Here is a 69603-nt window from a genome sequence, read left to right as displayed (position 1 = left end):
GTGGTGACATCAGTATAAGCAAAGAGCTGGGTAAGAATACCACCATATGGAAGAGTAACTCGTCGAGAGTCCAATCTTTTCCACATCCATTTCAGAATCAAACTTGACAGGTCGAGTTTCTTTCCTTTCAATAAGTACCACATAATGAAGCAGTCGACGTAAGACATATAATCATGTGATCCGGCTTGGGGTAAAATATTGTACGTGATAATTTTCTGAAAAATTTGCGCTTGGAGGTTCAAATTTTTATACTGAGGAGGAGTCCTAAATTGTTCGGGCTCTTCAACCATAATTAATGGTAGGAATTCCTCGGGGGTAAAACCTTATTCCATGATCCAATTTTGTGCAAACGCAGGACACTCGAAGCCTCCTTGGCCAATATGGAGAATGGGGGCCAAAGTTTGCGGAGTTAAGACAATATTCTTGCCTCTAACTTTTGTAGTGAGTACCGATTGTCCTTGAATCATGTTCGCATAAAATATCTTAATGAGATTGGGATATAGTCCTTTCGATTGATATACCACAAAATTCTTCCAACCTATCTCCCTAAACATAGGTAGGATGTTTGGAAAATCCGAATCAAAGAAATTTGTATCAATGATCTTACCAAGTATTGGTTCGGTGGCGCGAAGATGATTTTGATATCGTTGTTTGGCTTGAGGAGTAACGAGCCATCGATCAATATTCTCGTCTTCCTTTCCTGAAGTAGCACCACGGTTTGCCGTATTCTATGTTCGTGGCATTTTGATGGATGAATGGTGAAGAAACCCTAGAAATCCGTAGGTAGGAGATGTGGGAAGATGATTTCCACACTTTGATTGGAGGTTTTTAGGTTTTGAATCAAAGGAGATCAAGGATACATGAGTTCAGGTGAGTTGTTGGAACAGGGTCAGTTGACTGGAATGAAGAAAGTTAGGGTTTCGTGCTGGAAATATTTAGTCTCGTAAGTCCAGTTGACTGGGGTCCCTGAGTTTAGTCGCTTGACCTTTAGAGAAATTGAATTTCTGCAAGTCAGTGGCTTGTCAGTCGTCTGGGGTCTTAAGCGCAGTAGTCTGACCTCTCCAAGTTTTCAAATTTTCCTCTTTCACTCATCTTGTATCCTTCCTAAACCACTTCCCTACTGTGTAATAGGCCAAGTTCTCTTCTTATTGATATAAACCTATCTTCTTGAAGAGGTTTGGTAAAGATATCCGCCCATTGGTCACTTGTATTTACGAATTCAAGTAAGATATCTTCTTTTTGCACATGATCTCTTAGAAAGTGATGTCTTATGTCTATATGCTTGGTTCTTGAGTGTGATATCAGATTTTTGGAAATGTTTATAGCACTCGTATCATCACACTTTATAGGTATAACATAGTATTCTAAATTAAAGTCTTTTAATTGTTGCTTCATATAAAGTGTTTGTGCACAACAACTACCTGCTGCCACATACTCAGCTTTAGCAGTAGATAAAGTTACAAAGTTTTGTTTTTTAGAGAACCAAGATACAAGAGATCGTCCTAGAAAATGACAAGTATCACTTGTACTTTTCCTATCAATCTTACATCCAGCATAATCAACATCTGAATAACTAATCATCTCAAATCCGGTGTCCTTAGGATACCAAATTTTTAAGTCAATAATACCTATTAAGTATCTTAATATCCTTTTTACGACTATTTGATGAGACTCCTTAGGAGCTGATTGAAATCGTGCGCACATGCATACGCTAAACATTATATTCGGTCTACTAGCTGTCAAGTATAACAAACCTCCTATCATACCTCGGTAGTATTTCATATCAACTGGTTTTCCTTTTTCATCCTTATCAAGACTTATGGAAGTACTCATTGGAGTTCCTATAAGCTTGCTACTTTCCATGTCAAACTTTTTAAGCATGTCCTTTATATACTTTGATTGATTTATGAAAGTTCCATTCTTGGCTTGCTTAATTTGTAGTCCTAGGAAGTAGGTCAATTCTCCCATCATGCTCATTTCAAATTACTTTTGAATACATTTTGCAAATTCTGTACATAAATCGTCATTTGTAGCACCAAATATGATATCATCCCCATAGATTTGGATAGAGCATATCTTCCTTCTTAGATTTTATAAACAAAGTGCTGTCAACCTTTCCTCTAGAAAATCCTTTTTCTAGTAAGAATCCACTCAACCTCTCATACCAAGCCCTAGGTGTTTGTTTCAACTCATATAAGGCTTTTGTTATTCTAAACACATAATCAGGGTTATGAATATCCTCAAAACCTGGAGGTTGTGCCACATAGACTTCTTCATTTAGAAAACCATTTAGGAATGCACTCTTCACATCCATTTGATAAGGTTTGAATTCCTTGTGAGATGCATAGGCTAATGGCATTCTTATGGCTTCCATTCTAGTTACGGGAGCAAATGTTTCATCGTAGTCTATTCCTTCTTCTTGGTTATATCCTTGAGCCACAAGTCTAGCTTTATTTCTTACCACAATGCCATTTTTATCCTTTTTATTCCTAAATACCCACTTTGTTCTAATTATTGAATGGTCATCCGGTCTAGGAACTAATTTCCATACTTTATTTCTCTCAAATTGATTTAACTCTTCTTGCATAGCAACTATCCATGAATCATTACTTAAGGCTTCCTCAATGTTTTTGGGTTCATCTTGAGATAAGAGTGCATAAGAGTGCATTTAGATATACCTTATGAGGGTTCTCCTATGATTTGATCTTTTGGATGGTTTCTTACAAATTTCCAATCTTTAGGTGATTCAGAATTTTCTGTAGGATCATCATTTGAAGTTAATTTAGTTTTCTTTTCCTTTACTTCTATGGTTTCTAAGTCTTCAGGTCTTTGTGTAGCATCAGCTTTAACTTCTTCAACATTTATTGTTTTAGTGAATGGATTTTTTTCATTAAAGGTTAAATAAATAGATTCTACAATTGTAAGGGTTCTTTTATTATATATTCTAAATGCTTTACTCTTTAATGCATATCTTAAGAATATTCCTTCATCAGATTTAGCATCAAATTTTCCCAAATCATCTTTATCATTTAGTACAAAACACTTGCATCCAAATACATGAAGGTAAGGTATGTTAGGTCTTCTACCTTTCCATAATTCATAGGGAGTTTTGTTTAGGCTAGATCTTATGGATACTCTATTTATCACATAGCATGCGGTATTTACCGCTTCAGCCCAAAAATACTTAGGTAGCTTATGTTCATTTAACATGGTTTTAGCCATCTCTTGAAGGGACCTATTCTTTCTTTCAACAACTCCATTTTGTTGTGGAGTTCTAGGTGCTGAAAAATTATGATTGATTCCTTGTTCATTACAAAATTTTTCAACTTCTTTGTTGTTGAATTCTCTTCCTTGATCACTCCCAATGTTTGAAATACCATATCCTCTTTCATTTTGAAGTCTTTTGCACAAGTTTATTAGCACCTTGCATGCTTCATGTTTGGAGGCTAAGAAAAGTACCTAGGTAAACCTGGAGTTGTCATCAACTATGACAAAAACATATTTCTTTCCTCCTATGTTTTGTATTCTAGTAGGACCAAATAAGTTTAAATGAATAATTTCTAAAGGTCTACTAGTAGAAATATGTTTCTTCTTTTTAAAGCTCGTCTTAATTTACTTCCCAAGTTGGCAAGCATCACAAATTTTTTCTTTTATGAATCTTGTGCTAGGTAAATCTTTGATTAACTTCTTTCTAGATAGGTTTGATAACAATTCCATGTTTGCATGTCCTAGTCTTCTATGCCAAAGCCAACTGGCTTCATTTATGGTAGCTAAGCATGTAACTTCTTGAGAAATTAAATTTTCGAAGTTTATACAATATACATTATTAACTCTATAAGCAGTGAATAAAACTTCATGTTTTCATGGATTTTCAACTATACATTTATCTTGTTTAAAGATTATGTCAAACCCCTTATCACTTAGTTGACTTATGTTTAAAATATTATGTTTTAAACCATCTACTAACAAAACATCATCAATGGTTAAAGAAGGTTCTTTACCTATTTTTCCAATTCCAATGATTTTACCTTTAGCGTTGTCGCTGAAGGTGACATACCCTCCATCTTTTTGCATTAGGGTGGTGAATTTTGTTCTATCCTCGGTCATGTGCCTTGAACACCCGCTGCTCAAGTACCACTTGTCCTTTGATGGAGTGACAGCATACCTACAAGAAGGGTTCAATGTGTTATTTTTAGGTACCCAAACCTTCTTAGGTCTTTTTATTTCAGATTTATTATTTTTGACTTTTCGTACTTTCTTGACTTTAACATTTTTTCTTTTAAATGGGCATTCAAATTTTACATGTCCCTTTTTCTTACACAAGAAGCACATAGTGTGTTCATAGATATTTGTGGAAGATGTGCTTGCACAATACTTTGATTCCTTTACAAAGTATCCGATATATAGATTCTTTTTCTTTTTGTTCTCAATTCCATTATATCCAATTCCTTCTTTGTCTAATGACAGTCTTTGGGTTCCAATCAACTTTTCAAAGTTCTCTTTTCCTTTTGTAAAATTGTAGATGATTTTATACTTATCCTCAATTTTACTTTTAAGATCTTTTATTTTTAACTCTTTCTTGCTTTCACCATTTACTTGAAGTTTTAGCAACTCTTGAGACATCTCATTTATTTTCTTCATATGATCATCAATATGAGTGTCTTTTTCTTTTTCAGCAGGTATTGAGGTTTTTAGTTGATTTTTGAGTGTTTCATTTTGTTCTTTCAAAGCTATATTTCTTTTAGTTACTTTCATGAATCTATTGTGTAAGGCAAATAATTCAGCTGGATTTCTTTGTATGAGGGCATACTATCACATGAATCACTACATGACTCATCACTTGATTCTTTTGATGAACTATAGTAGGAGTTTACCTCAGCATTGTGAGCCATGAAGCATATGTTTGCCATTTCTTGTTCACTTGATTTGTTCTCCGATTCACTTGAGCTTGTATCATCTATTGTAGCTTTCATTGCCTTCTTTTTCTTTTTCTTGTCTTTCTTCAGTTGTGGACAATCAGGTTTAATATGTCCAACCTTTTTGCAGTTATAACAAGTAGGAGGTTCATTTTTGGTTTCCTTTTTATTTGTTTCTCCTTTATCAGCTTTTGATCCTTTAAACTTTCGAGGGAACTTCTTGTTCTTTTTGAAAAACTTTCCAAGTCTTCTAGTAATGAAGGCTAGTTCATCATCATCTAATTCATTATCTTCATCTTTGTCACTAAAGTTTTCTTTGGTAGCCTTAAGGGCTATTGATTTCTTATTCTTGTTATTTTCAAAATTTCTTTCATTTATTGCCATCTCATATGTGAGAAGGGATCCAATCAATTCATCAAGAGAAGTATTTTTCATGTTTCTTCCTTCCGTGATTGCTGTGGCCTTAGGTTCCCCTATCGGAGGAAGTCCTCTAAGGATTTTCTGAATCATTTTATAAGTTGAGTAATTTTTCCCTAAAGCATTTAAGGAGTTTATTATATGAGTAAACCTAGTATACATGCTAGTGATATTTTCATCCGGGTTCATCCTAAATGCCTCAAACTCACTTGTGAGCATGTCGATTCTACTGTCTCTAACATCAATGGTTCCTTCATAGGTTACCTCTAGTTTGTCCCATATTTCTTTGATTGATTTACATGCCATGACTCTATTAAACTCATTTACGTCCAAAGCACAATATAGTGCATTCATTGCACTTGAGTTTACTTGCAGCATTTTAAAATCATTGTCGGTCATCTCTTTTTCTTCTTTAGTCACTTCTTTGCCATCAACAGTTTTAGTAGGGATGTGGTCACCATATGTGACAACTTTCCATGCATTCCAATCCATGGTTTGTAAATAGATTCTCATTCTTTGTTTCCAAAAGGTGTAGTTTACACCGCAGAAAATAGGAGGTCTAGCTGAGGATTGACCCTTAGCAAAACAGGATACACCTAGGTGTGCCATAGAGATCTTTATGTAGTTTCTAGGTTCAGATTTACTACAACCCCGCTTTGATACCAATTGAAAAGGAAGGTGTACTCCCAAGACCCCCCCCCGGGGGGGGAGGGGGTTGAATTGGGAATTGAAAAATTTCTCTATAACCTCTTTTATTAAATCTTTCTCAATTCCTTTAAATTTCAGCAATCACACATGTATAGTTGATGTGAATTTCAATCACTTGTTCAGCTGAGAATTAATTCAGTTTTAAGTCTTTATGAATGAGAATACTAAATTGAATACTTTGTAAGTTTACCAAGACTTATTCCAGCACTTTAAATCAACACCAAATAAACTAATTCAATCAACCAAGATAAGCTTCACAATATGAAACAATGTATCAATTTCAGCAATGCTTCCAAGATTCAGCTTTTGAATATGACAACCCACTCAACAAGATAAGCTGGATTTCGATATGAAAAGAAATAAAGAATTCAACTAAGCTTCCAAATCTCAAAATTTAAATGAACCGCTTTTAATATTAATGAGTCTTGGGTGTTAATCAATCAACCTATTCCCTTACGGTTTCCACAATATGTATTGATCAACCAATGTACTCCCTTTTGGTTTAAGCAATTCCCAAAAGCAAATTAATTTTCACCAATTTGATATCCAATCCATGCAGTTGATATATGTGCAGAAAATTAAATAGAGTAGGGAAGAGAGTGACATAGAGAGTTTACGAGGTTCAGCTATCCCCACCTACGTCCGCGCCTTAGGCAACATACCTAAGGATTCCACTATACCATTCCTTTATGGGTAGAGCAAACCTTTACAATACTCCTTCAATAGGATAGAACCCTCCTCTTTAAGCGATACCCCATGCTTGGTACAACGATTCAACAATCCTGAACCGTGAACAAAACAACAAGAGAATTTGGTGTACAAAGACACTCTCAACAAGAGCTTGATTAGTACCAGTTTAAAGCATAGCTATATACTTCAAATCAAATTATCAAATATAGAGAATTTGAAGCTTTAGATATCTATCACCGTAATCTTCTTCCTTTGATTGAAAGAATCAGAATTTATGCGCAAATATTGGTGAGAAAATTTCAGCAAGACTCGGTAGAAAACTTCAGCAAGTATGTGAGCAAGAGAGCTTTTGAAGATTGTAAGCCATAAGGCTTGATGACTGATTTTAATTCTTGATTGGTATAGAATCCTTTGTCTTGGGGGGTATTTATAGAGTTTAGAAAGTGTATTTCGTGTTCTCCAAGTGACTTGGAGTGTTTCCCAAGTTTTCATAACGTTTAGAATTCAAAAGCTCAAATTTGGAAACTTCCCGTTACTTTTAAAAATTTGAATTTCGAAGGGTTAGTCGCTTGGATAGTTAAAAAAAAATCTGTTTTTCATTTTGTTTCCAAAATCTTTTGTGTTCTTTTATACTTGTCAAAACACTTTGAGACTCTTGACAATATTTTCTGGGATTTTTCAAAATACGATCTCTGAGTCAATGATTTATCCTAATAAGCTTCAAAGAATCCATATTGACTTTTGAATGAAGTACTTACATAAAGACTTTCTTAAGACTTAAAACCGTTCTAGGCTCAGAGTCTCCATGTTTGTCATTTGTTGTCCATCTTCACTTTGAGCTTCAATACTCTTTTAAGCTTTCATCAAATCATCTTTGAATTCGTGCTTTCATACTCTTTAAGCTTTCATTTTTCAACTTGTCCTTGGAATGTAATCTTTCAATAAGGCTTGTGATTGCTTATTCTTGAACTCATATACTTGATTCCTGAAACATCATTACTTTAACCAAAACATGTTAAATACCCTTGATTTGTTATCATCAAAATAAGATTCGTAAGCCATGTTAGGCCAACAATGATGTAGAAGTATGTTAAACTTAGATCTTTTAATTATATTTTGAAACTCGTATTTTTAATTTTTTTATGACTAATTGTGTGTGGGTGAGTGTGTGTGTACTTGTGCATTTTTTGTATATTTTTTAATTTTTTTATGACTAATTGTGTGTGGGTGAGTGTGTGTGTACATGTGCATTTTTTTTCAACATTTTTATGTGATACATTATTTTCAAAATAAATTGTGCAAAATGTAAGTAACTTATAATAGAAGATTTATTCTCCACTATTTGCATACTTTTATTTCTTGAACTTCTTTCTTTATATCTATATATGTGAGGATAAACTTATTTTAAAAAATCATGATATTCATAACATTATCGAGTTAATTTTTGGCATTGTTGGTTAATATATTTAAGGGACAAGGGGCATAAATATAGCTGAAGATATAGAGAGGTAAACACATTTTTAAAACTTCATGAATGATGTCAATGACTTAAAAAAAAAAAACACAAAATCAAAACTTTAGTTCTTAAATAAAGAACAAATTTGGTGGAGTGACTCTGACCATGATTAAATGTCATAGGGTTTGTGTATTGATATGGGTGATGGAAAGCAAGCATTTTCTAACTTGATTAGTATAAAGAAGGATGTATAGTGATACGAGGGTACATGTTTCATTGGTTATGTTTGATTAGTATTGTTATACAAATAAAGGGTATTGTTCAACTTTTGTTTGTCCATTAGTTCTCAATCTAAAAAAATTAAGGAGATCCATTTGGGAACAAGAAAACGATATTGTGATTTGGTCAATGAAACAATATATCAATGAGAAGTTAGTTTGGTTAGTTTAGGAATTTTTTTTTGGTATTGTTTATATTATGATTATATTATGGGTTTGGTGGAGGGGGCTTGATTAAGTATATTATTAGACTTTGATGTGGTGAGTCTTTAAACCTCCTCACAAGGCCTAGAGCAGGTCAGTCCCCTCCCACTGACTAACTCAAGTTAAAGGAGTTAAAATAATCACTAGGAATGTAAATAGATTTGGGTTGGTGGATATCTTGCCCTCAGTTTACCCCTCTAAGAGTAGATTTGATATTTCCTAAACAAATTTGGAATAGGAGTTGAGATAAATTTTGTGACTTGACGCTATTTCAGGGCAATATATGGGACATGCATTTTCAGGCGCTCTACTTAACCAAAACCTATCCACTTATATATATATGTATATATATGAAAATTACCAAAAAAGATAGGTGCATCGCAAAGTAATTAATTTTTTAAAAAGGTAAAAATCGAACTATGTATATATCCTGCAGATAAACGAGGCATGGTGTATGAAGCAGCTAAGAAGAGAGATATATGTATACAAGCACAAAATTATGCATTGGTTTAAGAATATATATATACACACACAAATTCCTCTAAAAAAAGAAAAATAAAAAAGTATAAGAATAAAAGTGTCTGCATCGATATTTTTATGGCTCACTTTTCGATAAATATCAAATTTAAAAATTAAAAGTGCATTGTTCGTGATGAATTAAACACATGTATGGTAAACAGGTGGTTCACTTTTGCTATGTATATTAAAAGAAGAAGAAGAAGAAAAGTTAGTGTATCCTAAATGTGCTAAATTAAATGTCATTGGCTAAATGCTAAGGGAAAAAAGAAAGGACCCCAGGGATTGGTTTAAAATAGAATATATTATGTAATCTTGGACCACCATCTCACTACCTTGACTGTCCAAAATATTATGTAAACAATCCTCTTTATGTTCGTTTGTAGCTTCTTGAAAGCAAAAAAGCAAATATTACCTACTATTGTTAATAATGTATGGTACAAAAATAGTATTGTATGGTAAATGGTCAAAGGGAATTGGTTAAAATTCTCTTTATACAAATCATGATAGTTATTTCATCACAAAGATTATTTAGAGTTTGACAATAGGTGGGTCACTTTTGTTATGTAGAAAAAAATGACCAAAAAGATGAAAATTTGTGTGAGGTAAATTCATTTTACAAGCACGTGCGTAATAAAATGACTTGGATAAAAAGACGTGTCACATTATTATGCATTAGGCTAAGAATATATATTCATACACAATTCCATTAAAAAAAAGTTTTTACACTGATATTTGACCAATTATTTCGATGCCCATGTTAATAATTAAGTATAAAATTAAAAGATTAGAAGTGCATAATTCATTATAAATTAAAGACATATGTAGAAATAGTCGTTATATTTATATATTCATATATTTTGTGTGTATTTACATATGATTAAAGCATTAGGTCATATATTACATATGCAAGCAAGCTAGTAACTTGAAATTGAAATCATGATAGTTATTATGATATTTAAAAATGGATGATAAGTGGCTCACTTTTGTTATGGATCAAAAAAAAAACATGAAGAAGAAAAGTTGCATCCCTAAATGTGCTTAATTAAATTTCATTGGCTAAATGCTAAAAAAAAAAAGAAAAAAAAACTTTAGGGTTGGTTAGAATAGAATATTTATATGTATGCAAGTATCGCACTAAATGGTTGTAGGAAATTGGCTAGCTTGCCGTTGGATGAGAAAGTTCAATCCTTGGGAATTGGTCTTGCTTCTCGGTGTAACTGTTGCACGCTGGGGCAAACAGAAACCTTGAATCATGTGCTTTGTTCGAGTGAGATTGATGTGAAGGTTTGGGATTTTGCCGCTATAGCTTTGGGGGTTCCTTGTACGATTGTAGTTTCTTGGGTTTATTGTGTACAACAATGGTTTACTTATGCTAAGAAATTGACTCAGAGGGGTGTAATCATTGGTATCTTGCCAAGTTTAATAACTTAAAGACTTTGGGTGTGTCAATGTAGAGTCCGAATGGAAGGTGCTAAGGAATCGGCTGAAGGAGATTGGTTGGCAAACAAGGTATGACTTAGGAGGATTTCGGAGAATATGAGATCAAGCAGATCCCTTTCCACTTAGGATAGCAAAGTTCTAAGTGCTCTTGAGATTCCAATTATCACTTTGAAGGCACAGACTCCTTGTGTTGTTAGGTTGGGGAAGCCTTGGGTCCGTAAAGTTGAACATAGATGGTAGTTGCCATGGGAACCTAGGGACGGACATGTGGAGGGGGTGGTGTGATTCGAGATTGCAGCGGGGCTTTCTTGGGTGCTTATTCTTCCTTCTTTGGCTATGACACTAATAATAAAGTCGAACTTAGGGCACTGAAGGAGGGAGTGCGGATGTGCAAAGAGATGGGTTATATGAATGTGGAGATTGAATGTGACTCTAATGTAGTGGTCGATTGGGTTTGTTCTCGGAGATGCATGGTATGGTATTTGTGGGATTTTCGGGAAGAGCTTCTTGATGCTTTTCCCATGATTAATTTCACCATTGCTCACCAATTTAGAGAAGAAAATAAGGCTACGGACTTCTTGGCGCGTCAGGGAGGGGAAGGCATCACTATGAGATATCTGGAGTTTGCTTCTTTACCTCGTCTAGTTAGAGGCATGATACGACTTGAAAAAATTGGTCTTCGTAATTTAAGAGTCTAATGTCTCGTTTTGTCTTTGTTACGTTTCGTTTTCATTTGTTTGTAGCTTGATTTGCTGAAACCACGGTAATCTTCCGACATAAGTGAGGGGTTTTCTAATAAAGAAAGGAGGTGCTGTCCTTTTTTTTTTCAAATATCCTATGACAAAACATGTAGTCCCAAGTTTGGTTTATTTATAGATGAACATGGGAGGGAAAACAACTTGAATTTCAAAAATCAAAATTTAAACCAACTTAACTACCTTTTGCAATTCGGTTATTTAATTAATTAATTATTAAATATAAATTAAATATTGAAAGCATCCAATCATATTTTTTCCATAATTAATTATAATTTTATTTGGTTAAATTCGATTAACCGAATTAACAGAAAATTCGGTTCGGTCGGGTAAGGTTCGGGTAAGAAGGGCGGTCGGTTCGGTTATGATGAATAGTTAACCAAATTTTTTCGATTAATTCAGTTAATTGGTTGACTTAGTCGAACCGGTTGATTGCACACCCCTAATTGGTGGTGTTGGGTTGTTTGGTATGGTTGGAGCAATGGGATTGGGATTTGCCATATAGTTTCAGATGAACAAGAAGAAGAAAGAAAAAAAATTTGTGATGGTGATTTTTGGGTATGGGCTTTAGAATACGAGATTTGATTCGTGTTCGAGAGTTCTTTTAAGATCAGAACCGCTCTGTGCCATGTTAAACAATGGTGTCTGTGAATAATTCTTATTATGTATTTTTATTTTTTTTCAAGTCGAAGGCAATATATAGATACAATTACATCCTATAAAGCAGGAAATAATCATATTATAAGGGAAACTAAATATTCATATATTTAATACACAAGATTGATCAACTAACCACATTCCTAGAATTAATTGCAAAATCAATCTAATAATTACACCACACATACAACTCATGCTGACTTTTTTGCATATTTTGAGGGCCAATAACTTATGATTGCTATTATGCCCCTGTTTTCCTTTGTCTTGTTTGAATGGGACTTCTGTCCTTTTTGGTTTCGTAGTGCCTTCTAGCTCCTCTGCTATTGTCATAATAAACTCATGTTCATTCAAAAAAAAAAAGAAAAAAAAAAAGAAAAAGAAATACGACTCAAGATTGCTGTGTAGAGCTTTGAGTCTTTGTTTTTGTTAAGTTAAAAACAGAATCAGGAAAGGTTGCATAACCTTGGTTGAATGGTTATGATTTTATGCTATTATATTATGTTTGAATACATGGGCAAGGAGTGAGCTCATTTTTTTTTTTCACAGAATGTCATGACCACGTACTAATGAGTAGTTTTTCTATACATCTTGTCCCATTGTTCTGAGTTCATGTTAAATTCAGTTTGTGTTTCCCTTTTATCTCTCTCTTCTATTCTCATACTAGAGTATTTATACTTTGCACACATTAGTGCATCAATAAAGCCGACATTCTGCAATGTCTCTACATGAATTTGCAACTCCAACTGCATGAAAGAAATAGGCTGTCTATACTTCCTTTCATGTGAAAGCTAAAACCTACAAACTTTGAGTTCCTTTTTATGTGAACTCATGTGAAGTGCTGCAAGAGAAGCATAAGCCCCATCAGGTATCTTTAACAGAGCTTCATGTCTTCCCCTCTCTGCAATCGCACCATTCTTCACAACTGCAATTGTATCAGCTTCTTTAATTGTGGTAAGGCGGTGGGTGACAACAACAGTTGTTCTGTTCACTATCACTCTGTCTAATGCATCTTGTACCACACGTTCTGACTCAGAATCAAGTGCACTTGTTGCCTCATCAAGTAGTAGGATTTTTGGGTCCTGAAGTATTGCCCTTGCGATGGCTAGCCGTTGCTTCTGCCCGCCAGAGAGTTGCATCCCTCGTTCCCCGGCGGTGGTGTCGTAGCCCTGAGGCAATCCTGATATGAAGTTGTGTGCATTTGCTGTCTTTGCTGCTGCAATGATCTCTTCTTCGGTTGCAGATCCTTGTTTTCCATAGGCTATGTTGGCACGGATTGTATCATTGAAGAGTATGGGTTCTTGGCTGACTAAACCCATTTGTTGCCTAAGCCATCTTAGATTGAGCACTCGGATGTCAACTCCATCCAGCAAAACACAACCAGAATCAGGATTGTAGAACCTCTCTATTAGGCTAATTACTGTTGATTTTCCACTGCCACTCTCCCCAACAAGTGCAACAGTCTGCAAATAAATTTTCAGAGAAAGCAAACGTTGGGGGGGGGGGGGGGGGGGGGTTGAGGGGGTCTGATATTAGACTACAAAGTGCAACAAAGGTTAACGGAGGTAAGATCATTAAGCCTTATTTTACTTTTTCTTTGAACACAAGTTCTTTACTAAATAGGTGCAGCTTTTACAGTGTGTGATATTGGAATTGACAGTTGATCTACTGCATAAAAATTAGTTTCTTGAATACCTTTGCTGCGGGGATGCTCAAACATAAATCTCTAAAAATTTGGACATCAGGTCGTGTTTGATATTTGAAGTTGACATTTTGGAACTCAATGTCGCCTTTTATGGTCGCTAGTGTTGTGCCCTCGCTGCTGCTAGAATCAATGTTTGGCTTACTATCAAGAAGTTCAAATATGGAAGCAGCTGAGTCCTTAGCTTTGGCATAGTCTGGAACCATTGCAGTGGTTTTGGAAATCCCAATTGCAGATATTGTCAGAGCCAAGTAAACCTGCAGACAACCTATTAGAACTTGTTGTAGCACCCCAGATCTCTAATTCCATAGCAGCAACCCTCTATCATCAAATGGTTTATAGTAGAACAAGAAATCTTGGATTCTTGAGTTGGGGTTAGGGTAGAAGAAATAAAGTGCTCAATTTACCTTGAAAACTTCTCCAAATGATGCTTTACCACGTTCCACAAGAATAGCTCCAATGTAAAAGCAAAATGCATTTGTGCAGTAGAGTGCAAAGAAAGAGAAGCCAAATCCTGCACCGCTTACTAGTCCTTTCCAGATCCCATGTTTCATGGAGACTTTGCATTTCCTTTGATATAAATCTATCATCTTATTTTCAGCACAAAATGATGCAATAGTTCTAATGCTGCTGACAGAATCATTTGCAATTTGACTTGCTTCTTCGTACATTACCTACAAAGAATTCAAATATTCTTAGTTTACTGATCAAATGTCACTTCATATAGTGCAAGATCTGGGTGTTGGACCAACCTTGGCATCTGCACTGAACCCCTTCATAAATTTCACCTGGAAGTATCCTTGCAAACCCACCAAGGGCAAGACACCAAGAATTATCAATGCTAATATCCTGTTGGCTGTGAATGCTATGACAAACCCTGCAACAAGGGTTGCTATGTCCTGGACAATTAGTGCCAAAGCATCACCCACAAGACTCCGCACAATTGAAGCATCGGTTGATAACCTTGCACCAACTGCACCACTGAAATAAGCAACAAATTATAGAGTAAGAGTCATGGTTTTTGCTGAGGTTTGATATATGGTGTTGCTTCACAACCTAACAGGTCATGTTTTAAGTGAAGTGATGATCAGCATGGTATTAGAGCTATGGTTTCCAGGAGGCCCTGATTTTTAGTCTTATTGCCTATGCTTATTGTATGGTTAAACATTGTTTTATTCCCTGTGATGGGTGTTATTCATTTTTAGTTTATATTTGCGGTGTCAAGGCTTAATTACATTGCTGGCCTATAAATCAAACAGTTCAATTTTTTAGGTGAAGTGGTGATCTAACAGTGTTTGAGCATGTAAGAATTACATTTGGCTACGGACCTTGAATTTTCAGGTTTATCAAACCAGCTAATTTCTTGGTGAACCACCTTCTTGAATGACATGGAGCGAATTCGTTGTATCAGTTTGCCACCGGCAACTCCAAAGCAGTAATGCTGCAGTGGAACGACAGCTATAGTAACAATGCCCAAAACCACATAAATTAGTGCCCAAAACTTGGAATCTTTTTGTAACTCATGAGGAGGTTCATAGAAAATTTTAATGGTTGTTGAAACTAGGAGTCCAAAAATGGGGAAGATTGCACCGCGAATAGTTGCAGCAAGAGATCCAAGCAGCAAAATTGGCACCTCAGGCTTGTTTAGGTAAGCCAGTCGTCTAATGGAGACCTTGTGAGGATTCTTATTGTCCATTTGTGTACTTTCTTGGATCTCATCCCCCACTATCTCAGCCTCATGGATACCAATAGTATCTGGAACACCAAAGTTAAGAGTGAAGTAACGCAGGCCACCAGACGACCCTCTGCTTATGGATCTCATAGACAGTCTCTGGCTCCCAAACTCGCTTATAGTTTTTTCTATATCAGAACTTGCATTTGTTTCATCTGTGCTGATTGTTTGACCATCTTCAGTTTGACCTTTTCCTTCTTGCAGTTGAATGAGCTTGGAGTAAGCCCCTTTTGGATCTTTGATCAACTCGGCATGAGTTCCTACAGTTAAATTGAAAAGAAGTTTGGTGAACTGCTGAATAAGTCCAAAATTTTCTTTAAAGTACCATGTTTGATACTACCTTGCTCTACAATTTTGCCGCTATGAACAACTGCTATAAGTTTTGCATTTCTGATAGTTGTCAAGCGATGAGCAACAACAAGAGTTGTCCGATTATACATAACTTTTAGCAGTGCATCTCGGACTACGCGTTCGGACTTGGCATCTAGTGCGCTTGTTGCTTCATCAAGCAGGAGGATTCTTGGGTTCTTCAAAATGGCTCTTGCAATTGCAATTCTTTGCTTTTGTCCTCCAGATAGTTGAGTTCCTCGCTCACCTACCAATGTGTCAAACCCCTGATATCCACCCGAATAGAAAAAAGAAAATAGATTAGACAAAATGCATTGTAAATATTAGAGGAAACCTAAACCTTTTTATTGAAGTACCTTGGGTAGCTTGTCAATAAATCTTGCTGCATTAGCAAGCTCAGTTGCTATTCTGACCTCCTTATCAGTCGCATTTTCCATCCCATATAAGATGTTCTCTTTTATGGTGGTTGCAAACAGAATGGGTTCCTGACTAACTAGCCCAATCTTCTCCCTTATCCATCTGAGTTGAAAGTTCCTCAAATTTACACCATCTATAAGTACCTCACCAGAATCTGGATCATAGAATCTCTCCAGTAGGTTGATGACTGTTGACTTTCCGCTTCCGCTCTGCCCAACTAAGGCTGCTGTGGTACCACTTGGGACATGCAGTGATAAACCGGAAAATATCTGCATATCTGGTCGTGTTGGATATTTAAAGTGCACATCTTTGAGTTCAATCTCACCTTTGATGTCCTCTAATACCAATCCGCTTGTTTCATAGGCATCAATTTGTGGTATCCTTTTGATGGTCTCAAACATCTTGTATGCTGCAGCTTGCCCTGCTGCAAATGCATTTAAACTTGGAGACGTTTGGCTCAGTGACCTAGCCGAAAAGAACATAAATGTCTTAGAGAGGCCTTGGTGAGTCCCAACTACACATCCATATGTTGGACATGGTGACATTTGATGGGAATGAACTCTAGTCCTAACCGGTGGTGATATAGACGTTGTATCTAATTGGCAAAATAATTGACATAGTAGCCTACTTAAAACAACAAAAACATAATCACGCTTTTCAATTCAGTTTCACACTTACGTTCCACTAGTCATGATTGACATTATGATGTTGATGACTTGTCCGCCATTGTAACCTTTTTCAATGATCAGTTTGGATCCATACCATACAGCGAGCCCATAACTGCTGAAACTAATGGATAAAACCACGCCAAGCCCGACCCCTGAGGCTGCTCCCTGCCAAACTGTAGAGGCATGGGCAATTCCCAACTTGCTATTATAGTTTTCTGTTGCTTGGTTCTCTCCTATGAAGGATGCAACCTTGATATTCATCCATAGAGTATTTAGAAAGTCAGCATTTTAAGAGTAGTTTCAACATGTATGTTTGGAGCAATAGTTAAAACAAGCATGGCATACCGTTCTAATGGCTCCAATTGTCTGCTGTACAACATTTCCAGCTTCTGCATAGGCTGCTTGTCCACGGATTGACATTTTTGACATAATCTTTGCCATGAGTCCACCAGCAACAATAAAAACCGGAAGACATGAAAGCAAAACTAGGGAGAGAAGCCATCCCCTTGCGAAAGCAATCACAAAACCTCCAAAAAAAGTTGATAGAGGCTGGATGAACTTCCCAACCTGTCAAAAACAATTTATTAGGTACATACTATTTCTTTATTTTGGACTTGAAGTGTGTATTCTAGCTATCTGTTGGGTTATCCCACATCGGTTATGGAAGGGGCTGATGGTCTGTTATTAAGTGTGAGGGAAAACCTCACTCCTAGAGTTACTTTTGGGGTTAAGAAGACCCTAAACCACCCAACACTGGTATCAAGGCCTTGGTTAAACATTCTCTCTTGTATGCCTTGCTGGGGGAGATCCCGATATGTGAGGGGGAGATTGTTGGGTTATCCCACATCGGTTGTGGAAGGGGCTGGTGGTCAGTTATTAAGTATAAGGGAAAACCTCACTCCTTGACCTAGCTTTTGGGGTTGAGAAGTCCCTAGACCACCCAACACTATCTACTCAGGTGATGGGATTATGGCTGAATGAGAAAAAGAAATCTTCAAAAAGGACTGTAGCACAACAAGCTTTGTCAAGGTATTTTGTTTGGCTTGCAACTTATGACCTGGTCATGGCAACGTTGTGTTGCATTGTAATTCAAAGGATAGAATAAAGTATACCTTTTCACCCATGGCATCTTGAATGAGAACAGTGTCCCCAGCCATCCTCTCAATGATTTCTCCCGTTGTTGTTTCAGTGTCGAAGAATGTAATGTCCTGTCTTAATATTGTTCTGAAGTATAACTCTCGAATTCTTGTTGCTTGTCTCTCTCCTGTCACCATCCAGCATGAAACCTCTGCATGCATGATGCATAAGTATTGTTTAGTATTGTTGGCCTTCTAGCCTGGAGATCCTAGTCAACGTGCCAACCTTGAACCTAAACATGGTTTCTAGTGAAGTTAGTGTTGGTTCTCTCTTTATGTTCTATTTGGTTTATCAGATCGAAATGAAATGGAATGAAGCCAGTCTTTATAATTTTACAATTTTATTGTATAAAAACATTCATTCCGTTGTACTCCTCATGATCCATTCTGTTTCAACATATCAAAGATTAGGTTACTTTCAAGTAGAATTATGCCCAAGCCTTTATATGATATCTTTGGAACTTGAAGAACGTTAGGAGAAGTAAAGGGAAATATGAAGGAATAAACTTTTTTGCATGTGGTTGTATGGAAAGTGAGAAGGAAAATAAAAAATATACCAAATGAATGTACATATTATTAATATTTGATGTTCTTCTTAGTTTTTAATTATATTAGAATTACTTTTACTAGTATTTGGTACAAAGACAAAATATAATGAAAAATAAGTTTTCTTCCTATTTTCCTTTCCTTTCCTTTCCTTTCACCCATCAAAATTCCTGATCCAAACAGCGCCTTAGGATGGAATGTTTTTCTTACCTAGAATAATAAATAAGGTACATGTCTTACGAAAATATTTTGGTTTGGTTTATATTATTTTAACGTATCATAGCGTCATAATTTATTTTCAATGCCATAACAATTTATTGCTGTGAAAATCATACTAATGAATGAAAAATAATATATTACAAGGTATACTACAATATTATTCATTTGATAAATATAATAGCATAAAACACACAATAATGATGTATGTTATAATATTATCCACTGTGATAATAATAAAAATAATACTTTCTAATCTTTTGATCACATAAATTGACGGTAAATAATTCATATAACTGACTTCATCTAGTGGGACTTAAGACTTGATTTTGTCGTTCTTCTAATTTTTGATTAGAATTATCATGAATGTCTTTAATTATGGTAGTGTTTGGGAGTACAAATTTAGAACTTTAGATTTGGATTTGAGTGAATTTGGATAAATTTCAATATAATTTTACATGATATTTTATTCAAATCCAATACAACTTCAGATCCAAAACTTCTCCAAACATAGGGTATATTTTATCTAAATTTACATAATTTTATATGTAAGGTCTGAATTGCTTGTTTTCAAACACAGGGTAAGTATGGGCAAGTGATGTCTTATTGAGACGTCTGATTTGAAATTGTAATACTTTGGGTAAGTGACATTTTGATTTAAATATTGTCGTTTAGTTAAAAGCTTTTAGACTTGTGGACTTGCATAACGCTCGTCAAAAGCGTGCAATTGTTTTTCTGGTTGATTGAAAGCTCATATTAGATTAGAGTTGCCTAATGAGAGGTAGCTTATTATTTATCTCATATTACATTTTATTTTTTTAGAGTTCGAAATCAATATTGTCAGCATAAATGCTGTGTTTGGAAGTTTAGATTTCAGGCCTTGGATTTAAATTTGTATGCGATTACATCTTATTCAAATCCGATACAATTCCAACTTTAAGGTCTCTCGCGAAGTGATTATAAGTTTGGTGTGCAGAATGGTAGAATTGGAGGAGCATTTATGGAATCATATATATCCCTTGAAATGTCAAATTTGGTTTACTCATTCTGGGAAAGCATTGAGTTGTTTATGGAATGAAATAGTGCCAAAATAAAATGAAAGTTTATGAGAGAACAATTTATAGAAGAGCCATTGTATTCGTTCTAACCAAACAGAATTGAAATAGGCATCGGAGGGAAATTCCCATTTCTTACATACCAAACAGACCTTAAAAGGAGTGTTTTTGTGCTTACGCAAGAAAGAAGCAATGCCGGAGCCGATAGCCAAGTACACGAACCTTAGGCATATCTGTAAAAACACAAACAACATGCTCTATGAAATCAACAAAATGACACTAATTTTATTTATTTTTAATATATATATATATATATATATTTTTTTTTTTTTCATATGATGAAATATTTCAGAATAAATTATGTAAAATATAAGTAAATTATGATAGAGGGTTTATTTCGTATTATTTTTTTTATTTTTATTTGTCAGACAAGTTTTTATATAGATCAGGATAAATTTGTTATTTAAAATGTTTTGGCTCATAACATTATCGAGTTTTGCTTATTTTTATTTATCCAACACGTTTTCGTATATATTAGGATAAGCTTGCAGTTTAAAATTTTTGGCTCATAAGATTATTGAGTTAACTTTTTTGTTGAGCTTTAATGTATGACATAAATAGAAAAAAGAAAAAAAAAATCAAAGCTATAAAAAAGATGAGCATATTTTTGAAAAACTTCACCTAATGATTTAAAAAAAATAAAATAAAATTATGTGTTCGTACGATAAAGGGTATATTTAAGTTCTTAATAAAGAACAAATTCGGTAATCATAATAAATAGTTTCGGTTTGAGTGTTCTGATAGTCGACGAAAAGCAAGCACCGTCGTAATAGGGTATGACTCATAATAAAAAAAACAAAAAGGCTTAACCCATATTTGGCTCTAACTTAATTAATGGCATGTGCAATGACATTAAGGTGTGTTTGTTTGATTGTTTTACTGTTTTATATATATTACTGTTATATGTATTTATAAAATACAAGGGCCCGTGCGAACAATATTTTTTATTTTTTACTTTTTAATTTTTCAAAAATTATAAAAATTTTAACTTATTTTTAAATTTTCAATGTTAATATTAAAATAATAAAAATAAAATATTTATTAAATGTGCAAAACAACTTTTCATTTTTTTTTTTTACTTCTAAATTTCAAAATCATTATAAAAAAACTTCTTAATCTTTCAAAAATTATATAAGCTAGCATACAAGATTAATGATTTTAGGATTTAAATTTGGATTTGCGTTTTGATTTGTTAGAAACTCAACAACAAATCAAAGTTTGAGATTCAAATTTCATGTTCAAATATGTAAAATAAGAGTTAGGAATATAGAAAATAATAAAAAAGATGGTTTCCAAATTTTCTATATAAAATTTTAAAATTAGAAACAAGGTGATATATTTGTAATTATTTAAAAAATTAGAAATAGAAAATAAAATTATCTTCACAAGTATATAGTGCAAAAAATAATATTCTTTTTCATTTATTTCATACAAATATTTTAACAATGAAAAATTAACCAACTTTTTTATGCAACTTTGAAAAATAAAAATTATTTTCCGCAACTAGACGGGCCCTAAAATTCTCAATTCTAAAATAATCAAGCGCTCGTTTAGTTGTGGAAAATAATATTTATTTTCTATTTTAGTTTTCCTAAGCTATCTTTTATTTTTTATAACATTTATGTGAAATAAATGAGTAACAATGGATAGTTTTGACAAATTTGCTTGTAATAATTATTTTTGTTTTATTTTTAAAATTTCAAATAATTATAAAAAAATATTACTTTTTTTTTAAATTTTAATTTTATATGGAAAAGTTAAAAAATATTTTTTTATTTATATTTTTCGTAATTTCTAATTTTTATTGTGTACATGTACTAGAGCATGAAATTCAGATCTAAAATTTAATTATATGACTTAGAAATAGAGTTTTTTCTAAATTCACACAAATTTAAATTCAATTCTTAAAATTCATGATTCTATTTTTTACCTTATATAAAATTTAAAAAATTAAAATATAGTCGTCTTTTTGTGATTATTTTGAAATTTAAAAATAAAAAAAAATATTTTATACATTGGACAAGCTCTTTATTTTCTATCCTTTTAATACAAATATTTTTAAAAATAATCCCTGGGTCCTGATGGCTTCTTAGCTTGTTTCTTCAAGAAGGCTTGGGATATTATTGGGAATGAGTTTTCTTTAGCTATTAAAGAGTTCTTTGAGTCTGGTAAGCTGTTAAAACAGATCAACCATACAGTTATTGCCTTGATCCCAAAATCAAAGCATGCTGACACTGTCCAAGATTTTAGACCTATATCATGCTGTAATATGATATAATATAAAGTGATAGCTAAGGTGATTGATGGAAGAATTAAACCATGCCTTGAGGATATTGTAAGCCCTGCACAATCTACTTAGTGCAGGAAATTGTAAGGAAATATGCAAGGAAGAGAGTCTCACCTAGATGCATGTTAAAGATTGATCTCAAGAAAGCATATGATTCTATGTCTTGGAAATTCATAAAAGAGATGCTGGAGCAGTTGAAATTTCCAGGGATTATGGTTAAGTGGATAATGCAATGTGTGTCCACTCCTACTTTCTCCTTATCTGTCAATGGAGGCTACCATGGTTTCTTTGAGGGGAGGAAAGACTTAAGGCAAGGTGACCCTATATCCCCTTTACTGTTTGTGATTGGAATGGAGTACCTTTCTAGACTTCTTAAAGGTCTGGAAAGTAATACAAGCTACAGATTCCACCCCAAATGTGAAATGCTAAAAGCTGTCACACCTTACTTTTTCTGATGATCTAATATTATTCTCTAGGGGGGACTAAAACTCAGTTAAGCAGCTACTGGGATGCCTTGAAAATTTTTGAAATGCTCGGGATTAACAACTAATAACCTGAAGTCAAACTTTCTGTATGCTGGAATCAAAGTAGTAGAGCTGGAACAGATTAGATGTTTAACAGAGTTTTAGGAGGGGAACTTTCCTTTCAGGTATTTGGGAATTCCACTAGCAACTTCTAGACTTAATAAAATGCATTATGCCCCTCTAATCAACAGGATCTCTGAACTTCTCAGTGGTTGGCCGAATCACACAATCTCATATGCAGGCAAACTGGAACTTATAAATTTTGTTATCCATGGGGTAGAGTGCTTTTGGTTGGCTATCTTTCCTATTCCTAAATCTGTTATTGACCATGTAATAAGGCTGTGTAGATCTTTTCTTTGGGGAGGGAAGAAGAAGCTCCCAGTTGCTTGGAAGGAAATCTGTCTTCCTAAACATGAAGGAGGACTGGGAATTTTTGATTTAAATGCATGGAACAAAGTCTTACTTACTCAGACTTTATGGAATATTCAAAGCAAAAAGGATTCACTATGGTCGAAATGAATACATCAAGTCTACATAAGAGATGTAAATCTGTGGGGGGCACCCTCCAAGCATGAAGACTCTCCTCTTTTCAAAATGATGGAGCTAAAGAATCATTTCATACAGAGCTGTGGAAACTATAGGGAAGCCGAGAAATTGTTAAATACATGGGTGGTAGAGGGTCAACTGTCTACAAAGTAGGCTTATAATTACTGGAGAAATAAAGGGAGTCCGGTGCACTGGTTTAAGGAGGTATGAAAATGTGGAAGTATCCCCAAACATGCATTTACTCTATGGATAAGAATTAGGGCTGGCAAAACGGGTCATAACCCGTCGGGTCACCTGGACCCACTTATTTAAAACGGGTTTGGGTTTAAAGAAGTCGACCCGTTTAATAATTGGGCGGGTCACGGGTTGACCCGTTTATAACCGGGTTCAACCGGGTTTGGGCGGGTCACCCGCCGGGTGACCCGTTAATTTGGCTCCTTTATATCATATATATCACTCACTGTCCACCGACTCCAACCCTAACCAAAAATCCCAGAGCCTTCGGCCTTCTGCGCTTCACTCTCCTCTGGTTCTTCTCGGCCTTCGCCTTTTGGTGCTTCAGCTTCGCTCTCCTCTGGCTCTCAGCCTCTCGGCTCTCACTCTCTCAGCCTCTCTCACTCTCTCAACCTCCCATCTCGGTCCTCTCCTCTCGGTTCTAGGCTTCTAGCAGCCCAGCCATCGCCGTCACCCACACTGCACAACATCGTCGTCACCTACGCCACACGCCGTTGCCGTTGCCCACACCGCATGTCGTCACTGTCACCTATGCCGCACACCGTCACCCACGCCGCACGCTGTCTGCCTGAGTGCCTATACAGCCTTTCCCCCTCTCTCTCACGATCTCGACTCTCCCTCTCACTCTCAGATTGGCGTGACAGCATCAACAGTCACTCTCCCTCCCTCGGTTCTCTCAGTCAATCAGACCCCGATCTGCATCTTTCTTTTCCCATTTCATCTTTTTTTTTTTTTTTTAAGATTCAATAAATAAAATAAGTATTTTTAAAAATAAAAAATAAATTTAAAAAATTAAAATATATAATTATTTATTAAACGGCTGACCCGTGACCCGCCCGTTTATTAAATGGGCGGGTTAGGGTTGAGATGTGTGTGACCCATTTAATGTTAACCTGTTTATGACCCGGCCCGTTTATGACCCGGCCCGTTGACAACCCGCCCAAACCCGATCCGCCCGCCCGTTTTGCCAGGCCTAATAAGAATTAAGGGGAAGCTAATGACAAATGATAGAATCCTAGCAGAAGGAGTGAACTTGCAGTGTGTGCTCTGCAATTCAGAAATTGAAACCAATGAACACTTGTTCTTTAAATGTAAATTTACAAAGGAAGTGTGGAACCAAATTAGAGAATGGTTGGGTATTACAAGAACTATGTCTACTCTAAAAGCTGCCCTAAAGTGGCTTCATAAGGAGGCCAAAGGTACCGGGATGCATGCAGTTGGGAAGAAAATATGCTTGGCAGCCACGGTCTACTTCATATGGCACACCCGGAATAGATGCAAGTTTGAAGGAAAAAAGATTTCTCACTTGGAACTACTTGAAATGTACACATTTAGAGTAGTTTATGATAAATTTAACATGTATAATGTTTAAATTGCTCTCAGTATTATGCTATTTGTTTGGAACTTTTGTTGCCTTGTAAGGAAGACCTTGTGACTTAGATTTCACTATAGTGACTTGGATAGGGACTTGTATTTGTTCCCTTAATCCTGGGTATGCCCAGTGTACTCTATATATAATATTTTGATCAATACATTTGCTTTTACTGATAAAAAGAAAAGACAAAAAGGATAAATTTTTTACCACTGAAGTGAAAACCAAGTATATAAGTGAGTCCCCCTCCATGTATTTTTATGGTGATACGATTTCCGAAATGTCTAATAAATTCCTTTTATAAATGAGAGAAGATCGACCCCCTGACAATTTGGGAAAAAGAAGAAGAAGACATCGTTAACGATGAGTACCTTAGAAACTTGATGGATAAGTTGGGAAGGCTGTGGCTGTGAGGCTCCGAAGGATTCAATGAGCTGTCCGAAAATGAGGGTCATGAGAGGCTGCGCCAAACCATTAGCGACGGCGCTAATGCTTCCTACCGCCATTAATGCTACGTCCAGCCCGTCGGCGAACCTGAAAAGCTTGTAAAATGGCACCCTCTGAGGTTCATCTTCTCCCATTACTTAATTACTTTCTGTCTACCTCTCTCTCTCTCTCTCTCTCTCTCTCTCTCTCTAGTTCAAGATGATCCTACACACAGACATGCATGCAAAGTGCCTAAAAATGTACTGCGTTATCAAGGCAAAATATATGTGTATATATATATATATATATATATATATACACACACAAGTAAAAGAAGATAACAGTGTTTTCAAACGGTCCACATTAACAAATATAAAATCAATTAATATATATTTAACTATATGTGCCTTTATTAATGAATAATGCAGTTGGTTGTAGAATATTAGATGAAAGTGGTATGGAAATGAAATCATGATTGTATTGATTATTTTGTCAAAAAAATTCGTATATATATATATATACACAAATGGTCAAATGTTTTACCATTGTTTCACATAAAAAAAGACCATAAAAAGAAAAGTTGCGTGTAGTTCTTAATTAACTTTACGTCCTCAAAATTTTATTGACTAAATGTTTAGGAAGAAAAGATATAGACCCTAGAAATTGGCTCAAAATAAATTCACCGTCTTAGCTGTTCAAAATATTTTGTAATCAATCTCACTCGTCTTTAAAGTCCTATATTTAGGATTTCCCTCTTGATAGTATGCATCCCTGTACTTTTTTTAATTCCCCCCCCCCCCCCCCCAAAGTTTTGACTTGACTTCAACTTCTTGAAAGAAAAAAATGCTAATGAGGTTTGCGATGATTGATATCGTGTGATAGGAAAACACAATTATACTAATCTCATGTAGAATACGAGAATATATTATGCATTGAATCATCTGTTGAAAATTATGTTTATACTGTCGACATTGCATGCAAAGATTCATATAATAATTATGATATATCTTGTGATGAATCATGTGCTAAATTGATAAATGAAAGCACGTTTTCGTATGAAAAACTAGAAAATGCTTTATCGAAAATGCATAAGCTTCTAGTTAGGATGAATAAACAAAAAACACTTTTGAAAAATAAGAACACGCCTAGAATATAATAGTATTTTCACAATATAATCGGTATATGATTATGCTTCTTAGTAAAGCAGATATGTACCATATGTAATCAATCACATGCACATCAACTATATAGGTTATGTAAGCTCAGTGATGCGTATCTTTGTGCAAGCAACACTCAACAAGATGTGATAACAAGTATGCTCAATAGTGTTCTAATCAAGCTATATCTTTGAAACAAGTTATATCAAATCTCAATAATAAATCAGAGTTTCAAAGATGCTAATCAAATATTCAAACTAACTCAAAATATTTTCCTTCAATGAAATAAGCACAAGAGTAGTTTGAAAATACTATAGCTTGAAAAGATATTTACACAACAAAATCAACTATATAGGAATCTTGCAATGACAATGCAAAGATCCTTAAGCTTGTTTGTTTATCCCAACACAAGACTTACAATATTCAAATCCGTGGGATAAGTTTAACTAAACTCCCCAAAATCAAAATCAATAATCAACCAAAGCAAAGGGAGTATTAGTAATATCTAATAAGCACTAGCACAATCAATAAGCTCTCACAATGTCAGGATGTATCAAGGGAATGAAGATATGAGAGTATTTGGGTAAAATAGGATTTTGAAATAGAGAGGATTTTTGCTAATAATTTTCTTAATCTTGTTTCTAATCCACCCAAATAAGGCCCTATATATAGACAAAGGCCAAAATACAACCGTTTAGGACATGTAGGGTATTATTAGGAATGTTTTAAAACACATTAGAAAAATTAACCCTGTTTAAAGCATTTTAACCTCGATAAATAATTTGCAACTCGAGAAGTTTCAGGTAGCTAAACTTTAGTTCGGTCGCCCGAATAGACTCAGCTCAAAAAGCCAATTTTAATGGTTTGGGTGCCCGAGTTCAAGTTCGGTTGGCTGAATAAAAGTTAGAATCTTTCTGTCTGTGGTTTGGGTGCCCGAGTCTAAGTTCGGTTACTTGAATGTAGGTCTTCGGTCGCTTGAGGCCTATTTTGAACTAAAATGTTCGGCAGCCCGAGTTGGTGAAAAGTGTCTTTTTAAGGGTTCGGTCGCCCGAGGAGATATGATCATTTCTGGTTCGGTCGCCCGAAACCTGGTCAACCCGCTGACTTTCCAGTGGTTCGGGCACCCGAAGTGTTTTGAACACCACAGGTTCGGTCGCTTGACCTCTCACAGGATTTTCATTTTAAGTCCAGTTTGTCTTAGTTTTGATCCCTCGATTTGTGAATGATAATGAGGACTTATTTGTGCATAAGTGTTGGGACCTAAAGTCTCACTAAATTCTACTGAGCTTACCATATATCCTATATGCCTGATATGCAGATAATTATTACAAGAAATTTTTCTCCTAATTACTATTACAGACCCGCATTACATAAAATGAATTACAATAACAAAAATAGTCTTCAGGATCTTCATGCTTTACTTTCATGTGTCATTACTTGATCTGTTAATATAAACCTGCACACAAACTTGACATACATTAAATACTTGAGTATTTTTCATAATCAAAACCGAGTATGACCCATAGGGTCAACAGTCGTGTGGCATAAGACAATATTAGATCATTACATGAAATATACAGTTATCAGATTATTATGTTTTATAGTACCTAAACAGATATATGTGTTACGAGACGTTATCAGATCAGTACAAAAATAATACAGTTTTCAGATTAATATGATTTATATTATTATGCAAAATATGTTTTATCAGATTTTACAAGAGTATGAATTACAGTGATTATACAGATAGATATCTTACAACATATGTAGATTACCATGATTTTTCCAAAATACTAAAACCATAACACTATGTTATTACAGTTTATACAACTCAGATAATACAACATTTTTAGATCAGTTTTCGGTGTTATGGTTATTTTCCATAACACTATGGTCTTACAGTTTACACAGTATAGATATTACAATATATTCAAGATTAGCTTTCAGTGTTATGGTTATTTTGGAATTATTATGAAATAGTAAGATAATTATGTATATCAGTATTATATAGTATCAGACCCTGATGAATTAGTTTGGTAAATATTCAGTTATCAGAGCACGATACCATTGCTATTACAAGATCAAAGTGCAGCCACACATCGTAGATAGTGTGTGGAAGGTTTTCGTCAATCGTACTTGGAGGGATTGCAAAGTCCCCATAAGACTGGGTTGAGGTGGCCGATTTGATGAAGTAGTTATCAGTTTCATGCCTAGGAGAGGTTGTAGTTTGGTCAGACTGAGGATTGGTAGAGTTACAGTTGACTTACCTAGTAGACCAAATATGATTAAGTTCCACCTACGGGCTGCTTAACACTGTCATGAAGGGTTAAATCATGATGTATAGTTTTTTAGGGTAAACATCACAGATATGTATATGTATACAGATTTACAGTATATCAGTAGATATAGTATGACACTAGAAGTTTGAAAAAGTAGAAAACTCAGATATTACATTTATACTTTAAACTATGATAGATGCAAGTTATACTGTATATTGATTTATCAACTTTTACAGTTTCAAATATTGTCGGTATAGTATTTATGAAACTCAGTTGCCACTCACTAGTAATAGCATATTTCTTCTTACTGAGCGTTGTCTCATCCCAATGATTTAATATTTTTCGGTGATCCAGTTAGGCGAGCGGACCAGGCTTGCAGATAGAGGAGGCGAATACACTGCCCTATTTGCGGGGTAAGTGTATACATGATATAGTATTTTTGAGTAGATGATACTGGGGTGATGTGTATATATGAGTGTATGGTTGGGATGAGTACTAAAATTCTGGTATTTTTTATATGGATGAACAGTTTTATGTTTTTTTCGCTGCTTAGGTATATAATATGATAAGGTTTCCTTCGTGCTCTCTTAGGGTCTCATATGTTATAGCAGATTATACAGAAGTGACATAATGTTATGTTTTGTAGTTTATTTATTTTTTAAAAAATGGTATAGATTTTTTGGGTCGTTACAGTTTGGTATCAAAGCCTAGGTTGTTAGGTTCTGAAAACTCTAGAGCACAGCGGAAAACAATACCAGAATATAAGAATGAAATTTTAAGGAGAGTGGAACAGGATATCAGTGAGTTGATGTTGGGGAATTAGGATGAGAATTTAGGGTTCTGTTATGCGGTTTGGAGGTAGAATTTCGGGGTGGTTTTTGTGATTTTCCTAAGGTGATGATTCAGGATAACCATAGTAAACTATCGTCGATTTCTATTTCCATATGGTAGGACTAGACCTTAAATTAGTGATAGGAAGTGTGGGGTATTTTAGATAGAATAATATTATAAGGTTTGGATTCTCAGGATAATTTGATGTTATTTCATGATGGATCTAGGAGGTAGTAGCGCCTATGCTAGTGGCGACGATGGAGCAAGGCCTTTTAGTGCAGGAGGTAGGGATTCAGATGCTGTTTAACGCAGCGTAACTCCACAAGTCATGGCCGACATTGCCTGGAGCTCCAGGGAGCAAGGAGGTCCATCTACACTTCAGGGATGCACGATAGAGAAATTCACAAAGATGAATCCTTTAGCGTTTTTAGGAGTTGATCCTGTAGCTGCTGAGAACTGGATGCAAGAGATCGAGAAAATACTTACGGTGCTCTAGTGCACCGAGAGCAGCGGGTTCTTTATGCCTCATATAAGCTGACAAGTGAGACTGAGAGATGGTGGGTAGCTACGAAGTTGTTGGAGGAACAGAGGCCTACCCCTGTGGATATGACCTGGAGCAGATTAAGGGAGATATTTCTTGATAAATATTTTCTTGCCACAGTCAGAGAAGCTAAAGTACAGGAATTTCTGAGCCTATCCCAATGACCAGTGACTGTCCAGCAGTACATGGTGAGATTCATTGAGTTGTCGCACTTTTGCCCTTATATCGTTCCAGATGATGCTAAGAAGGCCAGGATGTTCGAGAGGAATTTGAGACGAGATATATACAAATAGGTGGCAGTATTGAAGATACATGATTTCTCTGAGCTAGTTGATAGAGTCATGTTGGCAGAGGAGAGTGCACAGGAAGATGTAGGAGGATCGAGCCAGAGGAAGAAACCCACACCTATGGATTTTCAGACTGGATCTAATCGGGATTCATGGAAAGGAGGCTGTGCTGGTAGGGGTCAGAGGGACGACAATAGGCGCCTCATAGAGGCCAGCAGAGGAACATTGCACTGGAGAGAGTCTATGCATTGACGCCGGGAGATGCTGAGACTGCTGGAGACATTGTCACAAGTATACTTACTATTTTTCCATATAAAATTATTGTTTTGTTTGACACAGGTGCCACCCATTCTTTTGTATCGTCGGGGTATGTTAAAGTGGTTGGGATAGGTGCACAATTGTTAGATGTTGAGCTGTTGGTATCCACGCCGATTGGATCTATTGTGAGGTGTAGGAGGGTACTTACAAATTTTCCAATGGTCATTTAGGGGAAAGTGCTACCAGCTGATCTTGTGATACTAGATATGCAGGGATTTGATGTAATATTGGGTATGGATTGGTTGACAGCTAATCACGCTAGCATAGATTGCTATCAGAAAGAAGTGATTTTAGACCCCCAGGTGAGCAAAAATATACATTCGTGGGTTCACGTATGCGTGACTCGCCACAACTTGTGTCAGCTATTTAGGTAAGGAGACTAATTCAGGGTGGATGCCAGGGATATGTAGCTTACATAAAAGAGTTGCTAAAGGAAGAAGTGAAACAGGCCGACATTCCAATAGTTAGAGAATTTCCAGATGTCTTCCCAGAAGAGTTACCTGGCTTACCACTAGAGTGAGAGATTGAATTTACAGTGGATGTACTACTAAGGTCAGCACCGGTGTCTAAAGCACCATACCGTATGACTCCAACCGAATTGAAGGAATTGAAAGATCAGTTGCAGGAATTGTTGGATAAAGGGTTTATCAAACCTAGGGTGTCGCCTTGGGAAGCACCAATCTTGTTCGTGAAAAAGAAAGATGAGACCATGAAGATGTGTATAGATTATAGGGAAATAAACAAATTAACAGTTAAGAATAAATATGCTCTTCCCAGGATTGATGACATATTTGGTCAGCTCTAGGGGACTTATGTCTACACTAAAATTGACCTTAGGTCAAGTTATCATCAGGTGAAAGTTAAGTCAGAGGACGTATCAAAGACATCATTCCGAACCAGATACGGGCACTACGAGTTCCTGGTAATGCCATTTGGGTTAACTAATGCACGAGCAGTATTTATGGATCTTATGAATTGGGTGTTCCATCAATACTTGGACCAGTTCATTATGGTTTTTATAGATGATATACTGGTCTACTCGATGAGTTTTGAGGAGCACGAGTATCATTTAAGGCTGGTATTACAGGTATTAAGAGAAAAGAAGCTTTACGCGAAGTTGAAGAAATGTGAATTCTGGTTAAGGTAGGTTACTTTCCTCGAGCATGTGGTCTCCGGGGATAGTATATCAGTTGACCCGAGTAAGATTGAGGCAGTGGTGAGTTGGGTAAGGCTAGGAATTGTTCAAGAGGTCAGAAGCTTCCTAGGTTTGGCAGGGTACTACCGAAGTTTCGTGGATGACTTCTCAAGATTATTAGGTCCACTGACATGATTCACAAGAAAGAACGTGAAATTTGATTAGACTAATGAATATGAAAGAGCTTCCAGGAGTTAAAGCGGCTGTTGGTCTCTACACTGGTACTGTCTATTCCGTCAGGGGATGATGGATTTGTGATATATAGTGATGCATCTTTGAAGGGACTCAGATGCGTGTTAATGCAGCATGGAAGGGTCATTGCCTATGCATCTCGATAGCTTAAAGAATATAGAAAGAATTACCCTGTGCATGACCTAGAGTTAGCTGTAGTGGTGTATGCACTGAAGATTTGGAGGTACTATCTTTATGGTGGGAAATGCCAGATTTTCACTGATTATAAAAGCTTATAGTATTTTTTCACCCAAAAAGATTTGAATATGCGGTAGAGAAGATGGTTGAAGCTTATCAAGGACTATGATTGTACTATCAACTACCACCTAGGGAAAGCAAATGTCGTGGCTGATGCATTGAGTAGGAAAATAGTAGGAGCAATGGTGTCAGCAGTGGAGATTCAGCGCCCTATCTAGATGGATTTGGAGAGGTTAGGCGTGGAGCTGATAGAGGGTGATCACTATGCATTTATTGCTAACATGGTTTTACAACCTACATTGCACGAAAGGATTAAAGCCACCTAGAGAACTGATCCAGAACTAGCAGAGTTGATAGAGAAAGTGCAAGACGGGAAGGAAGAAGAGTTCAGTATATTAGATGATGGAGCCCTGCGGTTTCGTACCGGATTATGTGTTCCTGCAGATGCTCAGATCAGGAGAGTTATCTTGGAGATGACACATAGATCCCTATACGCCGTGCATCCAGGTAGTACTAAAATATATCGGGATCTACGGAAATCCTTATAGTGGAGCGACATGAAGAAGGAGATTTCTGAATTCATAAAGTAGTGCTTGACGTGCCAGTAGATAAAGGTTGAGCATTAGAGACCCGTGGGGCAGTTGCAGCCACTCTATATCCCTGAATGGAAACGAGATCACGTCTCTATGAATTTTGTAACAGGGCTACCGCCAGAGCAACAGGGACAAAATGCTATTTGGGTGGTCATAGATTGATTAACGAAAACTGCTCACTTCATCCCCGTCAAAGTTAATTATTCTATAGACAGACTGGAAGAGTTATACATTCAAGAGATAGTGCGCTCACATGATGTGCCAGTATTTATAGTCTCGTACCGAGACCTCCGATTTACTTCATGATTTTGGAAGAGCTTTCAGGAGGCTATGAGGTCACAGTTAGCATTCAATACCGTTTTTCATGCTCAGAAAGATGGGCAGACAGAGAGGACAATACAAATACTTGAGGATAAGCTATGTGCATGTGTGCTAGATTTCGGGGGTAGTTGGACCCACTATTTTCCGTTGATTGAGTTTGCATACAATAACAACTATCAGGCTTGTTTTGGGATGGCACCGTACGAGGCTTTATGTGGTAGGAGGTGCCATTCTCCATTATACTGGAATGAAGTGAGAGAAAGGCGAGTATTGGGACCACAGTTGGTGTAGCAAGTGTATGATAAAGTTTAGCTTATTAAAGACAGAATTCGTGTAGTTCAAAGTTGGAAAAAAAGTTACGCAGATACTCGCTGCCAGGAGTTAGAGTTTGACGTGGGAGATCGGGTATTTTTGAAGGTAGCTCCACTGAGAGGAGTTATGAGATTTAGGAAGAAAGGTAAGCTGAACCCTAGATACATTGACCCTTTTGAGATACTTGAGAAGGTGGGGTCAGTTGCTTATAGGCTAGCTCTGCCACCAACCCTATCTAGAATACACGACGTATTTCATGTTTCCATGTTGAGGAAATACATCCCAGACCCTTCCCACGTGATCAATTATGCAGAGATAGAGCTCAAAGATTCACTGGTATATAAGGAAGCGACAGTGCATATCTTAGACAGAAAGGATCAGGAACTACGTACCAAGAAAATTCAATTATTGATGTTCTATGGAGAAACCATACCATAGAGGAAGCCTTGTGAGAACTTGAGGAGGAGATCACACAGAAATACCCACACCTATTTAGTGGGATACAGTAATAGTTAGTGTTGTTCAGGTAACGATAATTCTATTTTATTTAGTACAAAGTAATGAATGTATAGTTGTATTTTAGATTATAGGGTAGGTAGTGTTTTTGTGACGACCTGCTTATATATCCATATAAGAAAAGAAAAATCAATAAAATAGTCAACGTGAAACTCGTGGGTAATGGGGACACCTGTCATACACAGCGGAACCTAGGCAACAGTAAATGTAAATCATCATACTCATAACCATAAAATATAAAATACTAGAGCCAACTACAATGCACAGTGATACTGTATTCATATATAACCTCAAAATATATATATATATATATATATATAAATATCCCACAACAAAAATCTCCTGACCATAGTACAAGACTTACCCTCCTAATGGGGTAGCCCAACAGACTCAACGGCAGCCACGACCCGCCGGTCCTTCTGGGTTTTCTGAAAATCATTTAATGTTTGGGGGTGAGACACTTCTTAGTAAGGGAAAATAAACTAAATACAGCTGTGTGGCAACATGAACATTTAATGCAATTATAAATATACAGTACATTTCATATACCTGAAACATTCATCATAACATACTGAATAATCATATACTTTCGTATTTTCTAATAAATCATATAGTTCATAAAATGTCTGGTATAATTGATAATACTGAAAACATACCTAGGATGAATAGCTAACTGGTGTCATGTATTACCCCCCATGACGGGTTGTGCAGCCCGAAGGAGGGACCCGTCAATGGCTGGCCGACCATTGTCGAGTCAAAAATGTATGTAAGTACGATGGGCCCACCACACCCTGGTCCGGACTTCCAGGTGGACGTCTACAACTCTACATTGAAAGTCACATCAACTATCCATCTCCCTCCACGGTACCATGCTCCTGAAACTGAACTAAACTAACATTCGAGTTCTGCTAACATATAGTACATGATAATATAACATTTAACATAAATGGATTGATAGCATTTCTATTCTTTCATAAATACGACCTTGTGCCGAACATTTTGTAAATACGGCCTTGCACCGATCATTTCATAAACACGACCTTACGCCGGAAACATATAACATACACGGCCTTGTGCCGAGCTATCAATCACGGCCTTGCGCTGATTATCTTATACATATCTTTCTGAATAAATAAATCATTTATCATGTACTTCAAAATCATGACGTACTGTATTATTTTATAATTCCTGAAAACATGCTTTACTCGTAAAATTGCCATAACATAATACTTATCACGTAAAATAATGTTTATGCTACACAATGCTGAGTAAAATCATACATTTTATTCTAAAATTACATTTCCTTTAATACAACAATTTTTTCTCAAATATGAATTTTCTCAATAATATTCAAATATAAAACATGCTTTCTTGAAAATTAATTTGATGATAAATAATACTAATTTGCATGGAAAAATAACTGCTTTAGTTTATTCCCTTACCTGACACCGAGAAAAAACCCCTAATAATCCACTCGTCCTGCACCCGCAGGGTTCCTCGTTCAACACTCTGAATTCAACAACTCTTAGAATTAAATTTCAGTATTTTCACGTGAATATCATTTCCTATAACTACGAGAATACCAAATTTCGCTTAAAAAGCCTTACCTGAAACTAGGAACAAATTTCAACTTGCTTCTACCAACAATCCACTTCGGCAGATTTGGAGAGAACTTCCCCAGGAGCGTTGTGGTGACTCAGATCATCGATCCGGCAAACGACAGAGCCAAAATTGAAGAGAGAGGAGAGAGAAACTGTAGGGAGAGAGAGAGAGAGAGAGAGAGTGAGAATTTCTATTTTTTCTACATTTAAATCCAAGTTTTAGACTATTTATACAAGGGGCTTCATCGACGAGCCACGTCACCTCATTGACGAGGTCAAGAGGCAATTCGTCGACGAACTCTCCCCTTCGCCGACAAAATTCAGAGTCGCCCAAAATATCCTCTCGGTATCTTCTTGTCGACGAGGCACGTCACCACATCGACAAGGTTAAGAGATAATTCATCGACGAACTCTCCCCTTTGTCGATGAAATTCAGAGTTGCCCCAAGTTGCCACGTCACCACCTTCCATTTTCGTCTCTCTTTAATATTTAAATACCATTATTCTTCGAGTCATTACAATTTTGGTTTCGGGAAAATTTTATTTTATGAGTATATTTTTAATCTCCCAGAACCATGAATGTAACCACGATATTCCTCCGCCATAAGTGAGGGTAAGTAATAAAGTAAGTAGCCCATTTTTCTTCAATGGATAGTGTTCAATACAGATAAGCAAATTTCGAGGACGAAATTTTATAAGGAGGGGAAAATGTAGTAACCCGAACAATTATGAGAATTTAATAATAAAGAGATGAGGGGAAAAGGAAATTTTAAAGGGGGACGCAGTAGGGCCTCGTCGACGAATGCTCAGTGTTCATCGACGAATAGTCTTCTTGAGCTCGTCGACGTGGACACGTGTCTCATTGACGAGAGTTTATCGAGCCATTTTCGGGGCCTGAAACTCATCGACAGAGGTTAGGTGTTCGTCGATGAACTCCCTTCTTGTACTCATCAATGAGGTGATGTGGCTCGTCGATGAGGCCATGTGGCAAGAGGTCTATAAATAGCAGAAAACAATGGTTCAACAAGGAAATTTATTTTCTCTCAGTTCTTTCTCTCTCCTACTCAGCCTTCCCTCTTTCTTTCTATGTTTTTGGTTCCATTTCTCCCCGTTTCGATGATCAGAAGCCACCACGTTGATCCTGGGGAGATTCTCTACAAATTTGTTGGAGTGGATTGTTGGTTTGAGCAATTTGAACACCATCCCAAAATAACGGTAAGTAGATTATTTAGGTATTTTCAGTATTAGTAGGCTTATTTGAGTCTAGATTTTGTATTATATGAGAATCTACTGGAGTTATGTGGAATAAAACTAGGGTATTATATTTTCAGGGATAAAGTGTTTTAGGACCCTATAGGCATGGTCTGAGAACCCCAATGGATATTCTTCCAGGAGTCCAGGTAAATTATAGTTTAGAAAGTTACAGATATGAAGGTTCGGGAAATTTAGTTGATTTATTGAAAATAGGATCATATACATTATTTCATGATTTTGGGGATAGTACGTCGTGAGCGTGAGAATAGAATTGGAGGCGAGCCTCCTAGTCAGTTAGGTAAGGGAAATATGTTATGCTAGGAATGTTAGAATATTTATTAATAAATTATATGTTTCCCAGTTTATTATTCAGTTCAGAAATTATTTGTATATCAGAAAATAGAGTATCAATATATGAGATATTTATTTATGTAGTCATGTGGCATAAGATAGTATTAGATTAGTATATGAAATATATAGTTACCAGATTAATATGTTTTATAATACCTAAACAGAAATATGTGTTACGAGACTTTATTAGATCAGTATATAAATAATACAATTTTTTGATTGATATGATTTATATTATTATGTAGAGATATGTTTTATCAGATTTTACAAGAGTATGAATTACAGTGTTTATACAAATAGATATCTTACAACATATGTAGATTACCATGATTTTTTCAAAATACTAAAACCATAACACTATGTTATTATAGTTTATACAACTCAGATAATATAGCATTTTCAGATCAGTTTCCGGTGTTATGGTTATTTTCCATAACACTATGGTCTTATAGTTTACATAGTACAGATATTACAGTATATTCAGAATTAGCTTTCAAAGTTATGGTTATTTTGGAATCATGATGAAATAGTAAGATAATTATGTATATCAGTATTATATAGTATCAGACATTGATGAATTAGTTCGGTAAATATTCAGTTATCATAGTACAATACCGTTGCTATTACAAGATTAGAGTGCAACCACACATCTTAGATAGTATGTGGAAGGTTTCTGTCAACCGTGCCTAGAGGGATTGCAGACTCCCCATAAGACTGGGTTGAGGTGGCTGGTTTGACGAGGTAGTTACCAGTTCTGTGCCTAGGAGAGGTTGTAGTTTGGCTGGACTGAGGATTGGTAGAGTTACAATTGACTTACCTAATAGGCTAACCAGGATTAAGTTCCGCCTATGGTCCGCATAACCCTATCATGAGGGGTTAAATCATGACCTATAGTTTTTCAGGGTAAACATCACAGATTTGTATGTATATAGATTTACAGAATATCAGCAGATATAGTATGATACTAGAAGCATATAAAGTAGAAAACTCAGATATTACAGTTATACTTTAAATTATTATAGATGCAAGTTATACTGTATATTGATTTACTAGCTTTTACAATTTCAGATATTGTCGGTATAGTACTTACAAAACTCAGTTACCACAGACTAGTAATAGCATATTTCCTCTTACTGAGCGTTGTCTCATCTCAGTGATTTAATATTTTTTCGGTGATCCAATTAGGCGAGCAGATCAGGCTTACAGATAGAGGAGGCGAGTACATTGCCTTATTTGTGGGGTAAGTGTATACATGAGATAGTATTTTTTTAGTAGATGATACTGGGGTGATGTGTATATATGAGTGTATGGTTGGGATGAGTACTAAAATTCTGATATTATTTATATGGATGAATAGTTTTATGTTTTTCCACTGCATAGGTATATAATATAATCAGGTTTCCTCTGTGCTCTCTTGGGGTTTGAGATGTTATAGTAGATTATATATGAGTGACATAATGTTATGTTTTGCAGTTTATTTTTTTTTTTAAAAAAAAATGGTATAGATTTTTTGGGTCGTTACATTAAGTCTCTAATGGTATAGCAAATTTCGTTGGTATTATTCTATGGTAAGAATCCTTTTTCCTTTAACATTTGTTATCTATATAACTTTAGTTTTTTTTTTCAAACTATATTTATATGTTAACTATATCTCTTATCTTAAGTACATGTCCTTAAATATTTTTATGTTGGGATATATGTGAGAATAACATTTCCATTTAATATTTACCTAACTTTGAATTTTTATTTGTTTTCAAAGTAACTTTATGATGTCAAACCTCACAAAGCTTGAATTCATTGCCCTTGACTGGAAAAAATTATCTGTCATGGGTACTTGACAACTTAATGCTTTGAATCTTGGAAGTACAATTGAAAAAGGAAATCAAGCATGCTTGCATGATCGCGCAAAGGTAATGATTTTCCTCCGACACCATTTACACGAAGAATTGAAAATTGAGTACCTTTTTACTAAGGACCCATTAGTCCTTTGGAACAAATTAAAGGAGAGATATGAACACCAAAAAATGGTAATTCTTCCAAAAGTTCGATATGATTGGATACACTTACGAATGCAAGATTTTAAAACTGTAAGTGAATATAATTTAGCCTTGTTCAAAATTAGCTCTCAATTGAAGTTATGTGGAGAAAAAATTTCTGATGATGATATGTTAAAAAAAACATATTTGAATTTTCATGTCTCGAATGTGCTCTTGCAGTAGCAATATTGAGAGCGTAGAATTACAAAATATTTTGAGTTAATTTCTTGTTTACTTCTAGCTGAAAAAAATGATGAGTTTTTTTTTTTTTTAAAAATCATCAATCTCGTCCAACTAGCTCAACACCATTCCCTGTAGTGAATGTGACTTTTTCTCAAGGTCGTGGACGAGGCCGTGGTGGTAAAAAGGGTCGTGGTAGGAAAAATTGTTGGACCCATGTTGATCATCCTTCAAAGTTTGAAAGCAAAGGTGCTGTAAAGACTCAAAGGAAATGGGAAAAGAATAAAGAAAGCTCTGAACAAAATAACAAAGTGCAAAATAATGACAATATTTGCTATAGGTGTGGAACAAAAGGTCAGTGGTCTCAAATATGTCGCACTCCTAAACACCTTGTTGATCTTTACAAGGCATCGTTAAAAGGAAAAGGGAAAAATGCTAAAGTGAATTTTTTTGAACCCATTGATGCTAAGTATGAGTCTCCTTTGGATGTTTATTTTGATGTTTCTGATTTTTTTGAGGATCCTAGTGGCAAAATTGATCATTTGATTGGGGATGTAAATGTCTACTATTAAATTCTCTTCATGTTTATGTTATTTTGAAAAAATTAACTTATGTAATTTTTTTATTAAAAGTTTTACATATAATATGCTTGGTAATATTTTTCTATATTTCCTAATTCTTAAATTTTACTTTTCATTTACTAGATCATACAAAATAAACTTGATAAAATGGAGGATGACATGTGTTTGGTGGATAGTGGCACGACTCACACAATTTTTCATGTTAAAAAATATTTTTTGCAATTAACATTAGCTGAAATTAATGTTAATACAATATTTGACTCTGCAAATGTAATAGAGGGCTCTAGAAGAGTTCACATTATGTTTCCAAATGGGACAAAATTGTATATTGATGATGCATTGTATTCGAGTAGATCTCGAAGAAATCTACTAAGTTTTAAAGATATACGTCGCAATGGATATCATGTTGAAACCAAAAATGAAGGAGATATGGAATATCTTTTTATTACATCTACAGTTTCAAACGAGAAGATCATATTAGAAAAATTTTCAAGTTTTTCATCTGGCCTATATTTCACAAAAATAAGGATGGTTGAATCAAATTTTATGCACCGGAAGTGCTCCAAGCCTAGAAGTTTTATACTTTGACATGATCGTCTTGGCCAACCTGGTTCAACTATGATGCAAAGAATCATTGAAAATATACATGGGCATCCATTAAAGGATCAGAAAGTTCTTTTACCTGATGATTATTTTTGTACTTCTTGTGCTCAAGGAAAACTACTTGTTAGACCTTCTCCATCTAAATTATCTTTAGAGTCTCTATCTTTTCTACAAAGAATACAAAGAGATATTTGTTGCCCAATCCATCCATCTTGCGAATCATTTCGATATTTCATGGTTTTAATTGATGTTTCCACTTGATGGTCACATGTTTGTCTACTTTCAACTCGTAATGTTGCTTTTTTTAAATTTCTTGCTCAAATAATAAAGTTAAGATCAAGTTTTTCTGATCATCCCATTCAGACTATCCGTTTAGATAATGAAGGTGAATTTTCTTCAAAAGCATTTTATGACTATTGCATGTCAATAGGAATGAGTGTTGAACATTCTATTGCACATGTTCATACACAAAAATGGTTTAGCAGAATCCTTCATTAATCATTTACAATTTATTGCTAAACCTATGCTTATGCGATTAAAGCTTCTTGCATCTACTTGGGGTCATGCTATAGTGCATGTTGCATCTTTGATTAGAATTAGACCAACTACATATCACAAGTTTTCACCTTAACAGCAGCTTGTGTTTAACCACCAACCTAATATATCTCATCTTAGAATTTTTAGTTGCACTGTATATGTTCCTATTGCACCTGCACAACGAAGTAAGATGGGACCACAACGTCGGTTTGGTATTTATGTTGGTTTTGATTCTCCTTCTATCATTAGATATCTTGAACCACTAACAGGTGATCTTTTTAGAGCAAGATTTCTAGATTGTCAATTTGAGGAATCAATTTTCCCGTCATTAAGAGAAGGAAAAGGTAAATGATTAAAAACACAAGAAATTTTTTGGAACACACCAACTTTGTCTAATCTTGATACATACTGTTGACCTAATTGGTCATATCCCATTTTGATAAATGACAAATACATTGGTACTGATGTTTGCCCTGAGCTTGCATGCAGGTTCACTCTACACATGAAGTTGAACGAATCTTTATGTCATGATGGCATATGGTGACTCCAAGGAAGATTGAAGAATATTATGCTTAATTTGTTTTTTTATTTTTATATTCTTCATTCTGGTTTGTAATTCAATATGGTCTATAATAACTGCATCATGCATGATAGGACTTTATGCTTAGGTTGCTTTAGATTGACCTTAGGTTCCTACACACTCAATGCACATGACCCCACTATCAACTATGCAATTAGGGGTAACTTATTATTTAAAATATGACTTAGGTCTTAATTGTGTAAGGGGTTCGAGCGATTGAACCTTGGCATTGAAAATGCCTCAATCAACTGAACCTTTGAAAAGTCGTAACGTTGACTTGATTTCGAGCGACCGAACTAGGAAAGTCAAATTGCCTCGGTCGACCGAACTGTTGAATGGTCAAAAAGTTAACCTAACTTCGGGCGACCGAACTCAAATGAACTGAGTGTCCATAGTTGACCGAACTTAAGCCCTAACTTTTTCCAACAACTCGGGCACCCGAACTTCATGTTCAAAATACCCTCGGGCGACCGAATATTCAAGTTCGGCAGATCGAATTTGAAACCAGGCGATTGAACCTCGGACAGAATGGAAAATCTCCTTGTTCAACAAATGGAACACTTGATTAGACACCCGAACTTCAAAATTCACTTTTTCTGTTGTGTTTGTTCGGGCGACCAAACCTATGGCTCGGTTGACCGAAACTTTCGGGTTGACCCAATTTTTACTGCGGTTAATTGAGGTTAAATAGGGTTATTTTTCTTAAACTCATTTAAAACATTTTTAAGAATTCCCTTTATGTCCCCAATGGTCAAAACTATAGGTATGTTTATAAATATGAGCTCATGTGCTAGATTAACAAGTGATTAGAGATTTGATTAACAAAAGTTTCCTCTGAAATTTTGAGAGCTCTATCTTCCCATACTAATCCAAATACTCATCCATTGATCATTCTATTGCCAAAACCTTTTGAGTGAGAGTATCTTGAGAGATCCTACACTGCTTAAACTCTCTTTGCTTTAGTTGGTTGATTGTTTTTGATTGAGAGTTTTAGCTAAGGTTTTTCGTCGATTTAAAAAATAAATTTTTATGTGGGAAAACCTTTGTAGGTAGTGAGTCTTTGCATAATTGTTGTAAGACTCATCCACCTTGTGTGTTGTTGATTATGCAAAATCCTTTTCACAAGCTTATTAATTTTTCAAATATCTTTTGAGCAAATATTTTGAGAAAATCATTTCTAATCCAACACATTAAAGGGACAAGTGGATTATCACTAAAGAATGACACGCCAACAATATTGTACGAGAACAATGCAATATGTATTGCACAAATCAAAGCTAGGTACATAAAAGGTGATAGAACTAAACATATTTCACCAAAGTTCTTTTACACTTATGAACTTTTAAAGAAAAGAGATGTTGACATTTGTAAAATTCATTCAAGTGACAACTCAGCAGATCTATTCACAAAAGCATTGCCAACTTCAATTTTCAAGAAGCTTGTACATAACATTGGAATGCGACAACTTAAGAACATTTATTAATTGATTTTATTTTTTAGGGAAAGTATGAATATTGTACTCTTTTTTCTTCGTTAAGGCTTTGTCCCATAGGGTTTTCCTTAACGAAGGTTTTAACGAGGCATGTTCATAGTGTATAGTCATCCAAGGGGAAGTGTTGTAAAACATGTATATTTATGTGGATAACTATCTAGATAATATGTTACAACTTTTGGTATACCCACATAATGGTTCATTATGTGGTTAACCTTTGGGATGTCAATGTATTTGCTTATATGAGGACATGCTTAACAACAAAATATAAATAATAAGATGATTAGTAACTTCTAGTTCCTAAAGAAACTAGATTGTTGAATTTCTATAACTCCAAACTTTTTTTCTCTTTTATTTCATTTACAACATTATTATTATTATTATTATTATTATTATTATTATTATTATTCCATTTACATTCAATTTGGGTCAAGTCAAGCGAGTTGCACAATTAAGTCATACTTGACCCCATATATTTAGGCTATACATAAACTAAACCTACCAATCGATGAATATATTGTTCAGAACAGTTTCTTTGGATATATTGTGTTGGTTAGATTCAAATGTGTTGGATGGGTCAGTTATCTTGAACATCCCTACTTGTGATGTACCTGTTAATGTAAATTCATTTTGTTAGCATGTGCTTAAAATGATGTAGATTTCGTATCATTTATATGACAATTGAACCAATCTTAATGATTTTGTTGTATGATTTTACATTTCTTGAAGAGACATTTTGTTAGTTGTGCTATCATATCCATAACATTAATATCTGTTCGCTCACAATCTTTCACTACATTTGTTCATTAATACCCTTCAAGTATGATATAATATAATTTAGCTGCCCTATTAATTGTAAGGTTTCACAATTCAATTCTAACTAATTTAACATATTATTGTACACAATAACGCTAGAAGTTTTCATTGCATTATTTCATTGTAAAAATATATTTTAGCATAATTTTTGCCACCTAACCTAAAGAATTTTTTTACTGTGAACAAAATTTTAAAGTTATTGATACCATCAGTTTGTTAGAAATAAAATGTTTAGGTTGTTTATTAGTGTTGGATCTGGAAATCATTTAGTGAAGACAAGATACATAGATCTAAGCGCATGTACTTTTTTAAATTTCTTAAAAAGTGATTTAGTCCTAATAACAGTTATTTCACTACAAAAAAAGGGTTTTTTATTAATGAAATTATTAGTGACAGAGCTAAAATCGTCACTAATAATGAGCCATTAGTGATGAAAATAAAATTAATAGTGAACGTCTAAGTGACGTTTTGAAAACCGTCACTAATTATGCTTTTTTAGTGATGAAAATGAAATCGTCACTAATACTTTTGTTACTAAAAGTAGATTTGCATCTCAAACTATTGAGGAAAAATATTAGAAACAATTTTTTAGGTATTAGTGACGAAAAATTTCATCACAAATAATGGACTATTAGTGACGATTTTTAAAAGTCTTACTAATAATTATGTTTTAGTGATGGTCTTTAAAAACTGTCACTAATAGTAGACTTTTAATGACAATTTTTGAAACTGTCACTAAAACCCTTATGCAGAAGGGTTGTTTCCTCTTTATGCTGAAATCTGCGAGAACCCTTACCTCTCCCAGTTCCCTCACGCGAACCCCTCCTCTCTGCACCGCTGATACCCATCGCCACCGTCGGACACACACGAACGCGAGAACCCCAAAATTTCCCCTTCCCTCTCCCAGCTCCCTCGCGCAAACTCCTCCTCCCTCCTCCTTGCGCCGCCGCTACCCACCGCCACCGCTGGACGCACACAGTCGCGATCTCCTCCCTCTGCGCGCCACTGCTGGATTTGCTTCCACCAGGTTTTGTTTGTTTGTTTTTTCTTTCTTTAAATTAATGTGTGAATAGTATATATATTTGAATAATTTCTTTTTTATTGATGAATTTGTGCATATATGGAGGAATGGTAAATTTATTAATTAATTTTTTATTTTATTTTATTTATTATTCCTTTTTTAATATTTCATTCAATTTTGTGAGTTGAATGTGTTGCGTGTGTAGACTAAACTAACCATGGTTATGTTGTTTCCTTTATGAGTTTGTGTTGGTATGGAATAATAATAGTTGTTGCAACTATGGCGGTTGCTAGAGCAACTTTCTCATTGTGATTGCATTGCTTCTTCGGTATTTTTGTGTGCATATGAAGTAATAACAAGCTTGGAAACTGTGGCGGTTGCTAGGGCAGCCTTCTTGTTATGTTTGCATTCATTTATTGATGAGTTTGCATGAGAACTGAATAAAAGTTTAATAGCAGTAGCATCAGCAGCTATGGCGTTTGCAAGGGTTTCTTTTCTATTGTGTGCATGAGCTAGAATGAAGCAACAGTGGGTGTAGCCATTAGGGTAGTTAGGGTGGTCTCCTTTGCTGTGTTTGCATGAAAGTAGTGGCAGTAGCTGTAAGGGCTGCTTTAGTTAGTCATTTTTCTAGGTTTTCGCAAGTATGGGTAGGAAGTAGCAGATGCATTGGCTATTGTGTAGGCATAATTTGTGTAGGAAATGGTGTTAAGTTTGGATGAGAAGGGGAGCAGCTCGTAGGCGTATTAGTTGGAAGGAGAAATGAGTTGAATAAGGCTAAATATTGGGTGGTTGCACTTGAAAAAGGTTAAGATTTTTCTTAGCTTTGGTTATGTGTTGACTTTGGTGCAATCCCAAGAGGAGGGAGGGGTGAATTGGAGATTTTAAAAATTTCTTCCTAGGTTAATCAGTCTAGCAACAGTATTACGCAACCTAGGGGCAGTCTAAATGTATATGACATTGCAGATATGATATATTAAACAAATTTCAGAACATACAACGCAATTCCAATATTTTCCAATCAAATGCAATACCGTGCCAATCAGATTTACAGTATATTCAACAAGGAAATTAAATCAAGCACAACGCAGAATATAATGAAGGAAAATGTAAACTTTAAACCGAATAGGATATCGGGGTTCGACCAATCTTGCCTACGTCCCCAACTTGGCTCACAAGCACAAAAATTCCACAACAGCTCACTTAATGGGTGGAGTGGTACCTAATACAACACCTTATCAGGATGGTGCACCTAGCTTTCCTAATCGGGTCAATGCTAATCTAAGACTTTTACCAGGGAAAGTTTCCTTCTTCAGGCCCATGCCTGGAATACAATAATCAATATGATTTTTGCGTACAAAGAAAGTGCTTTACACAAGTAAAGATGTACCACAATAAAGTCCAGATAATTATGCATGCACAGATGATTGTAAATATGGTCAGTGCCAATAACGTGTGCTAAACACTCAATCTGATGTAAATTTATAATCAAGACCTAGAGTGTATTTCCAAGCAATCTTTGAAACAAAGTATCAATGTAAATCAATCACAGCAAGTTTCAAAGAGTTCCAACAAGTGTATTCAAAATATTTGAGAAATGATTTTCTCAAAATAATAGCTCAAGAGATATTTGAAAAAAATAAATAAGCTTGTGGAAAATATTTTGCAAATCAAAAATCACAAGCTTGATGAGTCTTGCAACAAAAATGCAAAGACTCGCTAGCTATAAGGGTTTTCCCACACAAAAATTTATTAGTTAAATCGGGGGAAAAATCCTAGCTAAAACTCTAAATCAAAAACAATATTGTAATAAATAACAAGGAGAGTTTAAGCACTAGAAACACTCAAAAATACTCTTTAGAGACTTGATATATCAAGGAAATAGCAAAAAGTGAGTATATGGGCTTAGTATAGAATATGCTCTAGGAAATTGAGAGGATTTTTTTTTTTCTAATTGAAATTGCTAATCACTTTTAATTTTTGCAAATAAGTCCATATATATAGAGAAGACCAAAAATATAACTATTTGGGACATACAAGAAATTATTAAAAAAGTTTTAAATGAGTTCAAGAAATTAACCCTATTTTACCCTAACTAACTGTGGTAAATATTTGGTCAACCCAAAAGTTTTGATCGACTGAGCCATAGGTTCGGTAGCCTGAACAGACACAACAGGAAAAATGAATTTTGAACTTCGGGTGCCTGAATGTGGGTTTGGTTTGTTGAACAAAGCGATTTTCCATTATGTCCAAGGTTCAGTTGCCTGAACCAAAGTTCAGTCTATCGAATTGCCAAGTTTGATCGCCCGAGGTGAAAATGAACTATAAGTTCGAGCGCCTAGAGACGATGGAAAAGTAAGGGTATGAGTTCGGTTGACTGAGGACGGAGAAGTCCTTTTTGGTTTGGTCGCCCGAAGTCAGGTAAACTATTTGACCAGTCCACGATTCAATCGATCGAGGCAATTTAACTTGCCTGGTTCGGTCGCCCGAAGTGTCACTAATTTTATACCTTAAGTCCTGTTTTAATTCAAAATTCTCCCCTGATAACATATGTGATAATGAGGACTTTTCTAAGTGTTTGTGTAAGGACCTAAGGTCTATCTAAGGACTTTTTACTTAGTCCTAAAAATCCAGTGTCAGTTGATCGAAGGGTGATCCCTAATGTCATTCTATGGTCTTGAGCATATAATCCTATCATGCATGTGATGCAGTTATTATAGACCATATTATATTACAGACTAAAAAATGAATTCAAATATAATAGCAAATAGGTCTTCATTCTTTCAGTTCTTTAGGTTCCATAAATGAAGCTTGATCTTCATAATATGCATGGCTTGCTTGAGTTCCTACCATCAGTGCATGCAAGGATCCTGTTCAAGAAGCTCAGTGCACAAGTGAGAAACATTGGTTTTGTCATAATCAAAATGGGATCTGACTCATAGAGTCATCATTCTCTCTCTCTTTGATGATGACAAAAATAATTTGCAAAAGTGGGCAAAGCCAACAGGCTTCCCCTATGTACATGCATATAATTTAAATTTGAAATGCAAGCATATGACGAATGAAGACAAACATACATTCAATTTTAGTTGTCAATAAAGATCAAATAGTATGAAGTGATAATATAAACTGATGTGCATTTAGCTTTCTCAATTTGGCATTAGACACTTCTCGCCCTTTTTGACATCATCAAGGAGGGGATAAGGTAGGAAAGTAAACACAAGACATTCAGATATAAGATTCAATTTTGGGAAATTTTTTAAAATTTCGGTAGCATGTAAGATATTCAGTATAGTCCAAAATAGTGCACGTCATTATTCAAATACATCCAACATTCATGATCAATATGAAGCAAACATCTCAATATATACATTAAGAGCATGAATGAAAGTGCTAGAATTGTTAAGGAATTTCAGAGCCAGAGAATTTTAAGTTGAGTTGCTCCCCCTAACAATTTGAAGATATGGTTTAGTTGAAACGAGTTGCTTACACAAATCAAGATTTATTTCATTATGCCTAATAGTATAAGTCTCTTACGAATTATATTGGATATTGGTTAAAACATTTAAAAAAATTTCAACTAGTATAATTATCCCAACAAATCATATGTGCATCAGGAGAGTGATATCAAGGCAAAATATGATGCTCATAAAGCAAGAAGAGTCCATATCAGATTATCAAGTTTTAAGTACTGGATATAATGTTAAAAGCGAAGAGCCTCAATATTTCAATAAATAAAGGTGATGCATATAAGTTCTTTTATGCTCTTTTTCTAGGGATGGAGCTTAGCTCCTCTAAATGTTCTCAATGATTATGTAAGGATGAAATTTAATTTTCAATTAGGTTTCACTCATCCTTTCAAAAATATTTTAACATTAATTTTATTATAATCATCTTTAGCACAAGGTTTTATTTTGGAAAAAGTTTTCAAAATTTCGGTAGCATGCCATATGTAAATTGGACATTTTCCCATAAAACTTGTACTTGATAGGTTCAATCAAGCAATTTATAATTCCGTTTAAGGCACAAGAGAACGTAACACCACTACCAGCATGCAATACACATTAACTGCATCCACTATGTAGGAGGCATTCAACACAAGCATGTAATCAGCTAGCTCAAAAATAAATCATGTAATATAAATCATCCATAAAAGAGATTCAATCATTTAATGCATTATGGATAGCAGTTTGTAAAGCTGTTCAGAAAGATATATGAGCATAAAAGATATGATATCAAGAGAGCATGTCAATTTATAAACATGAAAGATAAATGCTCCCTCTGAGTTATGCACTTGACTCATTTTATGCCTTTCTTTCATCTTCAAGTTCAATAATAACCAAGAGTTATAATATTTTCAATGATTTTAGCTTGGCTTTGAGTTCTTAGGCTTATCAGACCAAAAAGTCATACACAATACTTCTTTAGGGTCATAAGCTTATTTCTGCCTCTTTATGATTTTCAATGCGTGAGAGGCACCAGTTGGAATGACTTTCAATATTAATTACATGTGCGTAGGTCACTTTGAGATATATGCATTCATCAAGATTAGAAGCTAGGCAACCAATTTAGCCATTCAACTTAATTCATGGGGATGAAGTTCTGAATGATTTTATATAAAATTTGAGAGCAAGTGAAGCGAATTAGAATAAATACTCTTAAAGTTTTAATCTCTATTATGTTCGGAAGAGTATTTTGGTAGTAGCAGGACATTGTGTAACATAAGCATTCTAAAGAATATGTCCTAACTTATTCTAGCAATGAGCATTGTGAAGAATATGAATAACTAGTAACTGACGCTCTTTGGTGATTGGAATGTATCCTTTGGATACGCTCACAATTTTGGAGCAATGATACGAACCAATGAGAGGATGGATCTTTACTTGATGTGATCGTGGTATGGTAAAGGGTCCTATGAAGGAGATGAACTAAAATTAGGTGATTTTTACATTTAAAGTTCAAAGAAAATATCTTGATTTGACAATAAAACTTGAATTCTTTAGTGAATGCCACTAATTTTGATTTCAAGAGGGATGTCTATTAATAAGTACTAAATGAATAAGGAGTTATGATCAATAGTACTTAAGCCTAGAGAGATGACAAAAATTTTATTAGGCTTTTTAGACTCTAAGATGAGTTTAGGATTAGATGATGCTTAAAATATGATTCATTTCCTAAAGCTCAATCTTACGCAATGGATTGAGTGTGTTTAACATAAGATTTGTACATTCAAGCATGGATTAAGCATTAAGAATTTTATATCAAGCAAGGATGCTTTTGTCCATTTGGAAGTGGATTTTAATTAAGCTATAGCCAATGATTTCATATTTTAACCAATGAATACATGCATTAAGTTCAGATTGGTTGTACACTTGGATTTGCAGATTGACTTGATCCTCAAATGATCTTAGTGTACCAAAGGTGGAATAAATATGCTAAGATTTGACATTTTAGGGACAAATCACTTCGTAGGCCAATAAACATCACTCCCCCAAAGCCTAGAACCTAAGAAGAGCGTTTATGTAACTCCATTTGGAATTCATTCCTCCTTAAGTTCTAATGAGTTTCCTTTCTTTACAACCCATACCATTTTATATCTTTAAGTCTTTATGGGTTAGGACTAGGTGGTATTTTGACTCTCCAGACCTGTTTGCATTTTACACCTTTCCTTTTAAGCAGACAATCAAATTTTATGTGCCCCTTCTTTTTACACAAGATGCATGTGGTGTGAGTATACGGACTGGAGGAGGTACTAGCATAGTGTTTTAATGCTCTTACAAAGTACCCCATGTATAGATTCTTTCTTTCTTATTTTCAATCCCATTATAACCTATACCTTCTTTGTCTAAGGTCATCTTTTGTGAGCCTAGAAGCTTGTCTATGTTTTCTTTGCCTCTAGTAAATGTATACATGATTTTGGCTTGGTCCTCAATTTTTCTTTCTAGGCCTTGAGTTTTTGAATCTTTCAAATCTTTGCAAATACCTTGTAATTTTATGAATTCATTGGACATTGTGTTTACTTTACACTTAAGTTATGAAATGAGAAGATCCTTTTTATTATCACTTGAAATTTGAGATCTTAAGGCATTCAACTCTTTTTTCAATTTTTCATTCTTGTTTACTGAATTTTTGATTTTGAAATAATTTTCTCTTTCAACAAGAATTTTTGACTCACATTCTTTCAAAGATGCCTCATACTTGTTTTTCAGTGCAATATATCTTTTGTTAGCTTTAACAAATGACTTATGAATCCTAACATATTCAACTTGCAATTCTTCATAATTAAGCATGCTTTCACTACCAGAACTATCACATGATTTAGTATGAGATGGATCATTTGACATATCACATGAATCATTACCTGGATTGTCTACTAAAGCAGAAGGGGACGAATTTACCTCATCGTCGGTTAAAGCTATAAAGTACCATTTTTCTCCTTCAAGATTCGTAGAGCTTGAGTCACAAGGAGTGATCACTTTTTCTTGCGTAGTTGCTCCATATTTCTTTTCAAGTTCCTCCCATATCTCTTTAGCACTATTACATGTCATAACCTCACAGAGAATGTTAGAATCTAAAGCATGTAGTAAGGTGTTCATAACATCAAATTTTATTTGCATTAAATTGCTATCATTATAATTCAGCTTAATTTCAAACTTAGGAACATCAACATAGTCAATGACTTTAACTGGTATACTATCTCCCTGGAAAATGATGTTCCAAAACCTCAAATTCAAGGCTTTAACAAATATAGTCATTCTAAATTTCCATACGGTGAAATTTTCACTGTAAAACACTGGAGGGTTCATAAATAACCTTCCTTCACAAGATGGGGATGCACCAACACGTGCCACCATGATCTTTGTACAAACTAGTGATTTAGTCTAGGTAACAACGTTTTGACACCAATTGTTGACTTTGGTGCAATCCCAAGAGGGGGGAGGGATGAATTGGAGATTTTAAAAATTTCTTCCTAGGTCAACCGGTCTAGCAATAGTATTACGCAACCTAGGGGCAATCTAAATGTATATGAAATTGCAGATATGATATATTAAACAATTTTGAAAACATACAACGCAATTCCAGTATTTCTCAATCAAATGCACTACTGTGCCAATCAAAATTGCATTATATTCAGCAAGGAAATTAAATCAAGCACAACGCAGAATATAATGCAGGAAAATGTAAACTTTAAATCGAATATGATATCGAGGTTTGGCCAATCTAGCCTACGTCCCCACCTCAGCTCACAAGCACAAAGATTCCACTACGGTTCACTTAATGGGTGGAGTGGCACCTAATACAACACCTTATCAGGATGGTGCACCTAGCTTTCCTAATCGGGTCAATGCTAATCTGAGACTTTTACCAGGGAAAGTCTCCCTCTTCAGGCCCTTGTCTGGAATACAATAATCAATATGATTTTTGCGTACAAAGAAAGTGCTTCTACACAAGCAAAGATGTACCACAATAAAGTCTAGATAATTATGCACACACAAATGGTTGTAAATATGGTTAGTGCCAATAACGTGTGCTAAACACTCAATCTGATGTAAATTTATAATCAAGACCTAGAGTGTATTTCCAAGCAATCTTTGAAACAAAGTATCAATGTAAATCAATCACAAAAAGTTTCAAAGAGTTCCAACAAGTGTATTCAAAATATTTGAGAAATGATTTTCTCAAAATAATAGCTCAAGAGATATTTGAAAAAATAAATAAGGTTGTGGAAAAATATTTTACAAATCAAAAATCACAAGCTTGATGAGTCTTACAACAAAGATGCAAAGACTCACTAGCTACAAGGGTTTTCCCACACAAAGATTTATTAGTTAAATCGGGTCTCAATCAAAAATAATATTGCAATAAATAACAAAGAGAGTTTAAGCATTAGAAACACTCAAAAACACTATTTAGAGACTTGATCTATCAAGGGAATAGCAAAGAGTGAGTATATGGACTTAGTATACAAAAAATTTGCTCTACAAAATTCAGAGGATTTTTTGCTAATTGAAATATCTAATCATCCTTAATTTTGGAAAATGAGTATATATATTGAAGGCCAAAAATATAACCGTTTGGGACATACAGGGAATTATTAAAAAAGTTTTAAATGAGTTTAAAAAATTAACCCCATTTTACCCTAATTAACTGTGGTAAAAATTTGGCCAACCTGAGAGTTTCGATCGACTGAGTCATAGGTTCGGTCACCCGAGCAGACACAATTGGAAAAGTGAAGTTAGGTAAACTATTTGACTAGGCCATGGTTTGGTCGACCAAGGCAATTTGACTTGCCTAGTTCGGTCGCCCCGAAGCCTCATTATTTTTGTACCTTAATTCCTATTTTAATTCAAAAGTCTCCCTTGATAGCATAAGTGATAATGGAGATTTTCCTAAGTGTTTGTGCATGGACCTAGGGTCTATCCAAGGACTTTTTACTTAATCCCAAAAATCCGGTGTCGGTCAACCGAAGGGTGATCCTTAAGGTCATTCTACGGTCTTGAGCATATAATCCTATCATGCATGTGATGCAGTTATTATAGACCATATTTTATTACAGACCCAAAAATGAATGCAAATACAATAGCAAATAGGTCTTCATTCTTTTGGTTCTTCAGTTGCCATAAATGAAGCTTAATCTTCATAGTTCGTATGGCTTGTTTGAGTTCCTACCATCAGTACATGCAAGGATAAACCTGTTTAAGAAGCTCAGTGAATAGGTGAGAAACATTGGTTTTTTCATAATCAAAACGGGATCAGACTCATAGAGTCAACATTATGTTTAACTTGTTGACTTTTTGAGTCCAATCCCTATTTTGATGCTGACAAAGCACAAAGATCTTATGTGTGTCTTTAGTATGTGAACATGTTTATAAATCAACACACACATAAGGGGACTGAACATGGATGCCAAAGAAGGACTTAAAGCTTATACTCCTAGCGTATTCCATGAAGAATGAAGGGCAAAGAAGAAGAAATGTTTATTTTATTTGTAAAGCATTTAGAATTGGTTTGTAGTAATGCATCTCATGCATGATTTGGATGAAATGCTCAAATGACCATAGTGTAACACCTAGAAAACACACACATAAATTACATGAAATTTCCATATTATATCGACATCATTCAGAACCATATGCCCTGATACCACATTTGTAAATTTTCAAGGACTCGGTGGGGTCCAAAATATCACTATCCATAATTTAATTAATAAAGAACGGAAGCAAAGTATTTTTCTAAAACTATAACTACCAGAGAACTAACCCATCCTGAAAAGATATACAAGTCCCAAAATAGACATACGTCCACCCCAAAATATAAACATCTAACATAAACAAAATGGTAACCTACCCACACTCACCCTCAGCGAGATTGTCTAAGTCCCACCTTGGAGCTCCTAGGTTCGATTCCCTGAAGGCCTTGAAAGGTTTATATTTTGATGGGGTGAGACACTTCTCAGTAAGACAGAATACATTATTATCAGTATGTGGCAGATGAGTTTTATTGTATGATCATTTATATATGCATTCCTTATATTGTCCCTAAATAAATATGTCATCGGTATAAACAATATTCTGTAGTTTCGATAAATCTACTAACATAGGTTTTACGACATATCACAAATAATTTAATGCAGTTCATAATAAGTCTACTTAAGTAGGTTTTACAACATATCACAGATAATTTAATTCACACTTCTATAACACTTCTATATGCCACACAGGCCTTCTACTCTGTTTTGTATGCCACACAGGCCATTTGCTTCTATTCATATGCCACACAGGCTAGTTATATGCCACACAGGCTAGCTATATGCCACACATGCTAGTTATATGCCATACATGCTATTTATATGCCACACAGGCCATCTGTTTCTATTCATATGCCACACAGGCTAGTTATATGCCACACATGCTAGTTATAATTAGTCACTTCATATTTCCCCATTCGATGCAAAGTCTAACTTACCATAAAATGAAATTAAATTGTCATATTCACATATCCATATCGAACCTATCGTTTCATAATTTCGCAGTAATCCCGATATATATATACTTGCAGTATAATACCGTAACAGTTCAACAGATCCATTTAAAAACTTATTATTAATTTATCTCATGCCACACAATTTGAGTGATATTTCATAATTTCATAAAGTACCCAAGAAAGTTTCACAAACATATAATCAGTAAATTTAAATAAAAACGCGAGTGAGATCAATTTCACCTATTTAATTTAATTTCAAATTATTCCCAAAAACCCAATATAATCAAATCCCTACAGTTTAATTAAATCCCCAAAATATTCCCAAACCTAATATTATCAAATCCTTGTAGTTTAAATAAATCCCAGACATATTTATAAAATAAAATCTAAACATAGATATAATTAATTTCACATACCCAATTTAATTCGGACGTATTTTACTTAACATAAATCTAATTAAATTCACGTACTCAAAATTTAATCGGGAATATTTTTAAAATAAAAACTTGACATAATCTATTCCCCTTACCTATACTCAACTTTAACCGGTAGGAATTTGAAATAGCGACTAACATAATACCCCTAGGATCATAAACTCCAGTTTAATCGGTTGAAATTTGAACACAAACTAATCTAATTTATTTTGAAATTTGAAAACAAATTGACATAATTTATTCCCCTTATCTTAACCCTGGAGTGGTGCCTAAGATGTTCGAACAACAAAATCTCTCCGGTTAGAACGTTCAGGATCGGAGTTGGGACTCGGAAATGGTGTTCGTTTTTCAATTCAGTGGAGAGATGGAGAAGAAGGTTAGAGAGAGAAAGAGAGCGTGAGGAGAGAGAAAGTGAGAGAGAGAGAGGGCTTCACGACTTATGGGGGGGCTTTGAACAAGACTTCCTAAGGAAGTTTCCCACTTCCTTTGCATATATAAATATCATATATGATTATAATAATATATATTTATGTTAACGAATATTATATTAGTATATATATATACACACACTATTATCTCACTTTAAGTAGTAAATCTTCCTAAGGAAGATTCCTTCATATACATATATAAATTATATTATATTATTTACTTAATAGTTATTATTATTCTATATATATATCCTATCACCTAATATCTACTTACATATATGTATTGTTAGCTTTACCGTGATCCCAAGAGGGGGGGGGGGTGAATTGGTATTTTTAAAATCTATCCCCTAGGTATTCCTCCTAACATCAGTATGTTCACAATCCTATGGTCAATCTAGTGCAAGTAATATCAGAAATTAAATAAAGTAGTTTAATCAATTTCACAAGCACCAGAAAGCAGTAAAGAAAAGGGTGACGCGCAGATATGTTATTGAGGTTCGGTCAACTGCCTATGTTCCTGCCTTGGCTAACCAGTACAAGGATTATCACAATAACTTGCTCACTTAAAAGGATGGAGCGGCACCTATACAAATCAGGTCAAATTAACACAGGGCTGACCTCAACCTTTACACCAATCCTTATCGGGATGGATTACCGCCCCCTCAGGCCACGCCTGGAATCTCTCAGATATACAATAAAAAAGGTACAGTATAAGGTTGCTTTCACGTAAAGCAAATTTGTACCACAAATGCGCACAATCACAAACACCACAGATGATTTAAAATGCAAGCTTAGTGTGGTCTAGATAGTTCAGCTCTCAAATATATTTTTTATCAGTGTAGTACGCACGTGAGGGTGTCAATAATATTCCGTGTATTTCAAAATATTCAATCAAACGTGTTTACACAGAATATCAAACAAACCTTAAGAATGTCAATCAGTAGAGTATCTCAATCACATAAATATGTATATGCTTGGACTTGCAAAATATATATGATCTTTGTTTTTAGTGAAAATATATGAGTGAATAAATATTGCAACAAAGATGTTTCACCTCAAAAACAAATATCTCCTCAAATGATTTTCAAAATAAAGAGCGATAGATATTTGTAAATGATTTTGAAAATATTTCGCAACCAAAAGCAAATGCGAGCTTCTCAAGATGTTGCAACGAATATGCAATCTTAAAAGATCTAGTAAAGTCTTCTTAGGATGAACTTATCAGCAAAGTCTCCTAAGAATCCTTTTAGGTTTGGCTATCAACAAAATGAAACAATTTCACAGCAAAGAGAGAGCAAACCTTCAATCTAAACACTCAAGAACACTTATAGATGATTTAACAACTTTTGAAGGTAAGTTAGAGTGGATTTGGAAGAATATGAGGAATAAGAAATATTTTTCTTTGAAAGAGAATTTGATTTTCTATTTTTTCTAATCGATGCTTAATTCTCCCAAATGAAAGAATATATATAGACACATCAAAATATTTGACCATTGGGGACCTATTAGGGATTGTTAGAAAAGATTAATGACATTTAAAGCATTTTAACCTTGTTTAAAAATTTTAACTGCGGTAAAAAATTAAGTGCAACCCGAGAGGTCCGGTCGACCAGATCAGTTTCGGTCTACCAGGACTCATATGGTTCGATCGACTAGGGGACTTTTGAACTGAGGGCTCGGTCGACCAGGAGAGGGCGATTTCTTAATTTTTCGAGGTTCGGTCGACCAGGCCATTCTGAACTGGTTGGTTCGGTCGACCAGACTGCTGGGATTTCTCCCGAGGACCCTCCAGTCGACAAGGTAGTTGGAGTACAAAAAGGGTCGGTCGACCAGATGGTCAAATTTTTGACCCAAGTAGGTTTCGGTCGACCAGGGCCTTTTGAACTACCTGGTTCAGTCGACCAGATGGTCAAATTTTTGACCCAGGGATGTTTCAGTCGACGTGGACTTTTTGAACTACTTAGTTCGATCGACCAGATGGTAATACTTTTGTCCTAGGGAGGTTTCGGTCGACCAGGCCACAATGAACTGACTTGGCTGGTCGACCAAAAGTGCACCATGTGTGCATTTCGGTCCCGTTTCGAAACATACAAGTCCTATTCAAGTGCCTAACAAACATATGTGTAAATGTGTGTCCTAGGGTCACTTGGGGTCTAATTTGAAAATACCAAAAAAGTTCGGTGTCGGTCGACCGAAGGGAATACCCTAAGGTCATTCTATGGTCATTTTTTTGGTTTGAGCTTATAAAATAATCCATGCATGTGTTGTGTGTGCTTATTACAAACCAAATATCCTAATTACTATTACAGACCAATTTTAACCACTAAGAGATATATTACAACTGAAAAACACGGACTGGACTTCATGCTTTGAGCTTTCACATGCTATCAATGTGTCTGCTAATATAGACTTGCACATGAACTAGATACTCATTAAATATAGGAGTATTTGTCATTACCAAAACCGGGCGTGACCAATAAGGTCAACATGTATTATACTATTTAATTTATTATCTTATTTAATTAATCACCTAGTTAACCAATTAATTAATTCATAATATTTTATTTATTTATTATTATTATTATTATTATTTTGGGTTACTACACATAGAGTGATCAAAGGGACCAAACCTTTCATGAAAAACCATTTTCTAAAAATACTAAAATCGTACAAGGGTTTTTCAAAATCAAATAAAGGCTAAAACTCAAATTTCCAAGGTGCTCAGTTGACAAACTTGTTAACGCCTTACATGGCTCAGTCGATTGCTCCATCGATCGACGATTCTTTGGTTAGAAAGTCAACATTTTATAAAGCTCAGTCGACCGACTAATTTTTTCAAATAAGTCCCCTCAATCAACTGAACCTCGTAAAATGTGAGTTTCACTTTAAGGCTAGCTAATTGACACATTGGCCAGTCGACCGAAGTTCTTTATTTGGTTTTATATTAAGCTCAGTCGATCGACGAACAAAGAGCAAAGTATGCTCGGTCAACTGACGAACGATGCTTAGCCGATCGTCCAAAAGCGATAGCCGACCGAGTATCGAATGTTTGGAAATCGCCTTTGCTCAGTCGACCAGTGCCTTGCTTAGTCGACCGACCCTCTTAGGTTTCGGTAATTTCCAATGCTAAAACGTAATTATTTTTCATTGAACAATTTTTAAAATACCCTTTTTGTCCTTAAACGGTCAAAATTTTGAAAAATCTATAAATATCCATCTCATTTGCTTAATTAACAACTTTGATTATTTTTCAAAATCCTCTCAAATTTTTTTCTTAATCAAAGTTCCCCCTACATTCACTTTTATTTCAAAAATATTTTTAGGGTAAAATTTTGAACTCTCCTTCTCTCTTTATTTTTTTCCCTTGAGAAATCTTTTTGGAAGAGCGCATTTTTGGGCATTCATTTTTATTCAAAGCATAATATTCTCATCCATTCCTTATTTTTGAAAATCAATTTTTGAGAGTGGCTTATTGTTTTTCCCATACATTTTTCTTGATAAATATTTTTGGGAAAAACCATGTTCTTGCTTGTGAATCTTTTGCAATTCCATTGTAAGATTCATAAGCTCATCTTGTTTTATTGCACAAATCCCTTTTTGAGCTAAAACTCTAAAATGTCCTATACTTTATTTTGAAAATATTTTTGAAGATTTAATTTAAGGATTTGAAGATGTTTGAGGTACTCATTGCATACTTCATTTTTAATAAATAATCATATGTTTCTATTGGTGCAAAAACTCTTTGAAAGCAAAACCATAGGTTCTCCTACTTTTTATTGAAATATATTTTAGGAGAAATATTTACTTGGGTTTAAATCTTAATTTTTTTTATCATATATATCTTATTCAAAGATTGCAAAATCATTTTGAGGAAAATTCCAAACTTTACTAAGCTTAAGTCCATATCATATGAGAATGCATTGAGTTTCAATGTGTACATATATGCTTTTGTAGAAGCTTTCTCTTTGTACACAAATGTTTTTATATCTATTGTATTCCAGGCGTGGCCTGAAGAGGGAGACTCGCCCTATAAGGAGTCCCGAATTGGCTCAGACTTGGTTAAGAAAGTTAGGATTTGCACCATCATGTAAAAGGTGCACAATTTGGCTCAACCTGGTAATTGAGCTGAGGTGTCTTCGTCTCATAAGGAGAATTGGTTGTGGCTTAGCCCCATAATTTAAGCTGAGGAATCGCTGCCCTATAAGGAGAGTTTAAACAACTTCTGCTCCACTCGTTAAGTGAGTAGGTTAGTGGAATCCTTGGGGGTATGCCCAAGGCGGGGACGTAGATAGTATTGGCTGAACCTCGATAACAAATCCATGTGTCTCTCTCTCTATTTCATTTAATTACCGAACTTTAAATTCCATATATGTATGCTTGTTCACTAAGGGTTATAATTATTTTCCATGCACACATTAAAGTTAAATGAGATATGCTCCACACGTGTATGTTTGTACTCATAGTTTAACCATTTTACATACGCGTTTATATTTTGAATGAGATATAAATTTGTGGTGAACCGGCACAAAGTTTAGATTAGCCAAATATTTTTAAAACCCAATTCATCCCCCCCCCCCTCTTGGGATCACACCATAACTCAAATTTCGTATCAGAGTCCGGTTGCAATTTGCTTAACTGTGTTTGCATAAAGATTGCAATGACTGGTCGGTGTATCCATGTTTTGAGAGGATCATTTCTTTGCAAATCCTCCACTATTTTAGTATACACTATTGTTATACCAAGATCAGTGGAAAACCATGCCAATATGTGATTTGAAATGATGAATACCCAATCCTTTAGCTTAACGTATATATATCATTATGGTTGGTGAATATATGAAGTATTGGTTATTGCCTTCGAACAGACAACATGATTTATTTATTAAAAGAATTTTAATGCTATATGTGCTTTAATATAAATATCTTAAATATAGAAAATTTTATCCATCTCATAGATTTAAGGTTTAAGGAATTAATATTGTGCATATCATATAACCCTAAACTCATAATGGAACTTAAATGATCAAACATATTGAAACACATTCAAAGCTCATCCCCTGCTAGAAATTATTAGTTTAATTTAATTTAATCGAAAGATGCCAAAGTTAAGTCATTGAAAATATAGAGTCTTGGCTAAGTTTTTCTTTTGATACAAAAAGATGAAAATTGAGAATATGAAAATAATAATGCATAGGCTGCAAAATTAAGGGGATGGGGCAGCAAAAATTAAAATTCACTTGATAAACCTTTTATGGCAATGTGCTTATTTTCAAAGCACCATTTCATTATGGTTATATTTTATGCCTATATGTTATTTGCACAGAGTGCTACCATCCATTCTTTGTTTAAAGTTTGATCATAATTAGATGGATGGACTATACTTATGCTTTCTTATTCTTTATAACAAGGTTCTATATATGATATGGTCTTACATGCATTGTTAACACATGTTACAAATGAATGTTTCATATAAGACTTGAAGGAAACTTTCTTTAGTCATTAATTATATGCATGTGTTCATTGAAGTTTAGACCCGTTCAAGAATCGTTACTACATTTATGCTTTCTTATTCTTTATAACAAGATTCTATATATGATATGGTTTTACATGCATTGTTAACACATGTTACAAATGAATGTTTCATATGAGACTTGAAGGAAACCTTCTTTAGTCATTAATTATATGCATGTGTTCATTAAAGTTTAGACCCATTTAAGAATCGTTACTATACTTTCATGTCTTATTGTAAATGTGAGACAAATTAATTAATATTCAATTGATTATTTGTCATACTCTGTAGATTAATAACTAATGGACCATGTATATTATTTATTTCATTTACGATTAGTGATGTTTGTATTTCAACCATTCTTGAATTGTCCAATATGTACACAATTTAGAAATTTTTATTTACATTGTTGTCATTGTTCATGCTTTGTTCATTGTCATTACATATTTCGAGAGCGTCTCTACTTATGTTCTCTGGGTGTATAGTGGGGTGTCATGACAATTTTTTAGTGATGAAAAACTAGCAACATGTGCACTTCCTCCATCTCGTGTACTTGGAGAACTATGGGGAGATGTTGTCGAAATTTAGAATAACTATGATCAAAGAATTTGAGTGATTGACTGGAATGTAAATGCACCATTTCAGAATGGGATAGGATCTGTACCTTTTAGACAAAAGGTGGTTTGTTTTAGGATTCACAATGCATGCCTCATAAACATTATGAGAAAATAATCAATATCATTTACTTGAACATGTTATAGGCTAATTAATGAACATGGATCGATAAGAGTTGGATGAAGGCTCGGGGTATGTTTCTGCCAGAATATGTCAAAGGGGTACATGATTTCATAGAGTTCGCACGCCTTCATGCTGACAAATCTAGTAGAATAAGGTATCCTTGCAAGAAATGTCAAAACATAACATTTCGACACATTACTTTGGTTGGAAAACATTTATTAGACTATGGAATGGACAATAACTATACAAGATGGGTGTTTCACAGTGAAGCTTACACAATTCTAAGCGATGATAATGAAGATGAGGGCGCCAATATAGGAGGCGGTGATACACGTTCGAATGGGTTAATGTCAGGTGACTTGCAAAGGAGGAATGAGGTGGACATAGAGGATGGCAATGTGTTGTGTACTGGTCTTGAATCTACTTCAGTAGGTAGCATACCTTGTAATTCTAGTTAGTTAAATAAACATAGTAAACAATTTTTTAATCTTGTGCACAAGTAGCCCGATTGTACATAAGTTGGAATGTAAGCTGGCTACTTGGAAATCAAAATTTATCTTATTAGGAGGTAGGCTGGCTCTTATTAAGTGAGTTCTTTCTAATCACCCTACTTATTATATGTCTATCTTTCCTATGCCAAAGAAGATTATACAGGTGTTTGAAAAGTTGCAGAGAAATTTCTTATGGAAAGGCTTGTCAGAGGGTTTCAAGTACCCAATTGCAAAGTGGAATTTGGTTTCATAGTAGAAAAATTAGGGAGGTTTGGGAATAAAAATATTGGAGCTTATGAACAAAGTGTTAATGGGGAAATGGTTATGGAGGTTTTGCAGGGAAGATAAGGCACTATGGAGAATGGTTATATGCATCAAATACATGTACAACAAGGAAGATTGGGCTCTGACTTTATCGTCGGTTAGCCAAGGCTAAGGATTGTGGAAAAACTTTGTTAAGTTGAAAGCATGTATCTGGAAGCACATTACAATTAAAGTGGGGGATGGAAAAAAAAAAATTTAAGGGACATTGGGCTGCCAAGTCTTTGTTCCAGGAGACTTTTCCAAACCTATTTTATTTGGCTAGTCAAAAGGAAGCTAGGGTGTCGAAGCTTATGTGTATCTCCAACAAAAACTTCTTTTGGAATGTATCCTTCTCCAATCAAGTTAAAGGCAAAAGGGCTAACCAAATTATAGAATTCCTTAAAGTTTTATATGAGATTAATATCATCAGGGGGGGTCAGACAGGTGTGCATGGGACCTCTTCAGCTCACAAACTTATCTAGTGGCCAGTATCTATGACTACTTTTCTCATAGGCCCATCATATATTGTGAGTTAAATGTTCCCCACAAGACATTGTGGAACCTCTTCATGGCCTAAAAAAATAGTATATTTTATTTGTTGGTGGTAAAAAATAAAATCCTTACAATTGATAACGTGCAGAAAAAAAGGATGGTCGTTGGCGTCCATGGGTTTTTTTTTGCAAGAAGGAGAACGAAGAGGTAAACCATCTATTCCTTCATTGTCCTTTGAGTAGGAAAATCTGGGATTCAATTTGGCATTGGATGAATCTTCATTGGATTATTCCTAAAGAGTTGAATGCATTGTTCAGTGCCTAGAATCTCACGTTCATCAAAAGCTTCAAGCTTAAAATTCTAACGATCATTTGCTGAAAAATCTGGAAGGAAATGAATGGGACAATCTTCCAGGAAATCTACTCTACTGCCTCTTTGGTTGCACAAAAATGTTGGTCAAATCTTTTTCAATGGAATGCAAACATCATTGGACTGGGAAGAATTTGAGACTTTTTTCGCGAACTTGGGGGACTAGGTTGTATTCACTCTTCTGGTCTTTCAAATGCTTTCATTGGGGTGTATCTTCTTGGAAGCCTAAGTTCTCCTTGCTGGCTCTTCCTTTCTTTTGTTAAATAAAGATCCTTACTTTTTTTTAAAAAAAAAGACTTATTTTTTAGATCCATCTTTTTTATGATTTAGTATCAAATAAGTAGGATACATGCATCTGTATGTACATATATACTATGTGTGTGTGTATGCTTACGACGTTATTTTTTTAACAATATATATTATTGAGATATTATGTTTGTTTGAAAATATTTATGTGAAATGTGTGAACTTAATTTGTTTTCCTTCACTTTTTTTACATTTTAAACTTCTCTTGTAGCAGAGCGTGAGCCTATTTCACTAGTTTAGTTGTTTACATTTAGCAATGCATATATAAATACCCACATTTTTGTTTACTATAGATGTTAACTTTGGTGCAATCCCAAGAGGGGGGATGAATTGGTATTTAAAAATTTTACCCCTTAGGTCAATCTACTAAAAATAGTATTACACAAGCCTAAGGTTAATCTATGCAATCAATAAATAAACATACAGGTGCAGTAATGGAAAGTGCGGAAAAAGAAAATGATACACGCAATATGTTATCGAGGTTCGGCCAAAGTGCCTACGTCCCCGCGTTGGCTAACAAGCACAAAGATTACCACTATAGGCTCACCTAACGAGTGGAGCGGCACCTAAACAACCAGGTCAATTAGCACACGGCTGACATCAACCTTTACAACTAGGTCAATTAAAACAGGGCCGATGTCAACCTATGCAATCCTCCTGGGTTGGATTACCGCTCCTTCAGGCCACGCATGGAAATATGACAGTAATTTCTCAATCAAATTGGTACAGTGATTGTGCTTTCATATAAAGCAGATATGTACCCAATACGCATAGATCAATACACTACCAAAAGATAGGATTTGATAAGCTCAATGTTGTCTAACTGTTTACTCTCAAATATTTATGAAAATATTGCAATCAGTGTGTGAGAGTGTAAATAATATGATCTTTGTATCACACAATATATTCAATCACAATTCATAAACAAAGATCAGAAGCACAATTCAAATATCTCAACAAATAATTTTTCTCAATATAAACCAAAAGAGATATTCAAAAATGATTTGTAAAATATTTATTTGATCTTTGTATCAAGATGAAAAGATATAGCAACAAAGATCTTCAACACGCTAACAAATATCTCAAAATATTTTTCTCAAGATAAATCACAAGAGATATTCAGATTTAATTTATAAAATAATTTGATCTTTGTGTTCAAGAAGATAAAATGAATCAAAGGATATTTCAAAAAAGATCTTTTTGCGTACACACAAATATCTCAACAAAATATTTCTCAAAGTAAATCACACGAGATATTTGAAATCGGTTTGTAAAAATTTATTTCACAAACAAAAAGCAATACGAACTCTTGAGTATTGCAATGATGATGTAAAACTCACAAGCTCGATGAAGTTTTCCTATGGAAGACTTATTAATGAAGTCTCCTAGAAAAACTCAAGCTTACTCTCGAAAAAAAAATATATATCAATCAACTAGAACTAACAAGAGTGTAAGCTTAACTAGAAACTCACAATAGTACTCTTACTTAGTAAGGTTTGCAATAAGGATGAGTAAGAATGAAGAAATAAAGCTTGTATGTGAGAAATGGAGGTTTTTAGAATCAGAGGATATTTGCTAATTATTTTGCTAATCTGATACTAATTTTTGCAAATGAATGGGTATATATAGAGTTCCCCAAAAATATAACCGTTCGAGACAAGTAGGGAATTATTAAGATTGTTTAAAAAACATTTTAGTGTAATTAACTCTGTTTAAAAATATTAACTGCGGTAAAAAATATGGGGCAACTCGAGAGCACCGGTCGACCGAGATGAGTTCGATTGAGCGAAGTGCTTGAAGTTCGGTTGACCAGACATTAAATGAACTATGAGTTCGTTCAGCCACATTTGTAAGTTCAAGGGCAATTTTTCCCTTTTTTCACGGTTCGGTCGATTTGGGACATTTTGAACTACCACAGTCGGTCAACCAAATCGTTGAGTTCCCACAGGTGGAAACTCGGTCGATCAGGGCGTTGATATGTAATTTATACTTGGTCGACCAGAAGGTCAATTAAGTTGACTTCTGGGGAGTTTGGTCGACCAGGTTCAAATGAACTAAGTGAGTTCGGTCGACCGGGCTATGGTCAATCTGTTGACCCAGTACTGGTTCAGTCGATCGGGAGCTTTTTATATATGGGAGTTCGGTGGACCGAACATGTAATTTTCATACATTTTGGTTCTTTTTAATTTGTGCACACTCCCTAATAAAATGACCAAACATATAAATGCATGAGTGAGTGTCCTAAGGTCCATTTATGGTCTTGAGGTTATCCATCCTACCATGCAGATAAGACATTAATTTTTACAGACCATTTGCCAAAGTTACTATTACAGACCAAAATGATAAATATATAAATTACACTACAGCATGAAATACTTTTCAGGGTCTTCAGGTCTTTCAACTTTTAGTCCTTGTGCCATTTGATTTTGACCTGCCAACTGTATACCTATACATATCCTCAAACTTCTATTAAATACAATAGGTATATGTCATTATCAAAACCGGACATGACCTATAAGTTCAACAATAGCCTTAGGAGGTATTTCGTAAAATTAAGTATTAAGTGCTGAACACTGAATTCAAAAATGAGTTTGTGAACTAAATTTGAATTGAACTTGAACCGGCCAGTGAATCTAAAATCTAAATTACTTTAATTATTTTGCATCTAATATCTAAATATGCGTTGTTTTCAATTTTAACCTTTTCAATGTTTAAGAGTGTAAATATTTGATAAAATTAATGAGCAATAACATAAGCTATTTTTTTTAATTTAACAAAAATAATATTTTATTTTCATATATTTAATTAATAATTATAAATAGAATAATATAATCTATTGTTATACAAAAATAAAAAGATATTTTAATTTTAACAACTTGGGTATTGAGTTTTTTTTATGATTTTTATTTTTTATGAGGATGCAATTAGAAAGAAATCTTTGAATCGGAATCAAATGTATTTCCATGTCTTAATTCTATTAGAGGAATTTTAAAAAATTTAGAGCTGCCAACAAATACTTTGATGTCTAACTAGATCACTAAATTCATGATTAGTTATAAAAATAAAAATAATTTATCGTAAAAGTTAAACACTAAATTTGCAATCATTCACTAAAAAATAGTCTTATTAATTTGTATAATTCATGATGGAACCATTTATTCACATTTAACATGTGTGCTTTCTCACCCATAGGTCAAAAATCACAAACAATATGAGTCAACCAAGAAATTGCCTAGAACTTTCAAATCTAAATCAAGTCAAATTGTGGAAATCATACAACCCATAAACAATCATTGTGAAAGGTCTAGAAGCTCATGCAAGTTGAAGACAAGGAGAAAGGGAAAAATACAACAAATAAATAAATATTATGGTAAAAGTAATATCCCGTTGTAATCCTCTACGGCAATGTATGTTTTAGATTTAAAAATTGATTCACTAATAAAAATCAACATAGAAATGATTCTACACTTAAAAAATTATTTATCAAAGACTACTAATAAGTGTGAAAATATTGACAATGGCATTTGATTCTGTCCATTTAGAGGCCAATTAGGATGACTTAAAATCCAAAAATTTTGATCAACAATTAATTAAATACTTGAGTAGTTGACTAAAGAAAAATCCAGGTGTATAAATGGCAATATTTAAAGTTTTCGAAACTTTAATTATAAATTGGGGGTCTCAAAATACTAATCATTTTATTTTTGTGAGTCTAATATTTCATAAATTATTTCTTTTATTAATAGTGTCGTGACGTCCCGAACCCCGCCAGATACCACTCTGGTAAAAATGGGTGCGGCTGGGAACTAGGAAAAATGGATGTGTGATTTTGAAAAGTATTTTTCGTGGAAAAATAATGTATGATGGAGTCGCCACTAACCTTTTGAAGTGCAGTTAGAACGTACACTTGATTGCTACCCGGTTAGGGGTAGAATCGGTCTGCGTCACCAGAGTCGGGTTCGAGAGTACGATTATGTGAGGGGAAGGTATTAGCACCCCCTACACGCCCGTTTTTACGAACGGTACTAGATTAATTGAAAATTATCCCAAAATAAGTTTAATAAGCCTTTCGAAATTACTCACTTCCAAAAATCAAAGAAAATACACAAAATAGATGCTATATAGGTATTCCCTTAGAACCGGAGCAATTCAATACTCTGAAGAGTCCATGTCCTTTGTTGCAATCATCGGGATGGAAAATCAAGAAAATAGGGTACAAAATACTCTCCCGGATTTTGAAATCTCATTGGACTTTTCTAAGTAGGAAAAATAATATTCCGGAAGGTTTTTAAATTTGTTCAGGACGAAAATGATTTTCTAGACCTAAAAATAATTTTTTTGATTTTTCTAAGTGTGAAAACATTTTTTTGTGATTTTTGTGATTTTTCTAGAACTTCAGAAAAGCACAAAATAGAAACCATGAAATCAAAGTATGAAAATATGTTTAAGATTTTCTGAGAATTTTGTGATTTTTTTTGTGAATTTTCTAGATATCTAAATAATGATAAACAAGTGAGATGAAGAAAATCGAGGTGAACCGGTTCGATGATGGAATCAGTTAAGCACCGACCGGTCTGGGGGGAAAACCAGTTTAAGGTCTTGGCCGAGACAATTAGTCAACATGCGTTGCCTTTCGTGTGGGTTGTGTGTGTTCAGGTGCATGTATAAGTGAGTACGTGCATGAATGTGTGTGCATGCATGGATGTGTACGTGCATGAACGTGTGTGCATGCATGGACGAGAATGAGCACGCATGTGTGGTGTGTGTAAGTGCGCGTATGAGTATGCATAGATGTGCGTGCATGGACTAGAATACTCGTGCATGCATGCATGAATGGACAATGATCTACATGATGATGTCATGGGTGATATAGAGATGCATGAGGTGTATTGCATGCACGTATGCGTATGAGTAAGTGACTATGTGCATTGCATGCATGTACATGCATGAGCACATGAATGTGTGCGTTTGAGTGTGAGTGCATGCATACGCATGCATGAATGTGAATGTGTGGGCGTGTGTGACTGCATGGGTATATGAATGGGTGCATATGAGTCAAATCGCACACATGTATATGCATGAATATGAATGTGTGGGTATGTGCATGACTGCATGCATGTGTATGCATGAGTGAGTGTGGACATGTATGAACACAAGTGCACGTGTGTAGGGGTGTACATACATGTGCATGCATGCATGTGTGTGTGCATGGGGGGGGGTATGAGAGTGTTTAATAAATATGTGTAATGGAATTATGATTTGAGATATTTATGCGAATTTTTCTTATATTTCTAGATTTTTTGACATTTTTCCTGAAATTTTATGATTTGTTATGGATTTTATTTGAAAATTTTAAAAGGAATTATTTAAAACAAAATAAAATAAAATAAACCGGTAAGAACCCGTTTGCGGAGGAA

The 69603-nt window shown here is 34.8% G+C and overlaps 1 protein-coding gene across 1 annotated transcript; it reads right to left on the bottom strand.

Annotated features, from left to right (window-relative positions):
- Nucleotides 1–12828: 12828 nt before the first annotated feature.
- LOC131143896 (ABC transporter B family member 9-like) lies at nt 12829–25461 on the bottom strand. Its single transcript, XM_058092256.1, has 12 exons — nt 25252–25461; nt 20036–20090; nt 18017–18192; nt 17250–17471; nt 16915–17153; nt 16176–16701; nt 15812–16085; nt 15068–15731; nt 14492–14720; nt 14147–14413; nt 13733–13996; nt 12829–13500 (listed from the first exon to the last, which is right to left on the bottom strand). The coding sequence occupies exons 1-12, from the start codon at nt 25459–25461 to the stop codon at nt 12829–12831; spliced, it is 3798 nt and encodes a 1265-aa protein (XP_057948239.1).
- Between the last annotated feature and the right edge of the window lie 44142 nt (nt 25462–69603).

Source organism: Malania oleifera, chromosome 12 (assembly GCF_029873635.1).
Source record: "Malania oleifera isolate guangnan ecotype guangnan chromosome 12, ASM2987363v1, whole genome shotgun sequence".
Classification (NCBI taxonomy): Eukaryota; Viridiplantae; Streptophyta; class Magnoliopsida; order Santalales; family Ximeniaceae; genus Malania; species Malania oleifera.
The sequence above is the reverse complement of the archived record's forward strand: the minus strand, read 5'-3'. Positions and strand labels throughout refer to the sequence as shown.

What these genes read in the sequence shown, in the direction of transcription:
- LOC131143896 (XM_058092256.1), bottom strand. Translation starts at nt 25,461, where the DNA reads ATGGGAGAAGATGAACCTCAGAGGGTGCCATTTTACAAGCTTTTCAGG. An exon ending in AAGATGCCATGGGTGAAAAG is followed by an intron (nt 17,472 to 18,016) that starts GTATACTTTATT and finishes TGTTTTTGACAG; the next exon opens with GTTGGGAAGTTCATCCAGCC. An exon ending in CGGCAAAATTGTAGAGCAAG is followed by an intron (nt 15,732 to 15,811) that starts GTAGTATCAAAC and finishes ATTTAACTGTAG; the next exon opens with GAACTCATGCCGAGTTGATC.